Source organism: Leopardus geoffroyi, chromosome C2 (genome assembly GCF_018350155.1).
Source record: "Leopardus geoffroyi isolate Oge1 chromosome C2, O.geoffroyi_Oge1_pat1.0, whole genome shotgun sequence".
Classification (NCBI taxonomy): domain Eukaryota; kingdom Metazoa; phylum Chordata; class Mammalia; order Carnivora; family Felidae; genus Leopardus; species Leopardus geoffroyi.
This window is the reverse complement of record NC_059333.1, coordinates 81,040,173-81,110,931: the sequence shown is the minus strand read 5'-3', so window position 1 is coordinate 81,110,931 and position 70,759 is coordinate 81,040,173. Positions and strand designations below refer to the sequence as shown.

The 70,759-nt window shown below is 42.2% G+C and overlaps 3 protein-coding genes across 6 annotated transcripts; all 3 read left to right on the top strand.

Annotated features, from left to right (window-relative positions):
- The first annotated feature begins 11,350 nt into the window (after positions 1-11,350).
- On the top strand, positions 11,351-23,058 carry FETUB (fetuin B). Of its 2 annotated transcripts, XM_045502654.1 has the most exons (7): positions 11,359-11,642; positions 11,979-12,092; positions 13,863-13,950; positions 16,121-16,284; positions 17,036-17,137; positions 21,349-21,432; positions 22,579-23,058. In XM_045502654.1, exons 1-7 carry the CDS (start codon positions 11,418-11,420, stop codon positions 22,957-22,959), a joined length of 1,158 nt encoding a protein of 385 aa, XP_045358610.1. In that variant the 5' UTR covers positions 11,359-11,417; the 3' UTR covers positions 22,960-23,058. The 2 variants fall into 2 exon arrangements, with proteins under 2 accessions (XP_045358611.1, XP_045358610.1); XM_045502655.1 differs by lacking the exon at positions 21,349-21,432 and having other exon boundaries at positions 11,351-11,642.
- Positions 23,059-26,351: 3,293 nt separating this feature from the next.
- HRG (histidine rich glycoprotein) lies at positions 26,352-36,539 on the top strand. Its single transcript, XM_045502653.1, has 7 exons — positions 26,352-26,624; positions 28,534-28,650; positions 29,499-29,586; positions 30,215-30,381; positions 31,556-31,639; positions 33,889-33,990; positions 35,566-36,539. Exons 1-7 carry the CDS (start codon positions 26,355-26,357, stop codon positions 36,502-36,504), a joined length of 1,767 nt encoding a protein of 588 aa, XP_045358609.1. The 5' UTR covers positions 26,352-26,354; the 3' UTR covers positions 36,505-36,539.
- Positions 36,540-39,290: 2,751 nt separating this feature from the next.
- KNG1 (kininogen 1) lies at positions 39,291-66,675 on the top strand. 3 transcript variants are annotated; one of them, XM_045502657.1, is made up of 11 exons: positions 39,292-39,651; positions 44,380-44,490; positions 45,510-45,594; positions 49,252-49,424; positions 50,304-50,411; positions 56,683-56,767; positions 57,629-57,801; positions 62,545-62,652; positions 62,770-62,856; positions 64,294-64,371; positions 66,212-66,358. In XM_045502657.1, the coding sequence occupies exons 1-11, from the start codon at positions 39,457-39,459 to the stop codon at positions 66,230-66,232; spliced, it is 1,224 nt and encodes a 407-aa protein (XP_045358613.1). In that variant the 5' UTR covers positions 39,292-39,456; the 3' UTR covers positions 66,233-66,358. The 3 variants fall into 3 exon arrangements, with proteins under 3 accessions (XP_045358614.1, XP_045358613.1, XP_045358612.1); XM_045502656.1 differs by lacking the exon at positions 66,212-66,358 and adding an exon at positions 66,445-66,675 and having other exon boundaries at positions 39,294-39,651; XM_045502658.1 differs by lacking the exons at positions 64,294-64,371; positions 66,212-66,358 and adding an exon at positions 66,445-66,675 and having other exon boundaries at positions 39,291-39,651.
- The last annotated feature ends 4,084 nt before the right edge of the window (positions 66,676-70,759 follow it).

Sequence of the window (70,759 nt, the reverse complement as noted above, 5' to 3'; positions counted from 1 at the left end):
ATGTTGTGTCCTCAGTGTATCACATCAGAAAACATGTGGTATCTACTGGTCCCATTATTGGGGATGTCAATTCTGATCCCTCGGTTAAGGTGATGTCTTCCACGTTTCCCTGCTATATAATTATAATTCCCCCTTATAATTAATAAGTAGCTTATTAATTAATAAGTAGTCTGTAGGGAGATACTTTAAGATTGTATGGATAATCTATTCCATGTAAAAATTTTCACTTGATAGTTTAATATACACTGATGTTTCTCCCCTCAGTTCATTATTGCAACAATGGTTACCATGTTGATTTTCCGACCCATGGTTTCATCTATTTTTAGTCATTGGCATTTTATTGTAAACAAAAGTTTCACCTTTTTCCTTATTTAGTTAGTACTAGTATGGGATCTCTATTTCATTCCGAAGATTGTAATTCACTACCCTCATCATTTGTTGTAACGCTCAGGTAGTGCCAGCTTTCTTGCAAGTGCCTTCTTTTCAGAGGCAGTCTGTCATTCTTGGAGGGCTTCCTTACTTTTCCACTTTCCCTGGGATCAACCATTACTTTGAGGAGCTTTGCTTGCTCCTAGTGGAGAATACTACTTAGAAAGCAAGACCCGAGCACTGCATGGGCTGAGTGCTCCCGCTTCCAGGACTTCACAGTGGATGAAGTTGCAAAGAATAGTCATTTCATTGGGTCTTGCACTCATGCAGTGTAGCTTGCACTCATGCAGTCTACATAAAATTATGAATTTCGGGCCTCCTGGGCGGCTCAGTCAGTTAAGCGTCCAACTTCCGCTCAGGTCATGATCTTGCAGTTTGTGAGTACAAGCCCCACGTCAAGCTCTGTGCTGACTTGAGCCTGGAGCCTGCTTCCGATTCTGTGTCTCCCTCTGTCTGTGCCCCTCCCCACTTGTGCTCTGTCTCTTTCTCTCTCTCAAAAATAAGTAAACATTAAAAAAAATTAAAAAAATAAAATTATGAAATTTGTACTGCTCCCTCTATCACGGATCCAAACTCAGAAGGTTCCTTGTCTTTCCCTATTCTTACTCTCCTCCTGGGGGAGAACCCTTGTTGCCAAACAGCAAAACATTTGCTCAATACTGAAACACACAAAATAGTTTCAGGAACTTCTACATCCATTCTGTTAAGGAAAACCAAACCTACTAAGTAAAGTTCAAGATTTGTCTGTGTTTCTTTTTTCTTTACACTAATGATATGTAATTAAAGAATTGTGTTCAAAAGTTACTTGGATTTCTCCACTTTTCCCCTTTCACTGTGTCTGGTATTCATTTGAAACACAGGCGCATGTGTTTCAATTTGTACTCGTTTTTCGATTTTCGTTTTCTGCCCCCAGCTTTATTGAATTAATTTTATTGTTTGGAATAATTAAAACATTAGCATGATTCAAAAAGTCAAAACTCTACAAAAAGGAATATTTAGAAAACGGTACTGGCAATTTTGAGTAATTTATTTTTTGCCTCATTATATTTAAAATTCTCTTTTAATTATTACCAGATATGTCTCTCTTCAATAGGATTTGGTGAACACCCTGGAACACCCCTCCTTCTTGTTCCACTCAACTTTAGCCACCCTATATCCCTTTTCTTTCCAGCTTCATTGAGATATAATTGACATATAGCCTTATGGTAACGTAAGGTATACAATCTGATGACTTGGTATTTGTGTATATTTAGAAATGATCACCACAATAAGGTTAGTTAGCACATCCATTGCCTCACATACTTACCTGTGGGTTTTTTGTTTTTTCCTTTTGGTGGGGGGCATTGAGTTGGTGACAACATTCAAGATCTACTCTCTTGGGGCGCCTGGGTGGCTCAGACAGTTAAGCGGCCAACTTCGGCTCAGGACATGATCTCTCGGTCCGTGAGTTCGAGCCCTGCGTCAGGCTCTGTGCTGACAGCTCAGAGCCTGGAGCCTGTTTCAGATTCTGTGTCTCCCTCTCTCTGACCCTCCCCTGTTCATGCTCTGTCTCTCCCTGCCTCAAAAATAAATAAAACGTTAAAAAAATTAAAAAAAAAAAGATCTATTCTCTTAACTTTAAGCACATAATACGGTATCGTTGACTAGAGTCACCATGCTATACATTAGATCCTCAGAATTTATTCATCTTATAACTGGAAGTTCATACCCTTCGATCACCTTTGCTCGTTTTCCCCACCCTCAAACCCATATCCTTTTATTTATTCATCAGAATCTCCTTAACCTCAACCATTCAAGCCAAACCCAGAAAACAAACAACTGAATCATAGCTGAGCTTCCACTGAAAGAAAATGTGCCAGAGCGGCCACCCCTCCATAAGAATGTGTCCTGTGGTCAAGTTCTGGTTCTGTTAATCTGGCAGGTGTTACCACACATGGGATATCAGAAAGGGCACATGATTTGAGGTGACACAGTCATCAGATAGGGATAGAAAGATCTTCCAACAGAGTCTGAGGATGGAGTGTAAGACCTGCCCCTCAACAGTGCTGGCATGAACCAAGCACTCAGCGGTATCAATGCCCCTTCCCTTCTTTGGTGAGAGTGTGAGTGGTCCTGGTCAGGGTGGAGTCTGCAATCAAGCCATCCACGGGGAGTGAGACCCATGAGAACCAGCACTTCTGGGTAAAGGAAGCCATCTGCAGAGTGGCCGCACCCTCCAAGCTGGCTTGTAAAGGTGTTGGTGAGGTAATTTGGGAAGTCCCAGGTCCGAGCAAGGTGCTGGGCGGCTCCTCAGAGAGAAACTGTGCCTAATTAAAGATGAGCCTTCTGCCCCCAGCTCTAATTCTGGAACCAGGGTGTGTGCTTGGCAGTGGAAGCCAGCTAATGAAGGCTGCGGCTCAGCCAAGTGTATGGTTGCCTAGCATTCTGACGTGACAATGAGGTCTGTTCGCAGGATACAAAAGGGTGATCAGAGGGGAGAAACTTGTCAGTGTTGGTCCAGCCTGCTGGGGAGATGCTGGAAAGGCATCCCTCTCCAGTGTAAATTAACCAGTGGGCTTCTGGTTTTTACATAAGCTGCTTGTGCATAGGGTCAGTGTGGGTCAGCCCCTAGGTCTCAGTGACTCTGGATCCTTAGGAAAGCCTGAATGTGTGATCTGCTCTGTTGACATGTGCTTGACATCTCTTCATAAACCAGCACTGCTCCCTCCAACCTCATTCACAACCATGAGTAGGAGATGCGGGTTTGGAGATCCTACCTGTATTCCCTGAGGGTGCCTTCTTACCTTTTAGAATCTCCTTGGTGAGGAGTGCCTGGGTGGCTCAGTTGGTTAAGCATCTGACTCTTAATTTCGGCTCAGATCGTGATCTCACACTTCATGAGATGGAACGCCAAGTTGGGCTCTGCAGTGTCAGTGCAGAGCCTGCTTGGGACTCTCTCTCTCTTCCTCTCTCTCTGCCTGCCCCCGATCTCTCTAAATACATAAATAAATAAACTTTAAAAAAATCTCTTTGGTGAGGTGTTGAAGGAAAACTGTATGCCAGGCACTTTATTTGTGTGTTGGAACCCACCTGACCCTCTACATCCCTCCTGTGGATTAACTGTGGCCTCAATTTATCAGTGAGGAGGTTGAGATTCAGAGAGGGGGAGGAACCCCTCTTTGGCCACACATCTGATGAATGGTAGAGCTGGGATTCCAACCCAGGCTTGTTTGGGCCCAGATGTCCTCTTGGCTACAACACCATAGGGGTTCTTAGAAGACATCTCACTCATGACACTGTAAGGCAGATTTGCCCTAAGAATATTTTTGATACTGGGAAACGTACCCCAAACATTCTGAATTTTTTTCAAACATTACCTAAATATGATTGATAAAAGTAAGGGAGAGGAAGATGCTCCTGATGTAGGGTTCTTTGGGAGCTGGACTGCTAAAAGGTAGCTCGAGGCTATTGGGTGGGGTGGTGGGGCAAATACCATTCAGTCTATGGAGGAGATGGCTGAAAAGACAAGGAAGACAAACTATGTAACTCACATTTTATTTTTATTTGTTTTTCAATATATGAAGTTTATTGTCAAATTGGTTTCCATACAACACCCAGTGCTCATCCCAAAAGGTGCCCTCCTCAATACCCATCACCCACCCTCCCCTCCCTCCCACCCCCCATCAACCCTCAGTTTGTTCTCAGTTTTTAAGAGTTTCTTATGCTTTGGCTCTCTTCCACTCTAACCTCTTTTTTTTTTCTTCCCCTCCCCCATGGGTTTCTGTTAAGTTTCTCAGGATCCACATAAGAGTGAAACCATATGGTATCTGTCTTTCTCTGTATGGCTTATTGTGGTTTATATACACAATGGAGTACTACGTGGCAATGTAACTCACATTTAAAAATTTTTACTGATTCCTGCTCCCACTTCCTGGGGCTCCCTTCACGCCTTGTCTATCAGGAGTACTTTTCTTCATTCTTCCCGCCCCAGACAGAATGTTACCTCCCCCGAGAAGCCTTTCTTGACTTCCCCAGCAGAGCTAGTCTCTCCCCCTGTTGCTCACCTAGTATCCACTCAAGAGGGCTTTCCTTTCTGAAGCCATATTGGCTAGATGCAAACCCTAACCGCAAGGCTTTGGGCAACCCACTACATCTCTCTCTTCCTCAGTTTTCCTTGTCTGAATAATGAGAATAATAGTAGCACCTACTGCCCTGGGTTGGTCGTGGACTTTAAGTGACAGAAGGAATACACACTGTTTAGCACAGGGCTGGGCACATACCGAGAACTCATTAGTGTCATCTATTATTTATAATGCTGGGCATTGGCAGGATACAGAATATGCTGGAAGGATATTCCAGGCCCTCTCAAGCCAAGACTTGGTACCTGTCTTTCTAACTCCCCAGAGACCCAATCCCATGCACCACGCCTCTCCCAGCTCTGCAGCAAATGTCCTGCCTGTCTGACTGCTTCCTGCTCCAGAACAACAATCCTGAATCACACCTGTGTTGGGAGGCGGGCGGATGAGGAGTCCTGGTACCGGCCCCTCCTGGCTCAAGGCAAATCAGCCCTGTTTAGAACCTGACTCACCTGTTTCTCCTAATCTGGCCTACTTGCTGGTGACTCTCTTCAGGTGGATCTGGAAAAGGCAGCCAGCAGAGTCCAGTGGGATCCGCACTGAATGAGGCAAGGTGGGGACACAAGGAACATCACGGCACTGCGAGCAGACGTTGTCTCCCGGCGCCCTATGTGCCAGTGCTTGACAGACACCTTGCTCACACTTCCCTGTCCCTTCCCAGTCCCGGCCTGAGGACAGCCTCAGGAGGTGGATGATCCAGCCGCCTTCCTTTGACAGGAAGAGCCTGTATGGCCTCATCACGTGGCCACATCGGACCACTGGGCACCTTAAATGAGGTATGCTGCAGTGTGGAACCAAGAGGGAAATTTATCTCCTTGCTCACTGTTATATTCATTTCAGATTCAAATGATAACGTCTGGACCTCATTGGGTGAAGCAAAATATTAACATTAATTTTATCGGTTTCTTTTTACTTTTTAAACATGGCGATTAGAAAATTTAAACTGCCATGTGTGAGTGGGGTTGTGTCTGCGGAGAAGCACTGGATTAGGCGATTGCCCTAAACCAGAGCCGAGATGCAGAGCCAGGCGGAAGGTGTGCGCAGCCTTGCCTTTCACTCTTAAGCTGCAACCAAACTTCTCCGCTGACACTAAACTCGTCCCCACACGCGATGGGGACCAAACACAAATATACCTGGGCGGGGGCGGCTCCTGGGGACACCAAACACGTTCCCCTCTTTCTCCAAGTGGGTGCAACGTTGTGTGCGTGTGCGCACGCGTGCACTGGGCGTGGGGCTGTTTCGCGGAGAAAGGAACTAAATGCTATGCGCACGCAGTGTCTGCGTGTCCCGGGCCCTCCACCGTGCAAAAGGCAGAGGTGGAACTGAAGCCCAGGTCTGTCTGACTCCAAAGACTGGCCTCTTCCCCGCTGTAAAATCCTAATCTGAAAGCCTCCCTCCAGTCTTGTTTTTTTTTTTCTCTTGCAACAAACTACCTCTGATATGTGTACGGGTTTTTCTTAACAGAAAGTTTAAGATGATATTTATGTTTTGCAGTTTCGATCAGCAGTAACTTCCTGAACCCCAAGCAGAAGCTGAAAGAAACAAAGCAAGAGTGCTGACCAGGGTATAATTGGCTTTCCAGCCCACCTCCCAATCATTAGCTGTCTCTTCTTTATTGTTTTATGCATGTGCACATAAGTTTATTCTTTTAATTCTTTTAAGTTTTTATTTTAATTCCAGTTAAAATACAGTGTAATATTAGTTTCAGGTGTGCAATGTAGTAATTCAACACTTCCATACGTCACCTGTGCTGTCCTTAATCCCCATCACCTATTTCACCTCCCCCCTTCCTTCTGGTAACCGTCTCTGTAATTAAGAGTCTGTTTCTCGGTTTGCCTCTATTTTTTTCTCTTTGCTTGCTTGTTTCTTAAATTCCATATATGAGTGTAATCATATGGCATTTGTCTTTCTCTGACTTATTTTGCTTAGCATTATATGCTTTAGCTCTATCCGGGTTGTTGCAAATGGCAAGATTCTGTGCTTTTTTAAGGCTGAGTAATATTTCACATATATGTATCTGTGTGTGTGTGTGTGTGTGTGTGTGTGTGTGCCCCACAACTTTTTTATACATTCATCAGTTGATGGACACTTGGGCTATTGTATCTTGGCTATTGTAAATAATGCTACTATAAACATAGGTAGGGGTACACGTATTCCTTTGAATTAGTGTTCCCGTATTCTTTGGGTAAATACCCAATAGTGTGATTGCTGAATCACAAGGTAGTTCTATTATTAACTTTTTGAGGAACCTCCATACTGTTTTCCACAGTGGCTGTACCAGTTTGCATTCCCAACAGCAGTGCGTGAGGGTTCCTTTTTCTCCACATCCTTGCCAACACCTGTTGATTCTTGTGTTGTTGATTTTAGCCATTCTGACAGGTTTGAGGTGATTTTGATTTGCATTACCCTGATGATGGGTGATGATGAGCATCTTGTCCTGTGTCTTGTGGCCACCTGTATATTTTCTTTGGAGAAATGTCTATTCATGTCTTCTGCCCATGTTTTAATTGGATTATTTGTTTTGGGAGTGTTGAGTTTTTTTTAAGTTCTTTGTATATTTTGGATACTAAGCCTTTATTGGATATGTCATTTGCAAATATATTCCCCCATTCTGTAAGTTGCCTTTTAGTTTTGTTGATTGTTTCCTTTGCTGTGCAGAAGCTTTTTATTTTGATGAAGTTTCAATAGTTTGTTTTTGCTTTTGTTTCCCTTGCCTCAGGAGACATATCTAAAAAGGAGCTGCTACAGCCGATGTCAAAGAGGTTACTGCCTGTGTTCTCTTCTAGGATTTTTATGGTTTCAAGTCTCACATTTAGTTCTTTAATCCACTTTGAATTTATTTTTGTGTATTGTATAAGACAGTGGCCCAGTTTCATTCTTTTGCATGTAGCTGTCCAGTTTTCCCAACACCATTTGTTGAAGAGACTGTCCTTTCCCCATTGGTTATTCTTTCCTGCTTTGTTGAAGATTAATTGACCATATAATTGTGAGTTTATTTCTGGGTTTTCCATTCTGTTCCATTGACCTCTGTATATTTTATGCCAGTACCATACTATTTCAATTACTACAGTTTTGTACTATAACTTGAAGTCCAGAATTGTGATGCCTCCAGCTTTGCTTTTCTTTTTCAAGGTTGTTTTGGCTATTTAGGGTCTTTTGTGGTTCCATATGAATTTTAGGATTGTTTGTTATAGCTCTGTGAAGAATGCTTTTGGTATTTTGATTGGAATTGCATGAAATGTGTAGATTGCTTTGGGTGCTATAGACATTTTAACAATATTTGTTCTTCCAACCCCCTGAGCATGAAATGTCTTTCCATTTTTCTACATCTTCAATTTCTTTCATCAATGCTTATAGTTTTCAGAGTATAGGTCTTTCAGCTCTTTGGTTAGGTTTATTCCTAGGTATCTTATTATTTTTGGTGCAACTGTAAATAAGATTGTTTTCCTAATTTCTCTTTCTACTGCTTCATTATTGGCATAGAAATGCAGCAGATTTCTGTACATTGATTTTGTATCCTGCAACTGTACTGAATTTAACAGTTCTAGCAGTTTTTTGGTCAAGTCTTTTGGGGTTTTCTACATAGAGTATCATGTCATCTGCAAATAGTGAAAGTTTTACCTCTTCCTTACTGATTTGGATTCCTTTTATTTCTTTTTGTTGTCTGATTGCTGTGGCTGGGACTTCCAGTATTATGTTGAATAAAAGTGGTGAGAATAGACATCCTTGTCTTGTTCCTGACCTTAGGGAAAGAGTTCTTAGTTTTCCCCATTGAGGATGATGTTAGCTGTGGGTTTTTCATATATCACCCTTATTTTGTTGAAGTATGTTCCCTCGAAACTTACTTTCTTGAGGGTTTTTTTTTTTTTTAATCATGAATGGATGTTGTACTTTGTCAAATGCTTTTTCTGGATCTATTGAAATGATCATATAGTTCTTCTCCTTTCCCTTCTTAATGTGATGTATCATGTTGATTCATTTGGGAATACTGAACCACTTTTGCAACTTGGGGGAAAAAATCCCATTTGATTGTGATGAATGATTTTTTTAAAATATATTGTTGAATTTAGTTTGCTAACATTTTGTTGAGGATTTTTGCATCTATGTTCATCAGGGATATTGGCTGTAGTTCTCTTTTTTTGTAGTGTTTTTATCTGGTTTTTGGTATCAGGGTAATACTGGCCTCATAGGATGAATTTGGAAGATTTCCTTCCTTTTCTATTTTTTGGTATAGTTTGGGAATAGATTTTAACTCTTCCTTAAATATGTGGTAGAATTTGCCTATGAAGTTGTCTGGTCCTAGATTTCTGTTTGCTGAGTTTTGGTTGTTGATTCAATTTCTTTGCTACTAATCAGTCTGTTCAAATTTTCTATTTCTTCCTATTTCACTTTTTGTAGATTATATGTTTCTAGGAACTTATCTATTTCTTCAAGGTTGTCAAATCTGTTGGCATACAACTCTTCATAATATTCTCTTATAATTGTTTGCATTTCTCTGATGTTGGTTGTTACTTCTCACTCTCATCTGTGATTTTATTTCTTTGGGTCCTTTCTCTTTTCTTTTTTATAAGCCTGGCTGGAGGTTTATCAATTTTATTAATTTTTTCAAAGAACCAGCTCCCGGTTTCATTGATCTCTTCTATTGTTTTCTGTGTTTTTTTTAAAAAAAGTTTATTTAAAAATTTTTTTTAAATGTTTATTTTTAAGAGAGAGAGAGGAGGAGGACAGAGGATCTGAAGTGGGCTCTGTATTGACAGTAGAGAGCCTGATGTGGGGCTCAAACTCACAAACCATGAGATCAGGACCTGAGATGAAGTCTGATACTTAACCGACTGAGCCACCCAGGCGCCCCGATCTGTTCTATTGTTTTAGGTGTAAGTTTAGGTTTTTCATTTGAGATTTTTCTTGCTTCTTGATGTAAGCCTGTATTGCTGTATGCTTCCCTCTTAGGACCACTTTTGTTGCATCACAGAGGTTTTGGACCACTGTACTTTCATTTGTTTCCATATACTTTTTATTTCTTCTTTTATTTCCTGGTTGACCCACTCATTGTTTAGTAGCGTGTTCTTTAACCTCCATGTATTTGTGGTCTTTCCAGATTTTTTCTTGTGGTCGAATTGAAGTTTTATACTGTTGTGGTCAGAAAATCCTTCTTGTCTCCTTCTGTTTAGATGATCTGTCCATTGGTGTAAGTGGGGTTTTAAAGTCTTCTACTATTATTGCATTGTTATTGATTAGTTACTTTCTATTTGTTGTTAACTGTTTTATATATTTGGGTGCTTCCATGTTACATGCATAAATATTTATAATTGTTATATTTTCTTGTTGGGTTATCCCCTTTATTATTATATAGTGTCCTTCTTTGTCTCTTTGTTTTAAAGTCTTTGTTTTAAAGTCTATTTTGTCTGATGTAAGTATTGCCACTCTGGCCTTCTTTTGACACCCATCTGCATGATCGATGTTTCTCCATCCCCTCACTTCGAATCTGCAGGTGTCTATAGGTCTAAAATAAGTTTCTTGTAGGCAGCTTACAGATGGGTCTGTTTTTTTTTTTTTTTTTATATCCATTCTGTCACCCCATGTCTTTTGACTGGAGCATTTAATCCATTTATACTCAAAGTTATTATTGATAGATATGTATTTGTTGCCATTTTATTACTTGTTTGGTGGTTGTTTCTCTGATCCTTTCTTGTCTTTCTCTCATGTCTTGCTGATTTTCTCTAGTAATATATTTGGATTTCATTCTCTTTATTCTTTGCATGTTTATTAGTGGCTTTTGGATACGGTTACCATTATTTTGTACATAACCTCTTCTGCAAATAGCAGTGTATATTCAATTGCTGGTCATTCAAGTTTGAACCCCTTCTCTCCTCCTCACATCTTGGGTATATGTTGTTATAGTTTATATCCTTTTTCTTGTGTGAGTCTCTTGACTGTTTTTTTTTTTTTTGCAGGAATATTCATTTTTACTGCTTCCATGTTTCCTATGTTTATACTGTCATTTTTGGTTTCTCCTTTTTACTCAAAGAGTCCCCTTTAATATTTCTTGCAGGGATGGTTTAATGGTCATGAACTCCTTTAGTTTTAGTTTGGGAAATTCTTTATCTCTCCTTCTATTCTGAATGATTACCTATCTCTTCTTAACCACAGTGTGTAACGAGTTTGCTTCCATACAGATCCATATCCAGAGAGGTGGGCTTGAAATATGATGCAAGAACTATTGATGTACCATTCACTTCTTTTTTTTTTCTTTACTTAAATGCAGTATTTGTTTTAGAAAACTTAAATAAGGTTAAATAGAACACTTTCTAGCCACATCCCAAATTGCTTTAGGAATGTCACTGGTGCTTCATGTAGGTGATGTGATCTAACAAGAATGGTGAATATGGGAGGTCACGAAGGAAATCTGAACTCACTGAGTACCATTGAGATCAAACCCTGGGTTCCATACCGGGGATAACTATTAGTGTAGCCCAGAACATCAGCTGGAGGGCAGGTGCTAGGGGAGAAGGGGGAAGATGACAGCCCACATATTCTGATTCAGGTGGACCCTGGACACAAACCAGAATTCATTCATGACATCCTACAAGCCTTGACCCAAGTATTTATTATGGCTTCTTAGGAAAAGGTTAGGAAACAAGTTTGTTTACATGACCCATGACTGTGAGATTGCTCAGGAGTCCAAGGTTAGAAACTTTGGTAAATCCCAGGCAAAGTACTGACTCAGGGAAGTCCACACTTAGAATTCAAGGAGATAAAATGGGACACTGTGTTTCAAATCTGATTACCGGTTCAAAGTGTGATTACAAAGAGAGCACTATAAACAGCCCCATCCCTGTAGCTCTACCCATACTGGGCCTTGTTCCCCACAGAATGGGTCTGCTCTTACCGGTGGTGCTCTGTGCACTGGCTGCATGCTGTGGGGCTACATCTCCACCCCTGTCGCCCCTCAGATACTGGCCTCCTATCATCCGCAGCTGCAACGATTCAGGTATTCTGGAATTGGCAGGCTTTGCCCTGCAGGACATCAACAGGGACCGAAAGGATGGCTACGTGCTGAGCCTCAACCGAGTGAGCGACGTCCGAGAACACAGACAGGCAAGTGACAGTCCCCTGTCCAGGGCATGTGCTTGCACAAGCTGAGGAGAACAACCAGGGAGGGGGGACCCAGGGACACATATTGCCAGGTACTTTCCAAATTGGAAGCCCTGCTAAGAACGCTCCCCTCTCCTCTGCCAGGGTATGCTCCACACCCCTATTGTTATTGTGCTAATAGTTATCGTACTCTGACCCTTCTCTACTGTCCCACGGGTTGTCAAAAATCTTCACAAACATCACAGACTTTGGCTGTACCATAACAGAGACTCTTTGGCCAGTCTTTAGGGGTTTCTGCTTCACGTGGGACACAATGCATTTCTCAACCCCCTCCAACAGGCTAACAGCCTGGGATCTCTGTTCTATTTCACACTGGACGTGTTAGAGACTTACTGCCATGTACTCAGCAGGAAGACATGGAAGGACTGTGGGGTGAGGACCCTTCATGAATCGGTAAGTGCTCGTGTCCAGGAGCTCTGGAGAAGCTAGGTGTCCTCTGAGCTGAATGAAGATTGCTCGCTATGTGCCACTCTTTAATGTTCTTCATTATAATCTCTTGGGCACAATGCCCATGTCGTTATTCCTGCGCTGTGGATCAAAGAGCATCTAATCGAAGCAGTTTCTGTGAGTCCCAGTGGGAGCCATAGCCCCAGAATTGATGTTGCCATCAAATTGTTTCCTACCTCCAAGACCCTCCTGTAGTCTCTGAGCTAGTGTTCAAATTGTGAGAAAAAAGATCAGAGATACAGTGCTGTGGATGCGGATCTAAGGAAGACTGTAGAAGCAATGGAGGGAGAGCTTCTTTGTTGATTTTATTTTGCTTTTGTTTCAGTGAACACTAATATGAGACATGGGGCTGGGGAGAGGGAGGGTTTACAGTATGAGAGCTCCCAGAGGTGCCATGGAAGGATTTCCTGGATTCCTAGAACCTAAAGGGCCTCAGAATCCATCCTTTCAAAGGCGACTGTTGAAGAGGCTTGAAAATAACATAGTCAGCTTTCTTTTGATTCTCAATTATCCTGAGGTTATTTCCATTAACCGATATGAAACTATATTTTGAGGGCAGGACTGTGTTTGGAAGTAAAGTACTTTTCTAATCATTTAACCAAATTTGTCAAATTGCACCTATCTGATTTTGATGAGCAAAGAGTGTGTTTATCCTGTTATGAATTATATTTGTTAAGGTGACACTAGCTGCTGTGATACATGCCCTAAAATGGGTTACCTGGGTGGCTCAGTCAGTTAAGCACCTGACTTCAGCTCAGGTTACAGTCTCACAGTTTGTGGGTTCGAGCCCCGCATTCGGGCTCTGTGCTGACCGCTCAGCCTGCTTCTGATTCTGTGTCTCTCTCTCTCTCTCTGCCCCTCTCCCACTCATGCTCTGTCTCTCTCTCTCAAAAAATGAATAAACGTTAAAAAAACTTTTTATAATACATACCCTAAAAAGTATATACCGATTCCAACGTGATAGCAGTTTATTTCTCACTCATGTAAAGTTCAAAATAGAAATTCCTGATGAAGAGGACACCCAAGTTCCTTCCACATTGTGGCTCCAGACTCTGCCACCTTCAACTTGTGGTTTCTGTGACTGCCATGGTCATCTGGATAAGGCTATGGAAAGAGAGCATGGTGGGCAGGCCACGCATGGCAGAGCTTCATGGGCTATGTGGAAATTGTTACAGCCACTTCTCACCTTCCTGTGGTTGCAACTCAGTTATACACAGTCACACCTAAGCTGGAAGGAGGCTGGGAGATGGGGTCCAGCTGCGTCTCAGAAGAAGGTTAAACTGTTGATTTGCTGGTGATTTCTCACACTCAAAACTGCCAAAATTGATCTTTGTTTTTCATTATTGAAAAATAAAGCATCCAGTCTAATTCGGGGGCTATGTTTTTATTATTATTTATTTATATATATTTTATTTTACTTTTATCTTCAAGTTAGTTAACACACAGTGTGGTCTTGACTTCAGGAGTAGAACCCAGTGATTCATCTCTTACATATCACACCCAGTGGTCATCCCGAAAAGTGCCCTCCTTAATGTCTGTCACCCATTTAAGCCACCCACCGCCTCCAGCAACCCTCAGTTTGTTCTCTGTGTTTAAGAGTCTCTTACTGTTTGCCTCCCTCTCTGTTTTGATCTTATTTTTCCTTCCCTTCTGGGGGATATTTTTAAAAGTCAGAGTTTTTTCTACGATGTCATAAAATGTGTTTGTCTGTTCCAGGTTTATGGTCAATGCAAAGCATTATTTTACGTTAACAGGCCAGGAAGAGTTCTCTATGTACTTGCTTACAACTGTACTCTTCGCCCAGGTAAGAGAGCCCTCTGAATTTGTTCATTTTAATAAAATATGGAAAAAGAGCATGAAATAGGGCTATGCCTAGAGTATACAGGGTTCTCCCACCCTTACTTCCTATTCAAACCAAGGCCACGTTCTTCTATCCAGTATTTGCCTCTCCCGTGAAGTCCAACTTGCACTGCTCCTCTTCCCACGATGAATCTTCTTAAACCACCTGCAATCACTTATTAGTGAGGACTGCATTAAACCCTGAATTTTCAGTCTGATGTAACTGGCATAATCTCTATGCAGGTCCCCAGGCTCCCTCTCTAGCTCTCTGCTATTATTTCCCTGACCACACCCACTCTGCACTTCTTGTAGCTGGATCCTTCACTATTTTCTGAACACACATTGCACTCTCCAATCTCCACATCTGCCTGTCCCTCCTCCTCCACGGAGGATGCCCTTGCCTGATACCTTCTGCCCTTAGAACTTACACCCATTCTTTGCGGACCCCCGCCAATGCCACTTATTGTACCATGTTCTCTATTCAAGAAAAGAAAGCTTCTCTCCTGTTCTCATTCCTATAAAACTTGAGCCTAAGCGCTCCTGGAACACAACATACTGCCTTTATTTGAGTCTCCTATCTTACATCACATAGAACAGGTATTCCTTCTTCCTTCCTGCCAAAGCCCTCCCTGGGTTCCTATCAGGTGTAAGGAGTCCATAGTATTGTTGAATAAATGAACTGAGAATGGGGCTGAAACTAATGACATTTCAAATACGCATATGCATTTATTCTGGATCCTTCTTTGGAAAGCAAGCATCCAAGGTATGGGAAAATAGGATATGGCTACTTGTCAAACCACTATGCGCCCGTGACTCCCCGGGTGGGTCTTGTTCAAGTGCAGATTCAGATTCTATAGATCTGGGGTATGGCCTGAAAGTCTGCATTTCTAACAAGCTCTAGGAGATAACAATGTTGCTGGTTCCTTTGGGAGATAAGACAACAGAGCAAATAGTTTCTTAGCCACGGTTTAAGCTTCCTGGTTGTGAAGATGAGTCTTACGTAAATAAGAGAACAGCTAACAAGGCAGATGGGAACTGAAAATGGAAGTCATAGGTGCCAGAGGTATGGGAGGTCAGGAAGTGACACATGGGGGTGGTGCCAGGAGGGACAAGCTGAGGAAACTGCCTCACAATATGCCCAGATACATGCAAATGAACACGCAATTGATCAAAACGATGCGTTTGCTCTACAAAAATAACTCCCAGAAAAGTTCTCTTACCTGACATTCATATGAGTTTTGCCACCTCCAGGTCCTCCCAATCAGAAATTCTGGCTACACCTTTAGCCTGATTATTCTATCCAGTCCACACAGTGATTTGACCAATATTTGTTTCTGGCTCATTTGTATTTTTTAAAAAAAAATTTTAATGTTCTTATTTATTTTTGAGAGAGACAGACAGAGCATGAGTGGGGAAGGGGCAGAGAGAGAGAGAGAGAGAGGGAGACACAGAATCCAAAGCAGATCCCAGGCTCTGAGCTGTTAGCACAGACCCCGACATGGGGCTTGAACTCACAGACTGTGAGACCATGACCTGAGCTGAAGCCGGACGCTTAACTGACTGAGCCACCCAGACTCCCCATCACTTGTATTTTCTCATCTGGGAGGGTGTGCTTCTACCTTCCATATGTCATTCACTCATCCATTCATTCAACAAGCATTTGGTAATAAGCACTTACAATGCAATAGACCTTGTGTTAGGTGTTGGGGACTTAAAGGTGGATTAGACGTGACAGTGATGAAATCCCAACATTTTAAGACACTCAGTCTGCCTGACAGAGGCAACGATGGTGGAAGATACTAAACTAACTGGGAAAAAGGTTTTACATCAAAATAAACACATATATTGTGTATTTTTGAACAAAATTCCTAGGGTAAAAACCTTTGTGTGAGGTGAAAAAAATCTTGCTTTAATTTTTTGTGAATAATGAAAGTAATACACACTCATGGCAGAAAACCCACAGTTGACAGCTTTCTTTCCAGATAATGCCTTTTCTACTCCATTCTTGTCAAAACGATTAGCTTTTTTTTTTTTTTTTTTTTTTTTCAATCTCTGCCTCTTGCGGTCGTACGATTTGTGGGATTAAAACTCACTAAGAAATTTTATTTTTCAACTTCTCTCTTTGGCATCAACAGTTTCTCGAAGAAGTATTCACACGACGTGCCCTGACTGCCCCAGCCCCTTTAAGTTGTCAGATCCCAAGGTTCTGGAAACTGCTGCCGAGTCCCTTGCAAAATACAACAAAGAGAGCGCGTCAAAGCAATACTCTCTCTTCCAAGTCACGCGGGCTTCTGGCCAGGTGAGGTTGAAGAGCTGTTATGCCAGCAATGTGTCTCATAACACTTGCTGTCCATGCTTAAGCTGAGACGTGGATATCAAGGCACTCCTTTTAGTTTGCACTGGAAAGCCTTTTCTTCATTCTCTACCTCAGTAGGCCTGATGCACAATTCAATCATGTGTCAGTTTCTGAAACTGCCATGGGATTTCCACCAGAGTCGTGGGACTGCATGTCACCTCATTCGCCTTCAGGCTAGAAGGGAAATGGACTCCTAGTCTCCTTGGCAATTCTACTTAGGCTCACTATTGGCTGCTACATGCGCATATTTGATTGACTGCCACGTGCGCATATTTGATTGACCACGGACCGTTTAGCAAGTCAGTTTGTGCTGCATCTTAAGGCCCGGAGTGGATTATGAGCTTCACAGAGTAGGGAAAATGGTGGCTCATTTGTATTTGGATCATGTTGAATGAATTATATAGACAAAAAACTAAAAACAAATCTCCAGTGAGGAAAAATAAGCTCACCTAAGGGAAGGTTTTTAGAACCCTTTCAAATCCTTAAGAAGGGAAGAAAGGTATGTTATGTTTTTTAAGGAACAAAATCGCAGTACTTGCTTTGATCTTGATGGGGATACAGGGTCAACAGGAGGCCTGTGTTGACAATGACGCTGAGGATGTACAGTTCCCATAAATAAAATGCTGCCAAACCCAAACCATTTCTCCATGTGGTAAGATTTGATTTTTATTTCCCAACTCTTGTCTCATACCAGTGGGTGTTTGGCTTTGCCTACTTTGTGGAGTACTTAATCAAAGAGTCACCGTGTACCAAACACCAGGCCAGCAGCTGTGCACTTCAGCCCCCTGACTCTGTGGTAAGTATTCCTGAACATCTTCAGAAATGATTTAGGATTTGCATTCACAAGTCATCTCTATATGTACTTATTGAGCATAAATTATTGCATGAGGTGTTACAATGCATAAGATGCTTTTCTTCCCCTCAAGGAACAATTGATAATGCTGTTTAATTCTTCTTATATGTTGCTGAATTCAGTTTACCAGTGTTTCTTACAGGATTGTCCTTTTATAATCATAAGAGACATTAATTTATAGTTTTCTTGTATTGTCTCTACCTGATTTCCTAAGAGTTTAATATTGGCTTCATAGAATGAGTTGGGCAATTTTCCCTCCTCTTTGATTTTATTTTGGAACAGTTTGTGAAGGATTGGTGTTCATTCTTCTTTAAACGTTCATTAGAATTCACCAGTGAAGCCATCTGGTCCTGAGCTTTTCTCTGTGAGAACTTCTTGTTTTTGTTTGATTAATAACTCAGTCTCTTTACTTGTTATAGGTCTACTCAGATTTTCTGTTTCTTCTTGAGTAAGTTTTGGTAGTCTGTGTCTTCCTAGGAATTTGTACATTTCCTCTATGTTACCTACTTTCTCAGCATACAGGAAGATGTTCATAGTATTTGCTTCTTATTTCTGAAATATTAGATTTAATATCCCCTATTTAATCCCAATTTTAGTAATTTGAGTCATTTTTTTTCTTGGTCAGTCTAGCTAAAGTTTTGTCAATTTCGTTTATCTTTTCAAAGAATCAACTTTAAGTTTTTTTTTTTGTTTTTTTTTTAATCATCTAGTTCATTTATTTCCCTCCTGCTCTTTATTATGGCCTTCTTATTGCTTACTTTGGGATTAGTTCTTTTTTTTTTTTCTAGTTTCTTACGATGGAAAGTTATGTGAATGATTTGCTATCAATTTTTTTCTTAAAAAATTTTTTTTTCATGTTTATTCATTTTTGAGAGAGAGAGAGAGAGAGAACACGAACAGGGGAGGGGCAGAGAGAGAGGGAGACACAGAATTGGAAGCGGGTTCCAGACCCTGAACTGTTGGCACAGAGCCGACATGGGGCTTGAACCCACAAACCATGAGATCATGACCTAAGCAGAAGTCGGATGCCTAACTGAACCAACCAGGTGCCCCTCATTTTTTTCTTTTTTAAAAATAACATTTACATCTGCAAATTTTCTTCGCAATGTTTTAGCTGCATCTAAGTTGCGTATGTTTTGTTTTGGTTTCCATTCATCTTAAAGTATTTTCTAATTTTCTTTGTGATCTCTTCTTTGACCAATTGGTTATATAGGAGTATGTTATCTAATATTTGCAAAACTCCTCAGTTTTTTCTGTTATCTACTTCTAATTTTATTCCATTGTATTTTGAGAATATACTTGATTTGATTTCAATTCTTTTAAACTTATCGAAGTTTGTTTTATAATTTAACATAAGGTATATCCTGGAAAATGTTCCTTGCACACTTGAGGAGAGTGTATACTTTGTGCTTGTTATTAGGTGGAGCATTCTGTAATGGTTGGTTTATAGTGTTTTTCAAGTCTTCTATTTCCTCGTTGATGGTCTGCATAGTTGTTCTATCCATTATTGAAAGTGAGGTTTCCAGTCATTATTGTTGACTTGTCCTTATCTCCCTCAAATTCTGTCAGTTTTTGCTTATGTTCTTTGGGGCTTTGTTGTTAGGTACATAAATATTTATAGTTGTTGTGTCTTCCTAATAAATTGAACTTTTTAGCATTATAAAGTGTTTTTCTTTGTCTCTACTAACAATTTTTGTCTTAAAATCAATTTTGTGTGATATTTGTATAGCCATCCCAGCTCTCTTTTGGTTATTGTTTGCATTATTTTTATTTTTTCCATCTTTTAACTTTCAACCTATGCGTGTCTTTGAATCTAAAGTGTATGTCTCAAAAGCCTCGTGTAATCAGCCAGGTGAATTTTCTCAAGGAATAATTGGGAAAACATCTTCATCCTATTCTGTAGGGTCTCACTTTCTCACTTGTCAATAACATCTGGGGCAGATCGCATAATTTTCTGTTCATTTTCAGTAATAAGAACACTTTCACTTAGGTAATTGAGATTCACTCTGGGGTATGAATAAAATCTGTTCAATCAGTTCTGAACTAAAACTTCTATCTTCTACCCAATGCAAAGTTTTTTTTCTCTCTCTGTAGCTTCAGCCTGACTTAGAGCTTAGGACCTGATGTGAGAAAGGGGTCAGGTCTATTCTCTCAACTTTTCTTCCCCTTTTATAATCTTTTGCTTAATTCTGGCTCATCCAAGTTCCAAGAAGAATGAGAGACAATAAGAGAGAAAAGTACAAAGTCTTTTTTATATAGCTGAAGTTGTAGTTTTCTCTTGATCTCCATAAAGCAAGTTCCAGACCTGCTTCTCTCAGGCGATACAGGTGTGGGTTTGTACAGAGGTCCTTTCTTGGCAGGATGATGTATTCTCTAGCTGACCCCTTGGAACCACCCTTCTCAGATTCAGCCCCCACAGGTTTTTACTATTAAATGCCCCTTCTCTGGGAGATTGTCCCTTGAGTAGGTACTTTCTTTCTTTTTTTTTTTTTTTAACATTTATTTATTTTTGAGACAGAGAAAGACAGAGCATGAACAGGGGAGGAGCAGAGAGAGAGGGAGACACAGAATCTGAAACAAGCTCCAGGCTCTGAGCTGTCAGCACAGAGCCTGACGCGGGGCTCAAACTCACGGACTGTGAGATCATGACCTGAGTCGAAGTTGGATGCTTAACCAACCAAGCCACCCAGGCGCCCCTAGTAGGTACTTTCAAAAGAGCCCTACCTATGACATTTGCTTAGCCCATGGAACCCTCACACATTTTTCCTGTTCCAAACAGTGTGAACATCCTTCTCTTTTCTCTCTGTCTCCTTACCCTACCATAGTAGGATCTTGCTTTAGCCAAGATCCTGCCTTCAGAATGCTCTGAGAGAGAAGCAGATACCAATATTCATAGCCCATATGTCCCCAAACTCTAGGGTTCACAGGTTAAGTATGCCCACAAACTCCCTCTTAGTGGTCCACTCTAGTTAGAGCACCAGGTAGGCCTATGAATTAGAGTAACTCAGCAAATCTTAGAGTGGGAGTGACCAGGCTCTGCTTGGTACAGGTAACTGCAGTCTCTCCAGAAGGTTCTCACAGAGCCCATCCCCTATATGATTTGGTGATGAATTGGAGAAGGAAGAAGCTGAAGTACCATTCTCCAAGGACTTCTACATTAATAAATTTTCCCATCTTAAGGAATTTCAAATCTTCTCTTTGCGTATTCTGGAAATGAGTGATAGAGTAATATTCAGGCAAGCCATTTAGACACATTTTAGTAAATTCCATGTGAGTATTCTTAAAAGTTCTTTAGAAATCGAGGCAACATTTTATTAAAATATTCTATTTGTGCTCGAATATATGTACACTGTATGACTCTAAAATCCCTCTTCTAGGAATTTACCCAAAGGGAGTAACTAAGAATTTGTTAAGTAATGCAGAGGAATATTAGGTAGCGATTATAAAGAAAATCACAGAAGACTATTCAGTGCCATGAAAGGATTTTCACAATATATTATTAAATGACAAAAGAGAGTTATAAAATAAAATATGTAACATAATCCTGTTTATCTAGAAGAAAAATATGTATGCAAAGGAAAAAAGGTCAGAAGAAACCAAATCATTGTAGGAAACAGTTAACTTCCATGCAGTCACAGGTCCTTTAATTTTCTTTTTGTTTATCCATATTCTAAATAACTATTACTACATTTATATTAAGGAAATGAAATTATTTTATTTCTAAATTTTAAAAAAGTCAAAGGAACTGAGAGGAAGTTTGTGTGAGAAGAGAAAACTCGGGTGGAACATACATAAAAGGCTACCATTACGTGAGAGATGGAAACAGGTTTTCAAAATGACCCAAGGGTAGAAGTAAGGCCAAGGGGTAGATGTTCTATAGACAGATTTCTGCTCAATACAAAGAATTTTCTAATTGGGTTTGTTCCTCAAGAAATCCTTAGTTTCACATCACTGGAGGCGATTTAGCCTAGTTTGGGTGATTATTTGGTAAAAATAATCTAGTGAGAACTGGCTCAGAGTCTGCCCATAACATGATAAGAACATAAAACTGTTGATTGCCTGTGTGTCTACACAAGCAGAAAGCTAATGGATTTCCACTTATAGTCATTAATAATCATAATACTCACAGGACATTGTGTTTTCTCTGTCTTTAGCCTGTTGGTCTTTGCAAAGGTACACTGACTGAAAGAGAATTACAAAAGTTTGTCTCCGTGACTTGTGACTTCTTTGAACCACAGGTATTTTTCAGTCTAATTGTTTGTCTTCCTGTGAAGAGAGCAGATCATCTAAATCCTATGGGCCCCTACCCCACCCTCTCCTTTTCATTTCCTAAAATCTGTGATCACCACTGTATTCAGGCTGCCCCAAGGCCACACCCTGAGGGTGGCTAAAGACCTATCACACTATTTTTTTTAGTCACAATGAGGTCCTATACAATAAATAAGACTCCTTCAGAAACAGGAACATCCCAGCTCAGATGGCTCAGGCTTCTGAGCACTGAAATCCAGTGGATTTCTGACACTGAAATCCAGTGTCCTGAAGAGCCTTACCCTGAACTGCAGGTAGAAGTTGTTTCACTGGAAATATCCAGTCCCTTTCCAAAAGTATTTATTGAGTGTTTACTATAAGGCAGCCAGCTGTAGTTGAGAGGATGATTGACACAGGACACCTGGTCCCTGTCCTTTCTGCCACCTGCGAGCTGTGTGACCCTGGGCAAGTTCTTACCTGTCTGAGTCTTGGTTGCCTTGTGTGTAGAATGGGGTTGCAACACCCACCTCATTCAGATCCCTATGGGAAACCCTAAGAGGAATTGGAGGAACGACCCTGTACCTGGCCTGGCAATGAATAAGCAATCAATAAGATGGCTGGGGCTGTACTTACTACTGAGAGCAGAGTGATGGCTCACCAGGGACTTGAAAGAGACCATTTAACCTCCCTGAACCACTGTTCAGCTCTGAATTTGTGAGGCTTGCAGTCAAGCTTCTGTTATCTGGTTTTGCTTTTTAATCCTGAAGTTCATCCCTCTAGCTGGTCTCCCTTTGTTTTTGTTTTTCTTAATTTTTTATTTTATTTTAAAGAGCTGTGGGGAGTAGGTGAGGGAGGGGCCAAGGGAGAGAGAGAGACAGAGACAGAGAAAGAGAATTTCAAGCAGGCTCCACTCTCAGCACTGAGCCCAATGCAGGGCTGATTCCATGACCCTGGGATCATGACCTGAGCCGAAATCAAGAGTTTGACACTCAACCAACTGAGCCACCCAGGCACCCCTAGCCAGTATCTCTTTGAAACCTTCCATCAGAAAGTCCCAGAACAGCTTAGTTCCATACCAGGTATGGCAGGAGGTTTTCCAGGGAATGTTCCCTTATTTGAAAATGTTCTTATTTCAGGTTCCCACCCCTGGAGGGGAAAACCCTGCAGCTAACCAGGGACCTGCGGACCTCCCCACAGTGGAAGAGTCCCAGCAGAAAATCATAGCCCCTACTAACTCGCCCTCCAAAGCCGTGCCTAAAGGATCTGTCCAGTACCTCCCCGACTTGGATGATGAGAAGAAGCCTGAGGATGCTCAGGAAAACAGCCCTGTTGAGGCCTTCCCTGTGCAGTTGGAGCTCACCGCAGATCCCCTGGGAGAAAGTCTGGATGTTTCCTTCCTCTTCTTGGACCCTGAGGAGAAGAAGGTGGTTGTCCTGCCATTCCCCAAGAAGGAACAACGCTCTGCTGAGTGCCCAGGACCAGCCCAGGAGGCCAACCCTCTTGTTCTCCCACCTTGAGAACCACATAGAGTTCTCATGCCTCAGGTGAAGGCATGGTCCCCTGTAGGAGAAGTCAAATGTACAGAGTGACTCATAAAGTATATCTTTTTGACTCTTCTCAGTTTCATAATGTTATCTGGAGGTGGGGATTATGAGGCTACACTCTCTACTTGTACACTGGGCTGCATCCCTTCTGAACCATCCAAGGCCTCATATCATGTTCAGATGCCACTGTGCCTCTCATGTCTTCAGCCTCTCCTTCTGCAATCTTACTGACTTTTACCTAAATCTCTGATACAGGGCCTGCTATACTTAGGTATGCCCTCTTCCATCTGGGCAAGAGCACACTGATTCTTTTGATCAAAATGAGATAAAAATTGAAGGGTATCAAGAAACTGGGATTCATCAGAGTTTCATTCTCCCTTTATTCCATAATTATTTCAGCAGCAAGTATTGGTCAGATATTGTCTGCACAGCCTTCGGCCTGAGGGTGGAATCTTGTTTCCTTCTTACCTGTTTGAATAGTCTCCACTCCCCAGAACTTGATAGACTCACTTACCTTCACTGTTGGAATACAGAGTCTGCGGCCTATGGCTGAGCCTGGAGGGAAGCAAACACTGCTCCAAAGATGGGAAGCTTCCTGATTCCATTAATAGTTTTGCTCAGAGTGGAAATCAAGGGCCCAACAACATTCATTCTCAATTTTTTCACTTAAAAAATAATACATGTAGGGTAGGGGTGCCTGGGTGGTTCAGTCGGTTAAGCGTCCAACTTTTGACTTCAGCTCAGGTCATGATCTCACAGTTGATGAGATCGAGTCTTGCATCAGTTTCTGCACCGACAGCACCAAGCCTGCTTGGGATTCTCTCTCTCCCTCTCTGTCTGCCCCTCCCCAGCTCATTCTCGCTCTCTCAAAATAAATAAACTTAAAAATATGTATATAAAATATACACATATATGTATATTATGTGTGTATATACGTTTACACAAATACATGTAACACCTGCATATACATATACACACCTATCTTTTGAAGTTTGACAGGTGTTATGGGTTGAATTGTTTCCCCAGTATTCATATACTGAAGTCCTAACCCCCAGTACCTCAGAATGTGATTATATTTGGATATAGATCTTTAAAAAGGTAACTTTGTTAAAATGAAATCATTAGGGCGGGCCCCAGTCCAACATGACAGGTATCCTTGTAGGAAGAGATCAGGACACAGGTGAGCATACAAGCAAAACCATGTGGGGACACAGAGAAAACGTGGCCAAGGAGAGCTAGGCCTCAGAAGAGACTAACCTTGACCTTGGACTTCTAGGCTCCAGGATTGTGAGAAGATCAATTTCTGTCATTTAAACCACTCAGTTTGCGGTACTTTTTTATGGAAGCTCTAGCAAAGCTAACAGAGAATTTGCAGAGTTAACAGTTGTCTTTCATCCCGGCAGGTATTTCTTGGAGAGTCACCTCTGTGCCTTGACAGCATTTGTTTAAGAGCAGTAGACAATATTCACATGCTGTTACTCTTAGCTGCATCCTTTAGGAAGGAAAAACGATTAAGTAGAGGCATCATTTGGAGTCTTAGACCCTGTCTCAATCAGGGTCTAGCAAGAAATACAATGTATCACTAGCATTGGATAACTCTTTAAGGTTCAGTGAAGGTCGGGGGAAAGGATGTCCGCTGCTTTCGTGAGCATGCCTTAATCTCAGCAAAACTAATGTAGGAAAAGCTTATCCTCATTGTGGGGGCCTTTCCACGTCCTGCCTTTCCCTCCACCAGCATTTAGCTCCCTGAGGGCACTCCATACTAGGCGTGGCCAGTACAGCAAGAATAGAAGCCTTAATGAAGGAGCTCGGCTCATTGAAACATACGTTTTTGTGTTCATCGATAGACTTCCCTCAGCCCCACCACAGGTTAGAGCCCCTTAGTAACACGTTGGCCAGATTCCAGACTATTTCTGTCATTCTACATTTCATTGAAGAGGTCCTGTTTCGGTATTCAAAAGCTAGGGTCGCTAACATTAAAAGTTCAATGTCAAGTGTAACTCACAACGTGTTTTTAGTACCTTGCTGAACCAACCTGGGACTCTGGGAAGTGAAGCCTTGCTTTTCACATACCCTCTCCCTTCCCTCTCTCTCTCTTTCAACTCTTTCTCTCTATTCAGGATCTGTTTAGAGCCCAGTGGTTCTCAACCGTGAATGCACATTGGAATCACCTGGAAGTTTTCAAAACACCAGTACCTGGGTCCATTCCAAGAGATCCTGATTTAATTACTCCGGGGAGAGGCCTGAACACAAGGATTTTTAAAAGCCCCTCAGGTGATTCTAGTATGAGAACTATTACTATGGCCTTTACGGACATTCCCTGCAGAGGGAGCAGAGAGTGGGGAGCTTCTGTTTAAGGGACTAGTCTCAGGAGGGAACCTCGGCTAAGTCCCTCTGGTCCTTTCTGATGTTGGTCAGATGCTGGTAAGAAGAGTGCATACAGCTACATTGTTTCTCTGGAGGGATGGGGGCGCAATATCAGCTTAAGGCCATTCTGAGTCCCTCCCAGGTACAGCCCACCCAACCCCTTCTCAGAGATGGGCATCCAATTGCTTGACTACTACCCTCACGACCATTCTCTTCCACATGAACCAGTTCTCTTTAGCACGCTTAGGGGGCCACTGAGAACCGTGAATGATAAGTTGGGGCGTCCCCAACTTCTTCTCGGACACACCAGTGGTAATAATAACAAGACTACGTAGCATCATGCATTCAGTACCTGAATCTGTGCCAAGACTTGTCATGGTTCCTTTATCTGTGTTTTCTATTTAAGTATCACACGATCCAGCCAAAAGGGATGAATCCCCATTTCGTAAATGAGAAAATTAAGAATCAGAGAGGTTTTATAGCTTACCCAGCATCACACACTAAGAGTAACAGGGCAGGTTTGAACTTCAGATCTGACTCCAAATTAACAGCTGTTTAATCCTTCCATCTTATTCAGAATTCAGTTCCTTTTATGGTATTAGGAGTTTAACGTGTTACCTCCCTTAAATAATGCAGCTGCATTCTACTGAGGACGTTGGGGACATAATCTGAACAGGGGAGCAATGGGGAGATTTCTGGCGGCGATTGGCAGGCAGAGGAAGGAAACCTGCTTTACTTCCAATCCCACCCACACACCAAGGTAAACAGTGCCTATGCACCAAAACACACTCTGCCTCCATTACTACTAGAAAAATCCAGATTTTGTGCAGATCACAAGTCCACCCACCCACCAGTGGCATGTCTCAACTTTCTGTCCCCAGGACCCACTAATCATTTACAGCCTGTTGGCAGGTATTTTAACCAGGGGTCAAGGTGACTCTCCCCGGTTACACAACAGAAATACATAAACACTTTGTTTAATCAATTGTGTGTGCATGTGTATGTATCTTCAGAAAGTCTGTATAAAATTCTCTGCTGGGACATACTGTAGCAAGGGATGGTTTCCACGTTTTAACAAGATGAGAGCCTTCACCGCAGCCCTGCTTCTCATCCCCTTCTTCACGCTGCAGAATTCCTGCGCTCTGCGTCCCACAGACTGCGACGCTACTGAGCCCTTGGCCAGGAAAGTGTTAGACCTGATCAATAGAGGACGGTGGAAAGGCTACCTTTTCCAGTTGCTGCGGGTCGCTGATGCCCATTTGGACAAAGTGGTGAGGAACTGCCTGTGGTAGAGCTGAGCTGGGAGACCAGGCCCCAGGGGCAAATGTGGTGTTGGGCCCCACCCTTACTGCCTTGCACAATGAAACGGCTCTGGGTAGGGTTTCTGGTTTCGTTTCTGCTGCTCCTCTACACTGTTGGGGTTTTTTTGGGGGGAGGAGGGGTGCCTTCAAACTAACATTTGCTATTAATATCTCCTTAATTATGAATCAGTCTGTAGGTACTTATAAGCATGTATGCTGAGCCAACTCAAACAGTAAGTACCAGGAGAGAAGAATTAGAATAAGGTGTCAGCAGGACCCTCAAGGAAATAATCATCAGCTCACGTACACACACAGGCAAACTGCGTTAAGACGGGACACATTCTAGCAATCAAGTGGTATAGACGCAGAAGTAACCTAATGGAAGGAGAGCTTTTAAAATTGGTTGGGAGAAGGATGTAGACAGGGAATGAGGAAGGAGAGTGTCAGGGAATAATTGAATGCAGCGGGAATGGAATGTTCTGGAAGTTTTTTGTGGGCTTTGGAGCAGTTAGCAGGTCTGAAGACTGACTGTAGGCTTATCGTGAAGCAAAGAGAGCCTACTGTTTTCACTTAATAAGATTATATGCTTGTTTGGCGTGGATCTGAGGCCTTGAAAGAGATTAACGGAAGGAGGGCTCTCTCCCCACCCCACCCCACCCCCAAAAAACCTACCCTTTGGTGAAACCACTGAAATCTAGGAGGACAGACTATGGGGCCCCACAGAAGCAGAGAAATTTCCACTTGTTGCTGGTATGAGAGGCACCACAGGTTGCAGAGAACAAGAGGGGTTTCAGGAATGTAGGGTCCAACCGGCAATTTAGTGACCGTGAGTCCCGTTCCAGGCTCTCTGTGACACATGCAGGCACAGGACAAATTGGCACAGTACTGCCTCTGAGTGACGGCAGGAGGGTGTGTGGGTGGGTGAGGAAGGGGGGGGGCGGTGTGCCTAGGGAGATGGACACAGGAGACATGAACTAGGAAGCCATTTGTGCTCAGGAAAGAGGCAATGAGGACCAGCCCCAGGCAATGGACATCAGAGCAGGGAGAATGAAGAAAAGACATGAGACATTTCAAAGAAAGGCCGTTGAACACCTGGCTCCTGGAAAGTAAAAGCAAAGGAAAGAAATCAAGGTCACCCTCACATTTCTAAGCCAGGGACTACGGCAATAAGTCATTAATGATGCCTCAGACAACAGGCAGGGGAAGTTGAGAGAGAGAGACAGCTTGTAGGAGAAGACAGTGTGTTTAAGCTTTGGGCAGGTTGAAATCAAGGCAAAACAATCCAAGTTCAGGAATAGAGCTGGGCAAGAGGACACAACTGCATATACAGATCGGAGGCTGTCATCACTTATAATTCTGGGCCTGCACCTTCAACACCTCCACCCAAACCCACACTGCTGCTCAGTGGTTGCTTTTTAAAGCTCGTGGGCAGAAGCAACATCATGACCAGTGAAAAAGAACATTTGGAAGTAACTCTTTGAAGCTATTTATTCAAAAGAAGTAGATCAAATGACACAAAGGTAGGACATCTGTGATGATTTGGAGAGAAGCAGGAATTCTCTTTAAGAAATAAAGAGATTGCGGGTCGCCTGGGTGGCTCAGTCGGTTGAGCGTCCGACTTCAGCTCAGGTCATGATCTCGCGGTTCGTGAGTTCGAGCCCCGCGTCGGGCTCTGTGCTGACAGCTCAGAGCCTGGAGCCTGCTTCGGATTCTGTGTCTCCCTCTCTCTCTGCCCCTTCCCCGCTCATGCTCTGTCTCTCTCTGTCTCTTAAAGATGAATAAATGTTAAAAAATAAAAAGAAATAAAGAGATTGCTTTTATTGAAAAAGCACTAGGCTCCCACATGCTACTCACATGTTGTTCTTCTGGTATTCCTCAGGAATCTGCAGCTGTCTATTATTTAGTCTTAGATGTGAAAGAATCAGACTGCCCAGTCCTATCCAGGAAACACTGGGATGACTGTGACCCAGCTCTTTCTAAGCGTTTATCTGAGATTGTAAGTAAACAGGGTACTTTGAACTTGTATCATTCTAGACTTCTGTCTATTCTGTTTACTCAGGGCAGCAGCATGCCTGCGCTAACAGAGTGAACAAAGAAGGGCAGATCCTGCCTCTTGACTCGAGAAGACTATGTTGACCTTGAGTAAAGTCTCTTGAGAGTCATTCCTGGGATTCCCAGTTCAGGCTGAGTCACTGGGGATTGTGGTCCCTTGGGATAACATGCCCAGCTGTGAGACCTTGGGAAAATCACCTCAAGTGTCTAGACTTTTGCCTCCTCAGCTGTAAAATAACAGGAGGGGTTTGGGGTACCTGGACTTTAAGGGTTCAGGCCCTGAGAGTCCGTGTGTCTGAGAACATACGAACCTGTGACTGTGCCCTATGAAGACTGGCCTCGTTGGCAGGAATAGCCATAGGGAGTAAGTGTAGTTGCCTTGAGGAACAGGGTCTCGTTCTCCATATTGCACGTGGGTACTCAGATGCCAGGTTCTCCGCCACAGGAAGAGAGCAAGAAGATGAATAAGCACGTATATCAAATTTCAGTTCTAGAAAATAAGACGTTTACCTACCGAGGAGTTTTAGCACTGTTTTCCCTTGAAAATGTTTGGGATATGGCCATGATCTGTTTAAACAGTTTCTCCCTGGCTCTCGTGAGGGTTTTGGATGTATATAGCACCCAGCCCACAGAAACAGACTAAGAAAATACAGGTTTTGAGAGAGGACTTGGTGAGAGAAAACCAAGGTGGATTCTCAGTGGATAGTAGGAGTATGTGACATCACTTTTTGTCCCCTCACATTCAACCCGACAAAGGCAGTGTGTGATGACATAATTCCCTCTTTCTTACAGGTGGTCGGACAGTGTAAGGTAATAGCTACATATTTGAATGAATCTCAGGATCTTAGACTGAATGATTTTAACTGCACCACAAGTTCTGGTATGGTCATATGTTCAAATGCTAATTAATTCTAAATTAATATAGAATTCAATCATACTGTGGTATTCACCATATAATACTAAGATGCACATATCAGGAATGGCCCCTGCCCTCAGAAAATCAATTATTATTTGCTCTCTGTGGAAGGAAAAGCAGAGGGTTTTCTTCTGTTATTGGTATACCTTCCTTTAAAGAAATTCAATGTATAAGATTTTCAACATGATTCAATATACAAAAATTCAACAGTCAAGCAACCCCTTTAAGAGGTCACCTTGAAGAAAGGGTGATCTGTATCTTCTCTCTCTGGGCAAAAACTGTGTTAATGATGCCTCTCCCTCCTGGGCAAGACAGGAGGAGTTTAGTGAAATATGAACACTTTGTGAGTGATGGGAGAGGTGTCTGAATGGAGTCACAACAGAGACATAAGCATCAGAAGGATCAGCCCTGCTGTTGATGGGCTGATTTGATCTTGAGCAAATTACTTTGCTTCTCCAACCCTCAATGTACCCATCTGTAAAACGGAAGCTATTGTTTCTCTTGCTAACGTGCTTATACATATGAAGTCCCAGTATGGACATTGCTATTTCCAACCCTCTGGTAATGGAAAGTTGCCATCTTCTTTCTCCAGTCTCTTCGGCACTGGCCAATACCAAAGACAGCCCTGTACTCTTTGACTTCTTTGAGGACACTCAGCCTTATAGAGACCAAGCCAACAAAGCCTTTGAGAAGTACAAAAGAGAGAATGGAGATTTTGCCTTTTTCAGAGTGGACCGAGTGGAGAGAGTTGTCAGAGCGGTGAGTGTCCCCTCACGTCAGCTAGCGTCTGAGGGCCCAGCTCCGGCCTGGCAGGCGCAGACCCAGCGGCCCTGGCCCTCTCCACTGGCCTCACATGTCGCGCTACTTTCAAACTGAGGTCCCTGTAGCAGCCTCCGTAGGCAAGAGATACCAAAGACACTGCTTTCCTGCGGTTCTTTTAATTTTGGGGGTTGTGGGGAGTATGAATAGCTACTGAATGGAATGGAAGGAATGGAAGGAATATAGCACAATTACTAAAGGGAATGTCTTGGATCCGTATACATTGGGAAGAATTTCTAAGGGGAAAAGCAAGTTAGAGACAACACTTAGACTCTGAGCCCATTTATGTTAGATATATGGGTACATGTGCGACATATTTAGGAAAAGGCTACGAGAAACCCCTCAAATAGGTGGTAGTGGTACCTTTGGGAAGAAGAGATCGGGTACAGGAAAGGTGATTTTTCACTATGCTTGATTATGTCTATATTATTTTCCCTTTTCAATGAAACAGTATTTTTTGAGAGAGAGAGAGAGAGAGAGACTGAGAGAAAGAGAGAGAGAGAGAGAGAGAGAGAGAAAGCAAACCCATGCTTGCTCACACTTTAGCAGGGAAGGGGCAGAGGGAGAGGGGGCAAGAGAATCTTAAGCAGGCTCCACACCCAGCTTGAAGCTCAATCTCATGAGATCATAACCTGAGCCTGAAATCAAGAGTTGGACACCCAACCAATTGAGCCACTCAGGTGCCCCTTTAAAAATATATTTTATTGGGGCGCCTGGGTGGCTCAGTCGGTTAAGCATCTGACTTCGGCTCAGGTCATGATCTCACAGTTCGTGAGTTCGAGCCCCGCGTCAGTCTCTGTGCTGACAGCTCAGAGCCTGGAGCCTGCTTCACATTCTGTGTCTCCCTTTCTCTCTTCCCCTTCCCTGCTCATGCTGTGTCTCTCTCTGTCTCAAAAATAAATAAACATTAAAAAAATTTTTTTTAATAAAAATATATTTTATTTGTGATAAATTTTTTTAAAGGCAGTGGTCATAAGAAAAATAGCACATGTTGGTGATTTTGAATCCCCACAGTGCTTTATAGCATATTGGATAGCAGGTATCTACTGCTTTTTTTTTTTTTTCTTTTTTAATGTTTATGTTCCTGAAACTGCTTTGATCCAATTTGTTCTAGAGAGGAGGGGAAAGAACCAATTACTACGTGGACTTCTCTGTGAGGAACTGCTCCAGTAGCCGCCATTTTCCCAGGCACTATAATGTGAGTATAATAAATGTCTGTGAAATACTAGGTAACATTTAGAGACCACCTACTATGTGCCAGGAACCTGCCCAAGTGCTTTACACATATGTTATTAACCCCCCAACCACTCAATAAGGTAGGTCTTATTTTTATCTCTGACTTAGAGATGGAGAAACTGAGGCACAGACGAGTTGAGTGAATCATGAGACTGTGATTTTACAATATACACCATGCTTAAACTTAACACTGAGGTTTTTTCTAACCCGTTAGGATTAAAGACTTAGCTAAAACTAATAACCGGCTTATATTAAGAGCCTACACATCAGTGGGTGCCTGTGTTCTCTTCATCTCATTTATTCCTCACAGTGGCCCCATGTGACAAATGTGGAGGTAACTGAGGATCAGCAAAGTAAGTGTCTTGCCCAGTGTTCATAACCAAGCTGAGATTAGAATCCAGTTCTCCTAAGGCTCAATGCAGTGGGCTTTTTTCTCCTAATCACTTATAAATGGATACCCCTGTATCTGCTGAAATATCTTATTAATAATACTCAGCATTGGGGCGCCTGGGTGGCGCAGTCGGTGAAGCGTCCGACTTCAGCCAGGTCACGATCTCGCGGTCCGTGAGTTCGAGCCCCGCGTCGGGCTCTGGGCTGATGGCTCAGAGCCTGGAGCCTGTTTCCGATTCTGTGTCTCCCTCTCTCTCTCTGCCCCTCCCCCGTTCATGCTCTGTCTCTCTCTGTCTCAAAAATAAATAAACGATGAAAAAAAAATTAAAAAAAAAAATAATACTCAGCATTTGTGTGTAGTTTACATGCATACTATTGCTTCATTGGATCCCTGTAACAACCCTGCTGAGGAGAAGCAAATGCCTGCCTCCATTTCCCTGGGACAGAACAGCCTAGAAGCTTAACCACTTTTTTTTTTAATTTTTTTTAAAGTTTTTATTTATTTTTGACAGAGAGAGAGACAGAGCATGAGTGGGGGAGGGGCAGAGAGAGAGGGAGACACAGAATCCAAAGCAGGCTCCAGGCTCCGAGCTGTCAGCACAGAGCCTGAGGCGGGGCTCGAACTCACGAACCGTTGAGATCATGACTTGAGCCGAAGTCGGAGGCTCAACAGACTGAGCCACCCAGGCACCCCTAGAAGGTTAACCACTTAACCTCAGGGCACTTAGCTAGAAAATGTTAGGACACAGGATTTTAACAACGGCCTTCTGATTTCAAGGCCAGGATAATCCTGAGGTTTAACAACAGGCTCTCTAGGGTCAAAAGCAAGGAAGCATTCATTCATTAGTTCCTTTTCTGGCTGTTCAACATTCCTGCCTGAATCAGTTCTAGAATCTTGCTTAGTGGCCACCAGAAAAGACACCTCCCTCTCCCACTCCCTTCTTCAACAAATTCTTAATAATCTTGGTGTGGGTGATGCCATGCAGAAACATGGCAGCTGGAAAAGAGGGGTCTCAATGTTAAGTGTTTTGCAGCATAATCTCATTTAATTAAGCCCTTCCACATCTTGAAGATAGTTAGTATTGTGCCCATTTTACAAAGACTGGATTTTAGAAATTTTAAGTAATTTGCCTAAACTCACACAACTAATAAATGGTGAAGCCAGAATTAACATAGGTCTGTCTGACTGCAAAACTATTCTCAGACCTGAGTGATTATCTGTCTCTTCTAGAAAAGCATTTCTTCTTGTTCTAGTCTACCTTTGACAGCTGGGTTTAGGAGACTCTGGGGCATAGGGGTGCAAGCCAGCGGTAGCCTCTGTACTCCCAGTAAGGCCTGCGGATGGTTACTTTGACAGGGTCCCTCAAGCTATTTTCATACTGGTTCCTTCCTTTCCAATACTTTCCTTCAAGGGACTGGATAAAGTTGTATACAAATCCCTCTTCTACACCACTCTTAATTCTCTCTAGGCACAGGCAATTTGGGTCTTCGGTGCAGAAGGGTTGGCCTAAGGCAGGGCATCAATGATGTGGTTTCCTCACTGACCCCCGTGGGGAAGCTCAGCACTGGTCACCACTCAGGGAAGAAAACCACAGCAACTTGAAGTGAGACACTTTGGAACCTGCACTTTCTTCTAGGAAAGATTATTAAATAATTAGTGGAGAAATTTGATAATAGTACCCTGATTGTTCTAAAGCTCTTTGTCTTTCCCAAATGTCTGAAAGTTTACAACTATAGCTGGGAACCTTCATACCAGCTGCACAGAAATAGACACACGAATACACGCATACACACCCTAATAGGCTTCTCTCTTCTTTATAGGCCTTTGGATTCTGCAGAGCAGATTTGTCCTATGATGTAGGAGTCTCAGACTTGGAAACCCCAAATGACATTGCCATAAACTGTGAAGTCTTCAACTTGGAGGTGGGTTGCCTAAGGAGTCCTTATCAGAAGCAGGCCAGACTAAGAAATATTTTCAAACACAGAGTGTATTTTGTTGTTATAGCTCTGGGGGTGGAGGGGAGAAAGAGAAAGAGAGAGGCAGAGAGGTGAGAGGTGGCTGAAAAGAAATACAGGGAGAATAGGTCCCTGGGGAAGGGGTACTATTGCTGGTATGACACAAAAAGCATAAAAAAATTCCAAGAACTGGGGAGAGGTAAGATTCGTAAAGTAAAAATCATAACCAATTCAGTCACCCTCTAATGAATATGAAAATGGCCCTTATAGTTAAGCACCAGTGCTGAGACTTAATAATTTCTTGGGGCGCCTGGGTGGCTCAGTCGGTTAAGCGGCTGACTTTGGCTCAGGTCATGATCTCGCAGTCAGTGAGTTCGAGCCCCGCATCGGGCTCTGTGCTGACAGCTCAGAGCCTGGAGCCAGTTTCAGATTCTGTGTCTCCTTCTCTCTGACCCTCCCCCGTTCATGCTCTGTCTCTCTCTGTCTCAAAAATAAATAAACGTCAAAAAAAAAAACCTTAAAAAAATAAATAATTAAAAATAATTTCTAACTTTTATTATTAAGCATAGAGCCTAAAGAGACTGAATTAGCCTCAAACATATTATATAAAGATACATAAAGTGAGGCACAAAGCAATATTTCACATCTGTCCCAGAAAGCTTTGTTCTATATCAAGGCATTCATTACAGTGCTTTTCACATCACTAAAAACCTGAAAATAATCCAAATGTCCATATACCAGACCAAAAAACAAAATGGGGGAGGGGTGTGACAGTTTTGTCACCGTGAACATGGCTCCACAGCTTTAAAACAATTTTTTTTAATGTTTATTCTTTGAGAGAAAGAGCACGAGCAGGGGAGGGGAAGAGAGAGGGAGACACAGAATCTGAAGCAGGCTCCAGGCTCCGAGCTGTCAGCACAGAGCCTGACGTGGGGCTCAACCTCATGAACTGTGAGATCATGACCTGAGCTAAAGTCAGATGCTTAACTGACTGAGCCATCCAGGCATCGCATCCACAGATGATTTTTTTTTAATTAAAATCTGAAGAAGGAGGAGAGGGAAGAGGTGAAGTACTCATCCTTTAAGACTAAGAGATGCTTATACCATAAAGCCTCAGAACTCTGTTGAGGATATTAAGTATAAGGCACTAGTTTTCCAAATGTTGATCTACAGATGAATACCATCTAGAATATAATTTCACCATTTTATGCTGAAATGAGAAAAATGGGGATAATAAATACTGTTTCCTAATACAACATTTATTCCATCTGAAGAACCACTCTTTACTCTGAGATTATCTTTCTGACTCTTGTGTTATCAAAATATTACTATTGTGAAATAATGATGATGGTAGATGATAGTCTTTGTATTTCAAGTGTCAACTGGGGGGGATAAAAGCTTGAGAATGCTGTTTTGCTATCCTATTTTTAAAAGTGGAGTTGTGGAATACAAAAGTCTGCAGGCCCTAGGTCTAAATCAAGTTGTGCATCTAACTTCTTTTGTGTTCTGTAATAATATTCACTTTTCTGTATCCTTTAATAGGATGGTAGAAACATCAGTGGCATACAACAGTATTTCGGCCATCCCCTCCACCCTGGGGGGCATGAGCATTCTCTTGCTGGCAAGCCTCCATTTAAGCCTGATGAATTTAGAGATCACCACCATCCCCACAAGCCACATGAACTTGGATGTCTTCCTCCTCTAGAAGACAAAAATCAAACAGACAGACCACCATTTCAGGCAGAAGCCACCCAAGTTTCGCCTGTTCCAGAGTTAAAATGTCATCATCCCCATTTTGGCACCAATAGGACCCACGGACACCCTCATAATCATAGTTCCAGTAAGCACCATCCCCATGGACCCCCTCCTCATGGGCATCACCCCCATGGACACCATCCCCATGGACCCCCACCTCATGGGCATCACCCCCATGGACACCATCCACATGGACCCCCTCCTCATGGACATCACCCCCATAGACATCACCCCCATGGACACCATCCCCACGGACACCCTCCTCATGGGCATCACCCCCATAGACATCACCCCCATGGACACCATCCCCATGGACACCATCCCCATGTCCATGATTTCCTTGACCATGGACCTTGTGACCCACCACCGCATAGTGAGGATCCCCAAGATCACCATCACCACCATCATGGCCCACCATCTAGGCACTCAGAAAAAAGAAGTCCAGGTAAGAGACACTTTCCCTTCCACTGGAGACAAATTGGATATATTTACCGACTCTCTCCACTAAAGAAAGGTGAAGTTCTTCCTCTTCCGGAAGCCAATTTTCCTAGCTTCTCATTGCCAGATCATAGCAATGCTCTAAACCCAAAGATTCAGCCCTTCCCTCAGTCAGCCTCTGAATCATGCCCAGGGGTATTCAAGAGTGAGTTTTCACAAATCTTGAAGTTTTTTGCATATACGCTTCCAAAATCTGATTTCCTCAACGGGGAAAAATTAATGTTCTGAAGTAGAACCATAAATAAAAAAAATATGACCAACAATGAATGTGAAATTCAAGTTATTTTAATCTCACTTTCATACTCAGGGTAGGGCAAAATGTGGGTAGGGGAGGAGGTAGCATGAGAAGAGAGAGACAAATGGAAAGGAAAGATCTCAGTGCTACAAGTCACTGGCCCCCAAATCCTTGTAGCAAATCTCCGATCCTCTTTCTTCCCTGGACTTAATTCTTTTAATTCTAGAGTCTTTCCTCTATGAGTACTTATGCTATAGCTGGCGTTATCATAAATTCAGGTGCACAAGAAACATCACTTTATTTTCAGAACAAAGTAATTTCCATTTCATGCCACCATCCTAGTAGGCTAATTAGGAAATTTTAAAAAATGTTTATTTACTTTTGAGAGGGGTGGGGGAGGGAGAGAGAGAGAGAGAGAGAGAGAGAGAGAGAGAGAGAGAACACAGTGGGGGAGGGGCAGAAAGAGGGAGATACAGAATTTGAAACAGGCTCCAGGCTCTGAGCTGTCAGTGGAGAGCCTGACACGGGGCTTGAACTCACAAACCATGAGATCATGACCTGAGCCGAAGTCAGATACTTAACCAACAAAGCCACCCAGGCGCCCCAAAATATCACCTTATTTTCAGAACAAATTAATTTCCGTTTCAGTCTGCCATCCTAGTAGGCTAATAGGAAACTTAACCTCAGTCCCTCTTGGACTCCCCTGACCCCACTACTCTCCACACAAAGTCGTGCCACAGTTCTCAAATTTCATGTAGTGCCCAGGTGTTTGGGTGGTGGGCACAAGAAGGAGGTCTGATTCTTCATCATTGGTTCACCAGTTCTCTCCTGCTGAGGAATTCCTCCTAGCCTGTTCCCATCCCTCTCTGGGTCTAGTTTATCTCATACTGCTGTATCAAACTGAGGATATAAGGGTCTCTGCAAGACTGCTAATGAACATGACTGCCAAGAGATACTGTATGGCTGTTCTCTCCCTGGAATCTTGCTGTCTTCCAGGTTGCATGCTCAGAAAGCAGGACAGAAGTGTTCTCTGCTTCAGGAATTCCAGGGCCCTCTGTTTTTCTCCTATCTTCTCCCTGGGCTAGGGAGGCTCTAGTTTCGGGTAACTTCTCTTTATTCATTTTGGTGCCGGAGGACTCTTGTTTTCCGCACTCAAGTCCTCTTTCTTTTCCTTTCTTCCCAACTCAGGGCTCAAGCATTTAGACACAGGCTAGTAAGACTTCAGGCTTGGGGCGCCTGGGTGGCTCAGTTGGTTAAGCGTCCAACACTTGATTTCAGCTCAGGTCATGATCTCATGGTTCATGAGATCCAGCCAGCATCTGGCTCTGTGCTGACAGCATGGAGCCTGCTTGGGATTCTCTTTCTCCCTCTCTCTTTGCCCCTCTCCCCCTTAAAATAAATAAATAAACATTTAAAAAAAATAAACATATATTTTTTAAAGGGCTCTCTTCCTGACTTACTGAAGCAGTTTCAGTTGTGTAGTAATGGCAGAAGGTAGATTGGTGTGTGTGTGTTGGGGCAGGACGTGTATAGTAAAAAAACAAAACACTAAGGATGAAAGAAACATGGGTAAGTTCTTAGGTTGAGAAGAAGGAGGGGCCCACAAAGATGCTGAGGCTGGGAAAGTGAGGACATTTCTAATGGTGCACAATCCAGGAGTAGTTGGAATCTGAATTTGGAGTTGATTGGAAAGTTTCCTTAGGCTTGATGAGTAGACACCCATATCCACCACATCAGAAACAAGAAGCAAGGTGGCCACCTAGGTGCCTCAGTCAGTTGAGTGACCAACTCTTGATATTGGCTCAGGTCATGATTTCACAGTTTGTGGGATCGAGCCCCGTGTTGTCCCCTTATCCAGCTGTGTGTTGGGCTATGCTCTGCCAGTGTGGAGCCTGCTTGGGATTCTCTCCCTCCCTCTCTCTGCCCCTTTTCTGCCCATGCACTCGCTCTCTCTCAAAATAAATAAACTTTAAAAAAAGAAATAGCGGGGCGTCTGGGTGGCACAGTCCGTTGCGTGTCCTACTTTGGCTCGGGTCATGCTCTTGCAGTTCATGAGTTAGAGCCCCGCTCCGCACTCACAGCTCAGAGCCTGGAGCCTGCTTCAGATCCTGTGTCTCCCTCTCTCTCTGCCCCTCCCCTGCTTGCACTCTGTCTCCCTCTCTCTCTCAAAAATAAACATTAAAAATTTTTTAAAAAACAAGCCAGGATAGAGGACACAGGACTTCACTCAATTTATCTCTTCTTCTGCTTCTCTCCTGTCTCCTCCACCCTTGGGAGCATTCCTCTTTCCGAAACCAATGCAACTGAGTGGAGACCTGACGAGAAACCAGATAGGATGCACATATTTTATTTTAAGTTTTGCCAGTGTGCTGGTATGAGACTTATCTCCATGTGCATGGGCTCCTCAGACATGCCATGTGATTGGTAGCAACATGCTTTTTGGCAGCTAGAAGTCTTGCAAAGAAACTATTGAAAGGTATCTGTGCATTGTACTCACTGTTGCATTGTTGTTCCATGTAGTGACCTTCAGAAACAGCTTTGGGAAAGTCATTTGGGGCAGGGAATAACAGATGTGGTTGGTGTTTTCTCCTCCTCCTTCATTGCTTTCTGTTCTGCTTTGTAATACAACATTGTGCAATCACCTGGAAATGTGTTCTGTGCTCCCACGTGCTTCCTGAATGCAAACAAGCGGGCCAATAACCTCAGTGTTGCAATGTTTTAGCCTGAAATCTGCTTGGATAACCAACCCAACAGAGCCATTTGTCCTTTGGAAATAGGGCAGATAGTATAGGAAAGCAGGAGTTCACCAGGACCCAGAGTGCTGAGGCAGAGAGAGGAAAGCACAGGGGAGATAAAGGGTTGAGAATAGCTAAAATCACCATTCAAGTTGGCACCTGGATCTTGGTGAAACCATCCCTCAGCTCCTGGAGGGAGACTGCTAAATCATGAAATTAATTGCTGTGCTTTTCCTTTGCTCTAGGCTGCTACCAAGCTTAACCGAGGAGTCCTTCTCACAAGAAATCGATTGCAATGATGAAGACCTATTCAAGGCTGTGGACAGTGCTCTGAAGAAATATAACAGTAGAAACCAAAGTGGCAACCAGTTTGTGTTGTACCGTGTAACCGAGGTCACCAGGACGGTGAGTAAGCTGTGCCTTACCTTGAGATCATTTGAGATTTGTGCTGTCACTTGGAGCCCAGCCCCCTTCCCCCACACCACACACACACACACACACACACACACACACACACACACCAACAATCGCCAAAGAACTGACAAGCAGAGGTAGAAGCTTACGACTCTTTGGCCCGGGAGTGCAGGGCAGGGTATGACTCGTCCTGGGCCACCAAGCTTGGGTTCCTGGGTGATCAGAGAAGCAGTATCCTCAGGTGAAAGGAAACAAAGGTAAATGGAGTCATTTGAAAGAAACTATGCAGACTAGGAGAATCCAGGAACTCAGTCGGATTGCAGCAAAAGAACTTCCTAAATGACTAGTTCTAGATTAAAATATAAAGACCTCCAGGGACACCAGGGTGGCTCAGTCCGTTAAGTGTCCAACTTCAGCTCAGGTCATGATCTCACCATTTGTGGGTTCGAGCCCCGCATTGGGTTCTGTGCCAACAGCTCAGAGCCTGAAGCCTGCTTCGGATTCTGTGTCTCCCCTCTCTGCCTCTCTGCCTCTCACACTCTGTTTCTCTCTCAAAAAAAAAAAAAAATAATAAACATTAAAAAAAATTTTTTTTAAAGATTTAAATAAAGACCTCCAGACCTCAGGTGGGGAGGGGGTGCTTAAGGGGAGATGTATAACAAATACCATATGATCTCATTATACCTGGAATCTAAAAAGGTCTATCTCACCAAAGCAGAAAGAAGAAGGGTGGTTACCAGAGGCTGCGAGGTGGGCACAATGGAGGATGCTGGTCAGAGGGTAGAAGTTTTTGGTTATAAGATGAACAAGTCCTGGGGATCTAATGTACATCATGGTGCTTATAGTTAAGAATACTGTATTGCATACTTGAAATTTGCTAGAAGACTAGATTTTAAGTGTTCTCACCATATGTATATATATACAAAAGGTGAACTACATCAGATGATGTATATGTTAATCAGCTTGTTTGTAGCACTTTACAACATGTGTGTGTGTGTGTGTGTGTGTGTATAATCACATTGCACACTTGAAATATATGTAATTTTTATTTGTCAACTATACCTCAATAAAGCTAGAGGGAAGGGGAGTTATACCTGAGAGGAGGCAGAAATGAGATTAACATGCATTAGAGGCCAAATATCTACCATGAAGTCTGTATGGCTGAATGCGTCAAGGGTAACAGCAACGTTCTAGGTGTTTTCTAATATTTTTTATAATACATTGGTGCACTCAGGTTGAAGACGAATCTTGAGTGTTATGATTTAAAAAAATACAGATCTTTCAGTAATTTGTCTAAACGAATTTCACTATAAAACTCTGTGCCTGTGATAGTTATGTAACTGTTTACTCTGGCAGAGGGGGGAAAGCTAGTCATTTGACATGATCAGGATAAAGAAAAAAGCCCAGTGGACAGAATTTCTTTTTTTTCCTGAAAGTAAATTTGAGCCATTCTGGTTCACAAACTAGTGTAATGCTGTAGATATGTGGTCCTGGCACTCTCAAGCAGCAGTTGATTAGTGTTATCTTCATTGGCTGACATCCATGGCAAATGTGGGTTTTTTTGTTCTAAAATGTCCATAGAGGGACGCCTGGGTGGCTCATTCACTTGAGACTTCCACTCTTGATTTCAGCTCAGGTCATGATCCCAGGGTGTGACTGAGCCCTGCGTTGGGATCTGTGCTGAGTGTGGAGCTTGCTTAAGATTCTTTCTCTCTCCCTCTGCCCTTCCCCCCTTCTCTCTCATAAATAAATAAATAAATGAGCAGCCTATAGAATCCTGCTTTACTTTGCCATGTGAGCACTATCTATATACCACAACAGCCTACATCTTTTTTTTTAATTTTTGCTTAATGTTTATTTATTTTTGAGAGAGAGAGAGAGTGCAAGCTAGAGAGGCGCAGAGAGAGAGGGAGACACAGAATCTGAAGCAGGCTTCAGGCTCCGAGCTATCAGCACAGAGCCCGACGCGGGGCTCGAACTCACAAACCACAAGATCATGACCTGAGCCTAAGTCTCGGTCACTTAACCAACTGAGCCACCCAGGTGCCCCCCGCCTACTTCTTTATCAAAATCTGAGATCTGGAAGGAACTTTGGAGACTATCCTCTTTGACTCAATCATCCCAGATGCACCTAACATGACTCCAGCAGGCTCTGAGAGTCAGGAGACTTGGGATCTGGGGCTGGCTCTGCCTTTCCAAGGTGTGGGGGCTGCCTCGGCCATGCCCATCTACTCAGGGCCTCCTTTCTCTCACCTGCAAAGTGTAGGGTTGGACAAAATCACCTCTCCGGTCCCTTGCCACCTGAGATGTCAGGACTTTACATCTGGGAAGCTCTCATCTAACTCAACACCTTTGCACTTTTTTCTTTTCTTTTCTTTTCTTTTCTTTTCTTTTCTTTCTTTTCTCTTCTTTTCTTTCTTTTCTTTTCTTTTCTTTTTTTATTGAAGTATAGTTGACACAACATTACACTAGTTTCAGGTGTACAATATAGTGATAAGTCTACACATTATGCCGTCCATGTTACACATTATTATGTATGACTACCATCTGTCACCATACAATGCTATGACAATATCATCGACTGTATTCCCTATGCTGTGCCTTTCATCCCCGTGACTTATTCATTCCATAACGGGAAGCCCGTATCTTCCATCCTGTTCACCTGTATTGCACAACCTCCTCAGCTCCTCCCCTATAGCAACCATTGGTTTGTTCTCTGTATTTATGATCTGTTTCTGCTTTATGTTTGTTTATTTGTCTCAGTTTTTAAATTCCACATTTAAGTGAAATCATATGGTATTGTCTTTCCCTATCTGACTTATTTCACTTAGCATATTACCCTCTAGCTCCATCCATGATCTCAATCTTTTGTATGGCTGAGTAATATTCCGTTATATATATGCCAAATCTTTATCCAGTCATCTATCAATGGATGCTTGAGTTGTTTCCATACCTTGGCTATTGTAAATAATGCTGTATGAAACGTATAGATGTGTATATCTTTTCACATTAGTGTTTTGGGATTTTTTTGGGTAAATACCTGGTAGCGAATTGCTGGATCGTATGGTATTTCTATTTTTACTTTTTTAAGGAAACTCCATACTGTTGTCTAGAGTGGTTGCACCAATCGACATTCCCACTGACAGTGCAAGGGATTCCTTTTTCTCTACATTCTCATCAACACTTATGATTTCTTATCTTTTTGATTCTATCTATTCTGACCGGGGTAAAATAATATATCTCATTGTGGTTTTGACTTGGATTTCCCTGATGATGAGTGATGTTGAGCACCTTTTCATGTGTCTTTTGGCCATCCGTTATATTGTCTCCAGAAAAATGTCTATTCAGGTCCTCTGCTCATTTTTTAATTGGGTTATTTCTTTTTTGTTTTTTCTTGTCGTGTTGAGTTGTATCAGTTCTTTACATACTTTGTATACTAACCCTTTATCAGATATGTTGTTTGCAAATATCTTCTCCCATTCAGGAGGTTGCCTTTCCATTTTGATGATGACTTCCTTCACTGTGCAGAAGCTTCTTAGTTTGGTGTATCCCCAGCGGTTTACTTCTGCTTTTGTTGCCCTTGCCTGAGAATGTCAGAGAAAGGGCAATGTCAGAGGAATTACTGCCTATGTTTTCTTATAGGAATTTTATGTTTTCAGGCCTCACAGGTCTTTAAAGCACCTTCACTTTAAAGGTTTTATCTATTGTGGTGCCTGGGTGGCTCAGTCGATTAAGTGTCCCACTTGGGCTCATGTCATGTTCCTACGGTCCGTGAGTTCAAGCCCCACGTCAGGTTCTGTGCTGACAGCTCGGAGCCTGGAGCCTGCTTCAGATTCTGTGTCTCCCTCTCTCTCTGCCCCTCCCCTATTCGTGCTCTGTCTCTCTCTGTCTCAAAAATAAACATTAAAAATAAATAAATAAATAAATAAAGGGTTTATCTATTATCTCATGACATGCCAGAAAAAAAATAAAGCAAATGAAAATACTAAAGTTACCAAAAATTAACGCACCATTCAGAGATAACCATTAACATTTTTTTTGAAAATGAAAAAAGGCCTCTTGTTTTCTTGGTGTAAAAGAAATATATGTTTACTTTTTAACAAGACAACTCATAAATGTTTGTTTAGAAAACAAAGTGAGACAGGGGTACCTGGGTGGCTCAGTTGGTTAAGCATCCGACTTCAACTCAGGTCATGATCTCCTGGTTTGTGAGTTTGAGCCCCGCATTGGGCTCTGTGCTGACAGCTCAGAGCCTGGAGCCTGCTTCAGATTCTGTGTCTACTCCTCTCTCTGTCCCTCCTATGCTTGTGCTCTGTCTCTCTCTCTCTCAACAATAAATAAATGTTTAAAAAATGTTAAAAAAAAAAAAAAAGAAAACAAAGTGAGACAGCTGTACCTGCACCACTGAAAGACAAGCATTTTAACAGCTTTGCTTTATAACTTTCCAGACTTCTAAAAGTCCTATGTATACCTATAAATTGGTTTCCACAAAAATGGGCTAATACTATGGATAATCTTGTAACTTACAAATACATATTTGTAAATATATTATGAACATTCTTCCAAGTAAATATTTATAACTTTCAGTGTTTTTAATAAATGTTTTGTTCTTGTTGAGTTAAATCAAGATCGAATATTCATATCTGCATTGGGTCCCACACAAAGTATTTGTTGGAGCATTTGGATGAACCCTATGTGTCTTTGGTTGCTTTTTTTCAGGATGACCCTGAGACATTTTATTCCTTCAAGTACCAAATCAGGGAGGGAGACTGTTCTGTTCAAAGTGACAAAACATGGCAGGATTGTGACTACAAAGAATCTGCACAAGCTGTAAGTAGGTTGGTTGATGGTTCCCGAGCCCCCAGTTTTCTCCACCAAGGCTGTCAGATTTTTCTTATTTTAGAGCTAGAGATGTTAGTATTGTTAAGCCTCTTTGTAAGGAATGCATGTAAACCCTCCAATGTGTACAAAAGTCAGATGCCTGGTGTCTGCGTTCCCGTTCTCTGTATCAGAGCATGGAGAGGCCAGCAGTTAAACAAAGAGAAAGCCCTGCATGAGAAGGGCACTCTAATGACCAATTAGGACAGCGGGCCAGTCCCCAAAGATACAACAGACCAACATTTGGGCCAAGATCGAGGGCTGGTGGGGGGAGATCACGGGTCCTTTACTTGCATCTGCCTGAGTGTAAATCCTCCTCTGCATCCGACTAGCTGACCGCTCAGAACTGGTGTGCTGCCTCGGAAAGGGTTAGCTAGCATTGCCTGCATCAGGTTGTTGGAGCATGAAAAGAGATACAGTATGCAAAGAACCTTCTTTAATAGCCATGGCTATCTTCACCAAATGCCGAAGTGCCTGGCACAGCACAGCTTGATCGTTTGACCTTAATGACGGGGGAGTACGGACAGTGCCCAGAAGCAAGCCGTTCTCTCCACAGTCCCAGGATTCACCCCTTCATGTCACAACACTGGCGTCCTGCACATCGTTTCAACGCTGAAATTGAAAGGGAAATCAAGAGGAGAGCTTAGGCTGGTTCTAAGGCACTGTATACATTTTGGTGAAAAGGAAACGTACTTCAAAACCTTGCCTTTATCCTGCCTCTCCTCCAATGTCTCATGATTTCAGTGGCTTGTAAAAATAAATAAATAAATAAATAAATAATCGTTAGGCTACAAAAGCTCTCCTTCTTGTGCCTCAAAACTCGTTAGAAAATTTTGGGGGGCAAGTTTAAAAAAAAAGGGAAAGTCATAATGAGCCATAGTACTAGGTGTACTTCTCCATTTGAAAGATGAAGATAAATGGTCTCTCTCTCTCTCTCTCTCTCTCTCTCTTTCTTTTTCTTTTCTTTTTAGGCCACAGGAGAATGCTCCGCAACCGTCGGGAAGAGAGGGAATACAAAATTCTCCGTGGCTACGCAGACCTGCCAGATTACTCCAGGTAGCTGGCTCTACCTGGGGGGTGCTAGCCGGGGAGGAAATGAACCCTGTCAGTGTGGTGCCAGGAGCACAGCCTAGAAGAAGCCCCCTCCTGGTGGGTGGTGGCAGCCTTGGGGGTGGGGCGGGGCCAGGGAGCTGCAGAGTCCAAGGTCAGGGCCAGGATCAGGCCAGTCACCCCCTCAGCACATTCCGACTCCCCTCCCGACTGCAGCATTGTATCCTCTGTGTGCAAAGGCTCTGAGAAGGGCTGAGAAGGCACAAGGGCTGCCTTCAATTATGGGCAAAGAGGGAGGGAGAAAAACACGGGCTTTGAGGTCAAACTTGGCCAGGAATCCTTCTGAGTTCTTCACCTTCTTGGCTTTCCTCTTCCATATCCAGTTCTTACAAGAAGTTGCTTTCAAAGAAAACTAGTCCAAAAGCAGAAAAGAACATACAAGTAATTAAAATCTTTTTTTTGTTTGTTTGTTTGGAGTAGGTTTTGATTATGCAGTTTAAGGACTTTATCTCGGGGCATCTGGGTGGCTCAGTCAGTTGAGCGGCCAATTCTTCATTTTGACTCAGGTCATGATCCCAGGGTTGTGAGATCGAGCCCCCTGTTGGGCTCTGCACTGAGCAGGGAACCTGTTTCAAAATTCTCTATCTCTGTCTCTCGCCCTCCCCTGCTCTTTCTCACTCTCCCTCTCACTCTCTCAAAAAACAAAAAACAAAAACAAAACAAAAACAAAAAAACACTTTCTCTTGTAAGTAAACTTTATCATCCAGTACACGGCAATTGTATACAGTGAGTGACAAAGCTTAGCCAAACATTCAGAATTTACTTCTAGGTCCACATCCTTCATCTGAAACCTTTGTAACCAGATGTGTTTCAGAATCAAAAGTCACAATCTTTCTTTTAATTTTAAAAACCTCTCTCTAGAAATGTTGGGGCAGGGTGGAAAATCACTGGGACACAGAGGAGACTCCACCTGTCTCCAGCCCCCCATCAGTCTCCCCTCCCCACCCCCAGTCACAGCTGCCCCAGAGGAGGCCAACCCGCCTCCTCTCTTCTCCATCTCCTTCTGCCTCTTGTTCATTGTTCTCTCTTCTTCCATCAGTAGTTCTCTCCCCTTTCCCCTGTATTCCAGTTTTCTAACTTGCCCACCACTGTCACCGTAACTGGGGGTCGCCATGACTACTCAGTGGGGAAGTCTTTATTGGGACACACACACTTCCAGAGAGACCAAGAAACAGTTGCAGGGACGGTTGTGTCCACCTGCTAACGATGGAGGACGGGCTGTAGAACACCGCCCACCTGGCCTCCTGATTCTGTTCGGATGGCACACGCTTGGGCAGGGAGAGCCCACTGGGCGAAGGGGCCTAGGACAGCCCCATGGCTCTTCCCCTTTCTACGGTGGGAGCTTCTACTGACCCGTGGGTTAGGGCTATCTGTTAGGAACACTACTTTGTAATTTAATACAAACGTACTTCTTTTTTAACATGTTACATTGGTTTATTACAATCCCCTCAGTGGTTCCCCATTCTCACAGCAGACCATTCTTAACCAAATTCGGAGGGTCTGTGAATACCCTGAAATTACGTGGAGAGCATTGTGAGTACGTGCATTTTCCTGCGGAGGGGCCGGGTTTTTCATCAGGCTCACGAGGGAGCCCAGGGGACTGGGAATATGGTTAGTAACCCTTGGCCTCCAAGGTGGGGCTTGGGCCCAGTAGCAGAGGACTCTCCACTGACTGTTCTGACCTCCATAGGCCCCCACTCCCCCGCCCTCCTGCTTTAAGCCCTGGCAAAATGTATATACACCATGTCCCACTCTGCTGTCCCTGACTCAACTTGCTTTCTTGGGAGCTATCCTTCCTTCTCAGGCTTTATTGCTCATGTTGCCTGGTTGATCTTTTTTTTTTTTTAAGTTTATTTATTTATTTTGAGAGAGAGAATGTGCACAAGCAGGGAAGGGGCAGAGAGAGAGGGAGAGAGAATCCCAAGGAGGCTCTGCACTGTCAGCGTGGAAGCTGATGTGGGGGCTCGATCCAACAAACCACGAGATCATGACCTGAGCTGAAATTGAGAGTTGGACGCTTAACCAATTGAGCCGCCCAGGCGCCCCTACCTGGTTGACCTTGGCCCCTCTTGGCTTGGGCCTGTTCTCCTCAGGAAAGTTTTACTTGAGCTCAGTCTGGGCTCCTGACTTTCCAAGTTGTTGCCAAATTATATTGACATGGCCCATCTGCAGTTCTGACTCTCTCACTCAACTTTGCCCAACTCCTTCACAGCAGTGACCATTACTAACGAATCAACGTACTCACGGTGCCTAGCTCCGCACCTGGCACTTGACAACAGGTGCAAAACACCTTTTTTGCATTGAGTTGATACAAAATGTATTATATACCCTGAGCCAGGCTTCAAGGAGTTCTAATTAATTCTAAAAAAATAAATAAATAAGAATGTATCTGTAATGTTTTACTTTTTATAAGAGTATAAATTCATGTCACTCTTTTATTTTATTATTCTTTTTTTTACATTTATGTATTTTTTGAGAGACATAGAGAGACAGAGCACAAGTTGGGGAGGGGCAGAGAGAGAAGAAGACACAGAATCCGAAGCAGGCTCCAGGCTCCGAGCTGTCAGCACAGAGCCCGACACAGGGCTCGAACTCACAAACCGTGAGATCACGACCTGAGCTGAAGTCGGACGCTTAACCGACTGAGCCACCCAGGCGCCCCTCATGTCACTCTTTTAAAAAATGTTTATTTATTTATTTTTGAGAGAGAGAGAGAGAGGGAGAGAGAGATGGAGATGGAGAGGGGAAGGGGCAGAGAGCAAGGGAGAATCCCAAGCAGGCTCTGCACAAGCAGAAGCCTGATGTGGGGCTCAAACCCACAAACTGAGATCATTATCTGAGCCCTTAGCTAAGAGTCAGATGCTCAAATGACTGAGCCATCCAGGCGCCACTAAATTCATGTTACTTCTATGATTTAAAATTACTTTTAAATAGATTTAAAATAAGTGCACAATAGCATGCATGTAAGATGTTCCTCAGTAAATAATATAGGTTTATCTCTCTGGCTAAAAAGTGGTCTTGCATTCTCACTTTTTTTTTTTTTTTAGCATTTATTTATTTATTTATTTTGAGAGACAGAGAGAGGCAGAGCATGAGTGAGGGAGGAACAGAGAGAGACGGAGACACAGAATCTGAAGCAGGCTCCAGGCTCTGAGCTGTCAGCACAGAGCCCGACCCGGGTCTTGAACCCACGAACTGTAAGATCATGACCTGAGCCAAAGTCAGATGCTTAACTGACTGAGCCACCCAGGCGCCCCTCACTTTTTTTTTTTAACTTTATTTATTTATTTTGAGAGAGAGAGAGGAAGAGAGAGCAGGGGAAGGGCAGAGAGAAAGAATACCAAACAGGGCCTGTGCTGCCAGCACAGAGCCCAACGCGAGGCTCAGTCCTACGAACCATAAGATCATGACCTGAGCTGAAATCGAAAACCAGTTGCTTAACCAACTAAGCCACTCAGGCGCCCCTCGCCTTCTCTTTCTTTAATGTATACTAGGATTTACTGGAAAGTTTACCAGGGCCTTCTAAGTTATCTTATTTAGGGCAGCGTATGTGAACGAAGGTTTCACTCATTAATGCTGCCCTTTTGCCTGCTCTTTGTCAAGCCGAGGGTCCTGTGGTGACAAGCCAGTATGACTGCCTTGGCTGTGTGCACCCCATATCGACTGCGAGCCTTGACCTGGAGCCCGTTCTCAGACACACCATTCAACATTTTAACAACCACACCGGTCATTCCCACCTCTTTGCTCTTAGAGAAGTCAAGAGGGCCCACAGACAGGTTTGTTCTTTAATTTTTCATTCTGCACGGTAGTCAGTATTACATGTTCTTTGTAGAGACAGTGAAATGGAAAAGCTATTCTGTCCTTAGGGTCTTAAGAAAACTTTATTAATACCTCACTACCATGAGGCATACTTGGCTCCAAAAATTAAATTGTATCTAAAAGGATGGCACAGCTTTCTGGGTACCCTCTAAATCATAGGTTCCGTACCATCAGGAAAAAAAGTAAATACTTGTAACTCTGGTCTTTTCGTTGCCTCCATTCGTTAAGCCTTTAGTGACGGTCGACTGGCTCCCTTGCATTTCAGCCTCTAATTACGAAGGACTCACTTTGGTCGGTAACATTCCCTGCTTTTAATCGACCTTCCAATTTGCTTTCATGCAAGACATGTGCTTTGCTCAGTTATGTCCATAGCCAGCTATCAGGGTGCAACTGGGCCCAGATAAAGCAGGAGAAATCTCATTGCCTGGCAGTCTGGGAACCTGAGGACCTACTGGTCAAAGTCACCCAAGTTCCAGAGTTTTCTTCATTCATCTAGAACAGCATTATGCATATTTCACAAATTCAGTGGAAGACTTTCTTCCTGCCGCCTAGCTGAGGAAATACTGCTAGGTCTTAAGGAAATACAGTACCTCCGCGTGTAGATTGCATTTGGTTGTTTGATGTGTAGGAGTGTGGTGCGTGCGTGTGCATATGTGCGTGCGTGCACGTGGGGAGGGAGTGAGAGTCATAAAGCGCTCAATATTTATTCAGAAATGCCTTCTGCCTAGTAATAATCATCGTTCATATTTTTGAGCCAGGCAGCATCCTACACTCGTCATAACACTGTGAGTGATGTTTAAAGTGCCTTTTAAATATTCCGTCCAAAACTGTTTCAGGTGGTGGCTGGATGGAATTATGAAATTACTTACTCAATTGTGCAGACGAATTGCTCCAAGGAACATTTTCTGTTCTTAACTCCAGACTGCAAGTCCCTTTTGAATGGTGTAAGTAGGCAAAAATCTAATTATAAAGTTCTTAGCATTTTGTGTCCAGTCTTTCCAAGCGTGGAAAGTCTCAGCTGTGTGGGAAGACTCAGTCACTAAAATGTTAGGTGACATTCACCGGTTCACATTCCCTTGGGGATTCCGAAGCTCTCAGCACTGGTCAGGCTGCCTTACCTACTGGCTCAGAGTATCTGCACATCTAGCAATAGCCCTTACAGATATAAGCGGGGAGTAGGAAGAGCCTGAGACAAAATAATGCCATGATCAAGTTTGTCTTTTCACGCCTTCACTTTCCTATCTTCTTTTCTTCCCCATGTGCTCAATGTCCTGACTCCAAGCTCTACCCAGAACAGTCCCTCATTTTCAACTTGTCTCTGCTTTTTTTCTCACCCTTTCTCCCCTGCTTTGATCTCTAACAAACACATCCTGAGTCTCCATCCCTTACGGACCCTTTCTGGGATGATATCTTTTGGTAGTTTTTTTCTGATTCTTCATACTTTTTGGAACTTTTCAGTCCTTCTCAATGTTTCTGTTGAAGCGTATACTAATTTCATAATTGGAAAATTCCCAGAGTGGGAGAAAAAATTTGCAAATCACTTATCTGATAAGGGGTTAGGATGAAGACTATATTAAAAACCCCTACAATGTCGGGGCGCCTGGGTGGCGCAGTCGGTTAAGCGTCCGACTTCAGCCAGGTCACGATCTCGCGGTCCGGGAGTTCGAGCCCCGCGTCGGGCTCTGGGCTGATGGCTCAGAGCCTGGAGCCTGTTTCCGATTCTGTGTCTCCCTCTCTCTCTGCCCCTCCCCCGTTCATGCTCTGTCTCTCTCTGTCTCAAAAATAAATAAACGTTAAAAAAAAATTTTTAAAAAAATAAAAAGAAAAACCCCTACAATGTAACAACAAAAAGACAACCCAATTTAAAAATAGGCAAAGGGATTAAAAAGATATTACTCGGGGCGCCTGGGTGGCTCAGTCAATTGAGTGTCTGACTTCGGCTCAGGTCACGATCTCACAGTTTGTGGGTTCGAGCCCGGCGTCGGGCTCTGTGCTGACAGCTTGGAGACTGGAGCCTGCTTTGGATTCTGTGTCTCCCTCTCTCTCTGCCCCTAACCCACTCGCATTCTGTCTCTGTCTCTCTCAAATATAAATAAACATTAAAAAAATTTTTTTAAAGATATTTCTCTAAAAAAAAAACTATAAATGGCCAATAAGCACCATCAGAAGAATGTGAATACAAGCCACAGTGAGATGCCACTTCAGACCCAGAGGATGGTTATAATTTTTAATCATTGGAAAATAGCAAGTATCGAGGCAGCTGTGGAGAAATTAGAACTTTCGCATATTCCTGCTGGGAATGCAAAATGATGCAGCCACTGTGGAAAACAGTTTAGCAGTCCCTCGAAAAGAAAAACATAGAGTTACCATATGACCCAGCAGCTGCATGCCTAGGCATATACCCCAAAAGAATTGAAAATGGGGACTCAAACAGTTAGTTGGATGTCAATATTCATTGTAGCATTATTCCCAATAGCCAAAAGGTGGAAATAACCCAAAGGTCCGTCAACAGATGAATGGGTAAACAAAATGTCATATATGGATAAGACAATGGAAAATGTTTAGCCATAGAAAGGAAAGAAGATCTGATACATGCTACAACGTGGATGAACCTTGAAATCATGCTAAGTGAAATAAGCTAGGCACAAAAGGACAAATGTATGATTCCACTTATATGAAATACCTAGCATAAGCACATTCATAGAGACAAAAAGTAGATTAGAGTTTATCAGAGGCTGGAGGAGGGAGAATGGGGATTTATTGTTTAATAATTGTTTATTGAGGTGATGAAAATTTTTGGAAACAGTGGTGATGGCAGCACACGACTGAATGCAATTAATGCCACTGAATTGTACATTAAAAAAATTTTTTTTAACGTTTATTTATTATTGAGAGACAGAGAGACATGGAGCGTGAGTAGGGGAGGGGCAGAGAGAGCAGGAGACACAGAATCCGAAGCAGGCTCCAGGCTCTGAGCTGTCAGCACAGAGCCCGACGCGAGGCTTGAACGCACAAAACGCAGGATCATGACCTAGGCCAAAGTTGGACGCTCAACCGACTGAGCCACCCAGGCGCCCCTGAATTGTACATTTTTAAATGGTTAAAATAGCAAATTTTACATTGTATCTATTTTACCATAATAAAAAAAAACAGTAAAAAGAGAGAGGAATCTTCTAAAAAGATATGTTCTCACTACTATTTAACTTTGCCAGTTTGATTCAAGTCTGACGTTCAAGCATCTATTAACACCTCCTGCTTTTTTACATTTAGTTAACGGCTTGAGGTTACATAAGCCTACATCCTTTCTAGCTTTAATCTTTCTGCATCTATTTGTAAGGCCTCAATTTAGTTTTCTGTTTGCAACAAGAGAGATACTCAAAGGCCAGTTGGAGCCACAAAGCCAATCAGATTTTTGGTTCAGCCTCTGGGCCTCCACTTCCTCATTTATAAAAGCGTGAAGAACACAGTTGGTTAAGCGTCCAACTTCGGCTCAGGTCATAATCTCGCAGTTTGTGGGTTCAAGCCCCAAGTCAGGTTCTGTGCTGACAGCTCGAGCCTGGAGCCTGATTCAGATTCTGTCTCTCTCTTTCTCTCACTCTCTCTCTGCCCCTCCCTCATTGCACTCTCTTTCTCTCTCTCTCAAAAACAAACAAACATTAAAATAAAAATTTTAAAAGAGTGAAGAACAACACCTGTCTCACAGAGGTGTTAGTATAGCTCAAGGGCATGAAATAGAAATGAAATGTTCTGCCCACATTGGTATAGTTTAAGGCCTTGCTGTTCAAAGTGTGTTACAAGGACCAGCAGCATCAGCATCACCAGGGAAGCTGTTAGAAAAGTAGCATCTCAACCGCCCCCATGCCTTCTAAATCAGAATCTGCATATTAACAAGATCCTCAGGTGATTTGTTTGCATACTAAAGCTTGAAAAGCACCACATAAGAGGTTTCATAAGTAGTTCGCAGGCCATGCTGCATATTAGAATCACTCAGCTAGCTTTAAAAAATGCCTATTCCCAGGCCATTCCCCCAGACGTTCTGATGTAATTGGCCTGGGTGTGTCCCTGGAATCAGAATGATCTAAAATCTTCTCATGTAAACTAAATATGCCGATAGAATTGAGAACCTTTGGGCTACTTCCAGCTTCCTCACCCCATCCAAAATTAAGATATCGTAAATGTGGTGTTCGCTGTGTCTTTAAAAAATATGACATTATATATATGTTCCTTTATTGGAATATACATATATAGAAAACTTTAAGAAATGCAGAAACATAAAAAAAAAATAACACTGAATCACACATGCCCAAACATCCAAAGATATCTTAGTATATTTCCCTCTTGTCTTTTTTGTAGGGGATATGGATAATTTTTGGTAATTTTTTTGTCTGTATATATATCTAGAATATTTCTCACTAATGATAATCCTAGATTCATTTTGTTTTTTGTTGTTGGTTATTGCTATTAGGAATTAAACCCTTATGTTTTTATTTTTTCTCTTTTAAATAAGTTATTATATATACAACTGTATCAATTTTTATTTATTTTTCTTATATCCAGCAACTTCACTGAATTCTTATTACCTCTAACAGCTTCTCATTGATTCTTTTCATCCAGGCATACAATAATGTGTTATGCAAAAAATACCTTTATTTTCTTCTTTCTGATGCTTATTTTTTTTGTTCTATGTCTCAATGAATTGACCCAAATAGCCAGAGATAATTTTTGAAAAAATGGTGATTACACACTGTCATGTTTTAGGCCTGATTTTATTTGGAAAGCCTCTAGAATTTTGTCATTATTTTGCTGTGGGTTCCAGGCAGACATTCGTTGTTATGTTAAGGAAGCATCCTTACATTCCTGTTCTTTAAAGAGTTTTGTTCTGTTTTGGTTTGGTTTTAAATAAGGAATTGGTATTGAATTTAGCTTTAGAATAGATGTTAAAATATATTAAATTTTTCTAATTTAATCTGTTATGTTGTTTTGACAGCTTTCCTAAGCTGTCTTTAGATTTGTCTTTGACAGCGATCTTTGACAGCGATCTTTAGATTCTTAAACTGAACTCACTATGTGTTTAGTGTTAATTATTATTTAAATATGCTTTTGGATCCTATTTCTAGTTTAGAAATTCTACATCTATATTTACAAATGAAAGTAGCTTAACAGTTTCTGGGTGTGTGTTTGTATGTGTGTTCTATTTTTTTAGGTTTTAATATCTTGATTACAGTTTTACAGAATGAAAATAGTTTGCCACTATTTTCTTTTCTTTTTTTTTTAAGTTTATTTGTGTTATTCTAGTAATCTCTATGCCCATTGTGGGGCTTGAACCTATGACCCTGAGATCAAAAGTCATCTGCTCCACCAACTGAGCCAGCCAAGCACCTCTGCCACTATTTTCTGTATTCAGAGACAGTTTATATAACATGGGAATATATATACCTTAATTTTTGAAATTATTCATCCATAAAACATCTCTGTTATTTGGAGGTGGAAGTTTAGACTAGGAATAGCATTCTCTCCTTCTTCTCAGTCATTGGTCTATTCAAGTTTTCTTCTTGTTTTTAAGTCAATATTGGTTATTTATAGTTTTTGAGGAAAGTATTTCTTTGGGATTTAAATGATCATATACTTGTTTATAATATTCTCTTATGTTTTTATACTTCTCTGTATACTTTGCTATGTTGCCTTTCATATACATTTGATTTTTTTCCTTACCCCAAGAGTGATCTTTTGGATTTTTTTAAAAATGTTTATTTATTTATTTTGAGAGACAGAGGGAAAGAGAGCAAGCAAGTGAGCAGGGGAGTGACAGAAAGAGAGAGAGAGAGAGAGAGAGAGAGAGAGAGAATCCTAAGCAGCTTCCTAGTTATCAGCAGGGAGCCCTATGCGGGCTCAGTCTCACAAATCATGAGGTCATGACCTGAGCCAAAATCAAGAGGGATGCTTAACTGACTGGGCCACTTAGGTGCCCCTGGATTTATTTTTTAATGCTAGTGCTTTCTGTTTTCTAACTTATCAGTTTTGAAAAGTTTATAATCTGGCTTTATCTTGTTTTCTCCTTCTTATTTTCCTTGAGCCTATTTATTATTGTTTCCTTTTGGAATTTTTTGAGAGAAACACCTACATTTGGAGTTGTTTTGTTTGTTTCTCATCTCCCTTTTTAAATTACAAAAGCATATAAAGCCACAAGTTAATTCTAAATGGTGCTCTGGCAATATGATGTGGAATTCTCATTTTTCTTCTTTTGTCTCTCACTTTTTTCCTTATCCAAGGAACCCTGCCTATCTAGGCAAATGTGCTTATATTTCCAAGTTGTTTATTTGTTTAAATTTACGTCATTAATTTTCAGGGAATTTTTTTTTTTTTTTCTGGTGCTGAGGCCAAAGAACATGGCCTGTATTGTTTTTGATTTGCTAAATTTATTGAGCCGTTTTTGTGACCTAGAATGGAAGCGATTAAAAATTTTGCATCATACTTATGAAAGTGTCATTTTAAATCATGTGTATTGTATGAAATTATGATTTAAATAAATCTTTATTATGTTACTCAAGTCTTCTGTGACCTTATTTATTTATTTTTTCCATTTGGCCTGTCTTAGGTTTATACTTGTACATTAAATTTTCCCACTACAATGATTTTTATCCATTTCTATTCCTATACATTTTCTGCTTTTTGTATCTTGATCCCATGCTTCTAGACTGTATCTTTTACAAAAATAAAATAATCTTTTTTACTACGTTTGTGAGGTTTTTTGTTACCTTGAATTTTACTTTTTCCAATATTAATTATATTTTAGCTCCTTTTTTTGTCATACTTGCCTCCTATAGCTTTGCTCATTCATTATATTTAACCTTTCTTTTTTTATGATCAGAAATTATACTTGAAGATGCAATACATTAATTTTGTTTTTAACTTAATCTAAAAACCTTTGCCTTTGTAAAAGAAAATTTTATCCATTCATTTATATGGTTATTATTTCTATACTAGGTATTCTTATCATCTCGTTTCATGTTTCTGTGGGTTTGTGTCTCCTGTTCATTGTTGATGCTGTTAACTAATTGTTTTTTATTCTCCCTTTGCGATCAGACTGTGTTTCCTTTTGGTTCTCTATGTGATGATTTGTAAAGTCAATATACTATTTTTAGTATACTAGTTGTTTATTTAAAGCTTCTTAAACATGTGTTAACTTTATGTACCTATGTCCTTTTTAAAAACCAGGATATCGGTGAATGTACAGATCACGCACACGTGGATCTGCAGCTAAGAATTGCTTCTTTGTCGCAAAAGTGTGAACTCTATCCAGGTAGGAGCTGATGCGTGCTAGTGCTCTATGCTGCATGTTGGTCGCGGACAACTAGCTAGGTCTTTTCACAGAACTCGTGCTTTGATGTCTGTCTTTGGCACAAAGTTTATATGACCAGCAGGTTTACTGAGAACAACTTAGCCCATCTCTGCCCAGCAGTATGGTGGTAGGCATAGGGGAGACTGCTCTGGAAGTAGCCGGAAGGGAATGTTGTGGCAAAAGGGGAAATTGCTGGCCTCTGGGTACAACGCCAGCCAGTTTCCTTGTACAAGATGTCCCTAAAATCAGGTGCTGTAAATGGGGAAAGCTGCATCTCATTTTTGACCACTCAGAGTAAAAATAAGCCTTTCAATTAAAGATTTTCCCCCCTACATGTTATAATGGAGGGAAAGGGAAATACTGCAAGATTATGGTCAAGTCCTTATTTCTTATGTCAAGAGTCAGCTTTTCTCATCCTCGGAAGATAGTTGTATACATGTCCTGATGAGAAGCATGACTGAAGCTGACTGCTCCCCGGAAAAATAGGACTTACATTTTTCCCACTAGAGAATCTTTCCTTTAAGTTAAGCATTGCTTTTTGCAGTTTCCATGACAAATGCAAAAACTTAGGAAAAGTACAGCAGATCAATTGAGCCACTAGTGTCTCCTGATTGAATGTTTCCCTAAACACACTTGGTTCTGAGAAGAGGAAAAGAGGAGAGGCAGTAAGGTGAAGGTCAGACAGACAACCTCCACCCACTCACTCCTGGGCCTTGGGCTGTCATGTGATCCTCTGTAAATGACCCTGCAGGTCATGTGCAGGGGAGATAGTAGGCTACACTTCTTCAGTGACACGCTGACTTAAAAGCTGATTTTTTTCAGGAGAGGACTTTATAGAACCGCCTCCCAGTATTTGCCCTGGCTGTCCCAAAGAGATACCTGTCAACAGCCCAGAGCTGGAGGTGGCTCTGAATCATTCCACTGCAAAGCTTAATGCAGAGAATAATGGAACGTTCTATTTCAAGATTGACCACGTGAAAAGTGCAACAGTACAGGTCTGTAAATTATGCTACAAAAATAGTGATCTTATAGCCGATGTGTGAATTGCTTACTAATTTTACCACTGTCCTTGGCTCTGCATTGAGAACCAGTGTCACGGTGAACAGGATTTGGGAGATTTGAATTTCAAGTCCCAACCTCGCTGTATTCTTTGTGAGTGATCTTGGAAGAGTCACTTAGAACATTTTCTCCATTTTCTCTCTGTAAATGATAGGGGCGAAGATCAAATAAGAACATATATGTCAGTCACTTTTCAAACTCTCAATCGCTCTCTAAATACTAGCAACTATTCTATAATTAACAAAATTCAGTGCTAGGAGAAGCAAGAGTCATTCTTTGCCTTTCTGGACTCACCTCTCACTGTGGCATCACTTTGTGCCTTGGGCTCAGCCCCATCATCTGTCACTGCCCAGGCTGTCTTCACCCTCTCACCTCCAAGTCGTTTCTCCCCTACCTGGGGGAACCTTCCCTCCTACAAATGTACCCTCTGGGGATTCATCTCTCTTTCCATGCCCTGTCAATAGAGGCTAAGTAGTGTCCTGGTCCAGGGGTTAAGAAACCCAGCTTTACCACAGCACCACCAGTGTCCTCAGCAATCCCACAGCCAGCCACTCAGACTCACTCAGCCCTTGTGGCCCCATCTGAAAATTGAGTGGCTGGATTAATAGATCCCAAATTCCTTCCACTCCAGCAACCTGTGACCAATGTATTCATGAACAGAGTCCTATGGTAGACCTCAAAACTGGCTTCCGTAAATACCAGCTAAAGAAAAGTCATCAAAATAAAACCAAACTGTTACAGCAAGCCAACATGATCTTTATAATCTGGTGAAAGAAATATCACTAAAAATGAGTTCATACTTTTGACTTAGTAATTGAATTTATAGAAATAGAAACTAGAAGTCGTCTTTATGGACAGTGATATTCGTTGCAGCTTTAACAATAAAAGCCAAAAAGAAAAGGTAAACTGTCAAAATGATCAATAATACAGAGGTGATGAAATATGTCTGGCATACCCTTCAAATGGAGCAAATAAGCAGCAGCTTAAAGTATCTTTCTGAGGAACTCTTGGCGTGTGGGCAATGACCCGTGTTAAAATATGCAGTGGAAAACAAGAAGCCATAAAACTGAACACACATTCATCTTTGAAAAAGTACAGAAAACAGGGGCACCTGGGTGGCTCAGTTGATAATGCGTCCGACTTCGGCTCAGGTCATGATCTCACGGTCTGTGAGTTTGAGCCCCGCATCAGGCTCTGTGCTGACAGCTCAGAGCCTGGAGCCTGCTTCGGATTCTGTGTCTCCCTCTCTCTCTGCTCCTCCCCTGCTCACACTCTGTCTCTGTCTCTGTCTCTCTCTCAAAAATAAACATTAAAAAAAATTTTTTTTTTAAAGTACAGAAAACAATGCTGAAAAGAAACAGGTGCCTCACGCTATTCACAGTGGTGGTTTTTAGGCGACAGCCCAATGGGCTATTTATTTCCATCCTTCTAATTTCCTGTTTTAGTTTTTTTTTTATAACCAGAAGAAAACCCCTAAATGAATGGTATTAAAGTGAATCAAACCTGACCCTTTGATCTGTCTCCTACTCAGGCACTTATTCCTGCCCCCATCCCCCCCATGTCATTACCCTCTCCCTGGTCTCGCTGGCACGTGACCCACACCAGATTCACTTGGGGAAGATATCAATCTGTGCTACTCCTGTTTGTCACCTTTCCTTTGCAATTTGCATCTCTGCTTCCCTGTGAATGTCCCTTATTCGTAATGTTGCTGTAGTAGCACCGTCCTCTGCCCTTTATTACATGCCAGAGGTCTGCTGTCAGGGAGAGAACCACTAATTCCCAAGCGCGAATATATAGCCATCTTAGTTGTTACAATTCTCTCTGTAAATTAGCACATCAATGTTCTAGCGTGTATGCGCTAGATGTATGCAAGGATGCCAGGGAACACCACCAGGTAATGCTGTGAATTGAAGGGATCCCACATCCCTTCTTTTGCCAGATCAATCAGGAATGTTGTGAAAGTTTCAAACTTACTTGTAAGAAATTAATCTTTGTTGCTGTTTGCCTTGAAAGAGAAGAATTTGCTCGTAGATCTTCGAGGCACAGCCTTGATGGAAGCAGCCAATTTACTAAAACCCAGTTTATCATTAAGATGACGTTGCTAAGAGCCAACCTCCAAATGACCAACCTGCCAAGTTGCTAGAGATTTATTTTACGGTTTTAATCTTGCCTTGGCTTTGCATGTTTAGTCCTGTTTGAATGCATGTCCATTTCAAGCTGGTGTCATATTTCAGAAACCGAGAACTTCTTAAATCCTCTATTTTTCACATGCGAATGGCTGTGGTTTCTGTCACGTGCTGTTTGTTTCTGCCTCACCCCTGCTGCCACTGCCATCAGTGTTCCTCCCTGCCTCTGCTCAAACGAATATACGTCAAGGATCTGTGTGTGCACATTAAGGAACTTCTCCTTTGACAAAGTCCTAGAAATGTCAAGGGATATGTATACGTCTAAGACGATGCAAATTGCCAAATTACAAAAACATTGGCAGTTATGCCAATTTACATTCGCGTCAACTGGGTATTTAGACACTGATGAATGGTCTTGAATTCTACTCCTACCAGCAGTAATCGAGGCTGCATGTTCCCCACACCTGGCCAACACCAGGCATCATCACTGGTTTTCATCTTTGCCAACATGGGAGGTTAAAAAACGATGTTGCATTGCTTTTTTAAGGTGCATATCCTTGGTTACTAATGAAGTAAATGTTTTTTTTCCAGGACAAATGACCATTTTAACTTCTTTTCTGAAATATCTATTCACGTCCTTTGCACATTGGTTTTGGCGCTGGGCTTTATATTGATCCTACATCATATTTTTCCCAATTTGCCTTGCTACTTTGCTTACTGTGATTTTTGAGAATCAGTTTTCATTTCTGTATAGTCAAATTTAGACATTTTTTCCTTCCTTTAGGTTTCCTTCCTCTGCTTTTCACCTAGGAAAGAACTTCCTCATCCTGAGATCTGATGAACATTTACTTATATCTTTCTAGCTTGTTAATTTAATTTTTAAAATGCATATGGAACTTATATTTCTATATAGTGTTCTCCACTTTAAGAGCAAAACTTGGTCAGGATGGATTTAAGCAGGAAGACTTCTGATAAGAATGATACTTGATGATGATGGCAATATGGATGTGATCTTGAGGCCCTCAAACAGAAGGTCCTCCCCTCTGGACCCTGAATAAAGTTGGGTCTACAACTGTGGTTTGCAACTTTCTAAGGCAACATCACATTGATCAACCCTAAGGCCAAAAAATTGGATCAAAGTATACTCTGAAATGAGCAAGAAAATTAATGACCACCAAAGCATAGACTCTAACACTCTCTTAGAACCTTCCTCACCACTTACACATACACTTGGAGTTTTAGAAGTTAAATATTATATTTGTCTTAAGATTTTAACCATGCTTACCCAGCAAGACCATGGCAGGAAAGAGGGAGGAGGAGCTTTAGTTCATCCTACAATTCTGCTTTCCTCACCTGCCTCCCATCATGCTTTCCTCATGTTTTCACAAAGTATAAGGAGACAGGGAAGCTGTTGACGTTTGCTTTTATAAAAATTGGATTGTACTATCAGTCCATAACTTCATTTTTTTCACTAAGGGTCATCCCTCCAGGTCAACAGATACGCATGATGTATTCTCTTGATGGCTACATAATCTATCTCTCTCTCTCTCTCTCTCTCTCACTCACACACACACACACTTAAATACTAGAATTAAATACCAAATACCTTGGTCTAGAAACCACACCAACTTTTCAATACCTAATAAAAACATTTTTATGCCGTGTATTTTTCAAGGATAGAATAAGTATAGGATATGACATTTTAAAATGACTTAAAAAGCCACACTTGGGACTTGGTTAAAGTCAGAGTGGTTTAAAAACATGATTTTATTTTGTAAATAAATTGTGCCTCTCCTAGACTGAAAAAAAATTTGGGCCATAAATTGCTTAATGGAAGACAGCATTGTGTAATGACTAATGCTGTTGATAGAGATTAAAACAAATTTTTGGGGGTGCCTGGGTGGCCTCAGGCGGTTGAACATCTGTCTCTTGGTTTTGGGTCAGGTCATGATCTCATGGTTCGTGGGTTCAAGCCCTGCATTGGGCTCAACACTGACAGCGTGGAGCCTGCTTGGGATTCTCTCTCTCTCCCTCTCGCTGCCTCTCTCTCAACATAAATAAATAAACAAAAAAAAAACACCCCAAATTCTTAATATCAAAAAGAAAGAGAAGGAAGCTCAAAAATGCAAATAATTTTTCTAATTCCATAATTTCTATGGTGGTACTAGTTCAGTATTTCTCAGTATTTTCAAAGAAAATGTTTAAGTTTTTCTTCCTACTTTTCTTAGATTCCATTAGAACTTGCACCCTTGAGTCATTCATGAATTTTGCAGTGGTTGAACAATAAAGCTCAGAAAAATATAAAAATAGAAATTACAGTTTGCTTCCACCCCCCATTTAGAAAAGGAAATGAGACTAGCCATTAGCCAAATATTTTTCACATGCATACAGATTGAAAGTTTTGTTGTCAAACATTTGTACTTTTCTGTGCAACTCTCATTTGGTCAGTATATAATTCAAATGGCAATATTCTTCCCTAAAAGTCCTTAGGGTAAAAACATATGATTTATTATACAATATTAATCAGGCTCCTCCTTTGTGCTAATCTTCCAGGTGGTGGCTGGAAAGAAATTTTCTATTGAGTTCACAGCCAGGGAAACCACGTGCTCCAAGGAAAGTAATGAAGAGTTGACAGAAAGTTGCAATACCAATAAATTTGGAGTGAGTAGTAACACAACTGTATACTTGTTCCTTGGAAACCTTTTTGATGTGTTATACTTGTTTAAGCATCTCATGAATAACACTGTTCTCTCTTTTGACTTCTGTTTTCATGGATAGAAAATTCTAGACTGTAAAGCTGAAGTTCATGTGATACCTTGGGAGAAGAAAATTTACCCTACTGTCCACTGTCAATCACGGGGAGAGGTATGATTCTCATTACAGTCAGCTTGGGTCAATGTTGCTCATTCTGACATCATATTTGGGGGTTGGAAATAAACCATTATTTAAGTGAATTGGGAGACTATCTTCTGAAAATGGGGAGAACTCTCACATTTCTGTGCTGATCTCTTTATGGCTAGAAATGAGAGCAGCAGCCCTCTTAACTACTTGTCATGCATTGTCAGCATCCCATTGTCAGTGCGTACTCTCTTGGCAAAGTGCACACCCTGCTGGGAGAGTTGACACAAGCTGTGTACCTTCGAGGCGTGCCTGAGACGAGGCACAGCTCTCCAGTGCCCACTGCTAATGTCCAAGGAGCTCTGGAGAAATGCAGATCTCAGCCCCACTCCACATCTACTGACTCAAAATCTGCATTTAACGTGATCACTATAGGATTCATACCCATGTTCAAGTTTGGGAAGCACTGGTTTGCATCGTTTTTTTAATTTGTAGAAGATCCCTGGGAGGTAAGTGAGACTTTCCCCATGTCAAGGTTATGATACTAAATATTACAAAGATGCTGAGGTCCTAGGGTGAATAATAACAGTATCAAGTGCATCTCTGTCCCAGGCTCTGTAGTGAGAGCTTCACACATATTTTCCTCCTGACACCTCTATGAGGCAAGTGCTATTATCATCCTATTTACAGATGGGAGAAGTGAAGCCAGCGATGTTTGGATTCAAATCTAGATCAATTAAGAACCCACCCTATTCACTGCCATGCTGATAGCTAGTAGGGTCTGACTGGTGTGACGCCCAAAACCATGCTCTTTGCACCGCCACACATTGCCTCCAACCATCACATTCTCACAGGTAGTGAAATTGTAGGTAGAAATAACCCACAAGTCCGTATCTTCAATGCATTCGGCCTCTTCTCACTTTTTTTCTGACTTAGGTTTTTGCCATGTGTATGTACGTATATAGCCTAACACAGACATTATACAAAGACTGCATTTCAAGCTTGTGAACATGTCCTAATGTGTTTCAGTCCAACAAAGTAATTGTGGATATACGCTCCCTAGATATTCAGCTCATAAAAGCCCACATAGGACCTTTTAGGATAAAGACAGTAATTGTGCTAAAAGAAACAGTATCGATGAATAAATAATGTGTTGTGTGGCTTATAGAATCATAGACTTAGAAGGTACGCTAGAGATCATGTAGTTCAACCACGCAACTTTTCCAGATGAAGAAAAAACTCTCCAGCTTAGATTATTAAGAACAATACCCACAAATTATAAAATCAATCAAAAGAGGAAAAAATATTCATTTCATCCTCTTTTCAATATTAATATAGTGTTTAAAGTCTGGTAGACTTGCCCTATTGTAAACCAAGATAGCATTGCCAAGATTCAGTCCCTTCTGTCTTCATTGATAGTATGGTTTTCACAGTAATGCATTCATCTTAATATTTCCTGTTTAGACCACATTGATGAAAAGGCCTCCAGGTTTTTCACCTTTCCGATCAGTACAAGTGGAGAAAACAAAAGAAGGAACAACTGTAAGTCCACCCCACACTTCCATGGCATCTGTACAAGATGAAGAGCAGGATTCAGGAAAAGAACAAGGACCCACTCATGGGCATGGCTGGGGTCATGGAAAGCAAATAAAACATGGCTTTGGCCATGGCCATAAACATGAGCATGACCAAGGCCATAGGCACAATAGGGGACGTGGCCTTGGCCATGGACGTCAAAAACAACATGGCTTTGCCCATGGACATCCAAAGCAACATGGCTTTGGCCATGGACATCAACAGCAACATGGCCTTGGTCATGGACATCAACAGGAACTTGACTATGATCTTGAACACCAAGGGAGACATGGCCTTGGCCATGGACATCAAAGGGGACGTGGCCTAGCCCATGGACATACCCATGAGCATGGTCATGGCCATGGAAAATATAAAAATAAAAGAAAAGACAATGAAAAGGACAATGGTTGGAGAATAGAGCATTTGGCAAGTTCTTCTGAAGATAGTACTACCTCTTCTGCACAGACACAAGAGAAGACAGAAGGGCCAACACCCCTCCCTCCCCTAGCCCAGCCAGGTATAGCAGTTACCTTGCCTGACTTTCAGGACTCAGATCTCATTGCAGCTGTGATGTCTAACACACCACCAACTCCCACAGAGAGTGATGATGATTGGATCCCTGACATCCATATAGAAAAAAATGGCCTTTCATTTAACCTAATACCTGACTTTCCAGAAAAAACCTCCCCCAAATGTCCCGGACGCCCCTGGAAGCCAGTTAATGGAATGAATCCAACTGTGGAAATCAAAGAATTTCATGATTTTGATCTCTCTGATGCCTTGTATTAATTTATGCAGCCATGAGTCTTTCTTTAGCATGTCAGCATTCCTTCCCCGCACTGTCTAAATATCCTGATACAATGCACTGAGAGCCATGAAGCTTCAGAACAGCCTAGAAAGAAGGGGTGAGACTCCCAGTGGGGACACCGTCAATCTCTGGATGACATAAAACTGTGTGCAGAATCCTAAATCCTCTCTGGGACTTCCTCAGAAGTTTTCTTAACTAGCACAGAAAATGGACAAACTGATGTGCCTTATGGCCTGTGGCAATTTGCTTTTCTGATGACGAATGTGTACCTTAAAATGCATGCCATCGATTTTCATACAAAGATTCGTGACATTCTGAATAAAGTGTGGCATCTGATCCCTGAGCACAAGTGTAAATAAGGGAAGTCAAGAGACTGAATGCTGAATTTCTTAATGGGAAAAAAATAAAAATAATAAAACCTCCAGAGGTTATAAAGAGGAACAACAAGAAAGAAAGCCAGCGTGGCCAAAGAGAGGATAGGGCGGAAGTAGATGAACTGACTTTCTGTTTCCAAAAGGGCTAGTTACCTTACTCCCACATGAAAAAGCTGTCCTGATAATTCTCTTTCTGGGTGGCAGTGTTTCCTGTAAGTCCATAATCTCCGTTTAGTCAGTAAGGAGCCTTTGCAACAAGGCTTTCAAATAGGAGTTTTCTGCCTGTTTGTTGTCCAGACCACATCGAGTAATCCTTAGTTTTTAGCAGCTCTGAGTTTAATGATAAGGATGGAAAGCAGAAGAAGTAATATAGAGGCAGGCTTGCCAAGGAAAACCTTTTTTTAATCATTGACAAGGGAATATCATAAGATGTGATGCAAATTTCATTCAGAAATTTTATGAGGAAATTCCTCTCTGGCCTCCCTTTATGATCATATCATCTTTTTGCTGTGACATTGAAGGTACTGATTTTTGCAAAGAACAGTATGATCAATGTGACTGTCTCCAAGTGCCTTATACCATGAGGAAGCATTTATTTTCTAAGCCTTGCTATGCGTTTGCCTAGGGAGACAAGATAGGGGTTTAAACGGCTGCGCTTACTGTGGATAAATGTGTCCCTGCTACTTCGGTTCATTGGATGCATTTGAACCTCCGAGTTTTTATTTCATTTCAAATATCATCTGTACTTTTAAATAAAGAACCGATGATGTCAGGAAAAAGTCTCGTCTTGTCAACTGGTGGCTTCACCTTTCTTTTACCGAATGATAGCAGATTAACAGAGTTTTACTATACTTACAGAGGCATCTAAGGCCCTGCGAATACATGGGCCGACCTCGGGAGGCAGGGACCGAGCCAGCAGCTGGGAGTGAGGTCTCTTGACCAGTGGGCAGAACCTTCACGCCTGGCCCAGTAGCCCCAACAACCCCTATCACCAGCCCTGCGTGGAAGGACAAGAAGATGGGATACAATTTACAGAGAAGAATGCCATTTTACTGTTCTGTTGCTGGGTGAAATAAAGTTCAGTCTTGATGCTCTCTTTCCTGGTGGTCTTCTTTTGGCCACACCATCCTCAGCAAAGCCCAGTGGGTGGGAGAGCCAGTGCTACGGCTCTGCCATGGAATCTCAGAGCCCAACTCTAGAGCGTCCTTGCTAACCGGGGCAGGAATCCTTTGAGGCTTTGCTAACCAAGATGTCCTGATGGGTGCTCAATACAGGGTTAGCGGGTCAGGTTTCCCAGCAATCTGAGGACTCTCTCCCTCAGCCTCCCCTTCCTCCTCTTCCTGATTCCCAGCCTAAACCTAAAGGTAATTTCATTTTATTATTGGTTTTTATGATCCAGATAATTCTCAAAAAAGAAAGAAAAATCTTTTGTTAATATGCTACCAACTTCTTATCATAAAATACCTCATTTCAAACACCTTTTGAAGAAAGGTAAAATTATCATTTTGGTCTGAGGAAAGGAGAAAATAGGAAGCCAGTAGAATAAAAAGTGATAAAGGGGCACCTGGGTGGCTCAGTCGGTTACGCGTCCGACTCTTGATTTTGGCTCGGGTCACGATCTCATGGTTTGTGGGATCGAGCCCTGCATCGGGCTCTGTACTGATGTTGAGGAGCCTGCTTGGGATTCCCTCTCTCTCCCCTCCCTTTCCTGCCCCTCCCCTACTCATGTGTGCATGCTCTCTCTCTCTCAAAATAAACAAACATCTTTTTAAAAAGCAATAGAGATTTTAAATTTTCTGTACTGAATGGATTGAATGCCTGTTATAGCCATTTACTGTGCTAGACCATTTCCTTTTGGTGTGTGACTTAATCCTCATGACCACTCTGAGGTCCCCGTGATCACCTTTCTTTCACAAGGAGGAAACTGTAGCTCTCAGTGCCCTGCCCAGGGTCACACAGTCAATATGTGACAGAACTGGCATTCAAACTCGGAGCTTTTGAACTGTGCTACACCATGTTATCAGGAGGCCTTATTTTCAACATTGTCATTATAAAAAACCATACGAAGATAACTTCTGATTCCAGGATGATCATTATCTCAATTCCAAGCCCCTTTTTAACTACTTCACCGTGGCAGGTGCTGTTTGGAGTCGGGCGGCCGGCCTTGGCCGTTTTCCACGTGTTTAGCATGAGGTCCCAAGAAGAGAAGTTTTAAAAGACAAATCCTTTCCCTCAGAGAGCATACAATCACATTGGGCAGTCAAGACTAATGCACATAGAACAGACATTTAATCCAAGCCACGATTACTTGGGGAGCAAGGCAGGAGCTTGACTAATGTGATAGGAAGCCATGTGGAGGTGGAGAGGCCAATGTGGACAGAGAAAATGAAGCCCGGGTGGGAGTTTCAGCGAGGTCAGCCATGGAGTGCCTTTTACATCTCTTGAGCTGAGATGGGCCGAAGAGTGTTTAAGACCCATTATTCGGAAGATTCTGGAGTGCACAGATCAGAGCGAGACCAGCTGGACTCAAGGCAGTCCCCCAGCCATCTCTAGTCCGCCATGCCGTAATGCAAGAATGACCACTCAGGGCTGTCACGTAACGCCTACAGTTCTCACTTTACTCAGCAATATCAAGTAGGTCCACTTTGGACATTTTTAAAGATAAAATATTCATGAGTCTCCTGTGACCCAGCACCGACCTTTTACGCTTTTTGAAATTTCTGCGCCTTCCTCCCACTCCTGAGCCAAAGGCACACCCACGTTTTTGACTTCGGCTCTGGAACCACATACTCTTTGGCGTGGGAACTTCCTCTCGCCCAGTCCACCTTCCTCACGTTGTCTAGGCCTAGCAGCTCAGGCAGGATGCCCTTGTTGGCTTTTTATCCCATCGTCCATTTCCTGCTTCTCAGCCTCGTTCCAAAAGACTTAAGGCTGGCTGGTCTCATCCCCGGATGTCCTGCACACATGCTTCAGCCCCTGTGCTGCTGCTCTGTGCCCTCGCCTCGTGGGGACGGCCAGACCTCCCCAAGGCCCCTGCGAGGAAACGTGAGAGGATCCAGTAGACATGATACCAACCCACCCTTTGAAAAGTCCCGGTGTCTTTCCCTGGAGTAAGTCCCTCCAAAAGCAAAATAGTATGTCAACACCTTCTGTTAGGTTATTTTCCTTCAGCCTTCATTTTCCAAGAATCTCCATTTGAGCACCATTCTGTCTTTTGCAAAACTTTAACTGGAGGGATTGCCCAGTGTATTCACATGGGAGGCAGGATGCAAAATGATTAAGAATCAAAGTCACGCAGTTAGACGGCCTAAGTCCAAAAGCTGCAATGTATTCAATTTCTCAAGACCCCAGTTTCCTTATCTGAAATATGATGTTAATAATACCCTCACATCATAGATGTGTGGTGAGACTTAAAGCAGCTCATTCCTTTAATTGGCATAATGCTCAGCACTTGGCAGGCACCCAATAATGGGCAGCTCTCGGGGGCACCTGGCTGGCTCAGTCGGCAGAGCCTGCTGCTCTTGATCTCAGGGTTGTGAGTTCGAAACCCACGTTGGGTACAGAGATTACTATAAAAATAAAGGGTAACTATTATTGCATTACTAGGGCATACACAATATATTATTTTTAGAGCTTCACTATGGGGGAAAATGTTTTGTCAGACAATGAGGGGTGTTGAACACAGCATACATCCCTTTCTACTTTTGCAGCCATAGCCAGGATGCCAAAGTTGTAATCGACTTGTATCAGGTGGCTGGTAATATCTAGTCTTTCATGTCAGATTCCCCAGGTTCTGAACCTCGGCTTCATGTTAGAGTCACCTGGGGAGCTCTAGACAATATAAGCCCAAATCTCCTGAGTATCACCATTTTTCATAAGTTTTCCATTGATTATAATGCATCCAATGGTAAGGACAATTGATTTAGGCCCTCTCTGTTCTCTTTTTAATCTTAATTATCCAGTTTTACATTGTTCTACTTTATTAAGTCTTTTAAATCTTTTTGAAAACAGGAGGGTTATGAAACCTACAAGGGATGGATGGATGGATGGATGGACTGATAGATGACTGTAAGTATTATATACACTAGGATTGTCACAATAAGAACAGACAGTTCAAGCTGGGTATAAGTGGCATTTCAAAAACTGACAAACAAATTACTTACTAATTATGAAGAATGAAGGACAAGAATAACTAAAAATGACAAAAAGTTTTCCAGTCTAGCATGCCTAAGGGGATGGTAATGTCACTGAGAGAAGTGAGGAAATGGGGAACTGGTCTGTGGTTTCCAGTAACTCACAAAGAAATGGACTGACCCAAAAGGCACATAATTTAAGATATGTCAATAGCTGAATAAAGATATGAAATCAAGGGGTGCCTGGGTGGCTCAGTCAGTTGAGCGTCTGACTTCCACTCAGGTCATGATCTCACCGTTCATGAGTTCAAGCCCCGCATCGGGCTCTGTGCTGACAGCTCGGAGCCTGGAGCCTGCTTCGGATTCTGTGTCTCCCTTTCTCTGCCCCTTCCCCATTCATGCTCTGTCTCTATCTGTCTCTCAAAGATGAGTAAATGTTAAAAAAATAAAAAAGATATGAAATCAATACACGAGTGGAGTGTAGAGAACTTCTAAGTCCCACCTCAGATTACTTCATTTACTCTGATATCTGTGGCCCCTGCCATATACACAGGAGAGTATCATTAGCTACTCCTGGACGAAGCTTGTGGAGACTGTAATCACAGGACTCCTTCTAGCAAAAAGAAATAAAAGAAAGAAATTATTCTCTGAAAGCAATCTCAGCTTCCATTTCTACTAGTGATCTAGCAAAAGCCCTTTGATACAACAGCTTTCCTGTCTTTTATCTGGCATGTGAGGACGGTATCATATTGAGTGTGTGGAAATCACACTATTTTATCATGGCTATTAAAAAATAGATAAGGGACGCCTGGGTGGCTCAGTCGGTTGAGCGTCTGACTCTTGATTTCGGCTCAGGTCATGATTTCATGGTTTGTAGGAGCAAGCCCTGTGTCGGGCTCAGCGCTGACCGTGTGGAGCCTGCTTGGGATTCTGTCTCCCTCTCTGCACCCGCCCCCTACCCCCCGCTCAAGCGTGTGCACTCTCTCTCTCTTTCAAAATAAATAAATAAACTTCAAAAAAATCGATGAAATAAGTACACT

Coding starts and splice junctions, on each gene's coding strand:
- HRG (XM_045502653.1), top strand. CDS start 26,355: ATGTATCTTCAGAAAGTCTGTATAAAATTCTCTGCTGGGACATACTGT. Junction 29,587..30,214: donor TAACTGCACCACAAGTTCTG/GTATGGTCATAT, acceptor TTCTTTCTCCAG/TCTCTTCGGCACTGGCCAAT. Junction 30,382..31,555: donor TGGAGAGAGTTGTCAGAGCG/GTGAGTGTCCCC, acceptor AATTTGTTCTAG/AGAGGAGGGGAAAGAACCAA.
- FETUB (XM_045502654.1), top strand. CDS start 11,418: ATGGGTCTGCTCTTACCGGTGGTGCTCTGTGCACTGGCTGCATGCTGT. Junction 13,951..16,120: donor CAACTGTACTCTTCGCCCAG/GTAAGAGAGCCC, acceptor TGGCATCAACAG/TTTCTCGAAGAAGTATTCAC. Junction 16,285..17,035: donor TCACGCGGGCTTCTGGCCAG/GTGAGGTTGAAG, acceptor GTCTCATACCAG/TGGGTGTTTGGCTTTGCCTA.
- KNG1 (XM_045502656.1), top strand. CDS start 39,457: ATGAAATTAATTGCTGTGCTTTTCCTTTGCTCTAGGCTGCTACCAAGC. Junction 57,802..62,544: donor TGAAAAGTGCAACAGTACAG/GTCTGTAAATTA, acceptor CTAATCTTCCAG/GTGGTGGCTGGAAAGAAATT. Junction 64,372..66,444: donor AAACAAAAGAAGGAACAACT/GTAAGTCCACCC, acceptor CTATACTTACAG/AGGCATCTAAGGCCCTGCGA.